The sequence below is a fragment of the Emydura macquarii genome, unplaced genomic scaffold, assembly GCF_026122565.2.
Source record: "Emydura macquarii macquarii isolate MOO-44397 ecotype Brisbane River unplaced genomic scaffold, CSIRO-AGI_Emac_v2 contig_75, whole genome shotgun sequence".
NCBI classification, from domain to species: Eukaryota; Metazoa; Chordata; order Testudines; family Chelidae; genus Emydura; species Emydura macquarii.
The window spans coordinates 4,326,528-4,398,616 of NW_027130212.1; the positions used below are offsets into that span (position 1 = coordinate 4,326,528).

At 40.7% G+C, this 72,089-nt stretch overlaps 1 protein-coding gene across 1 annotated transcript; it reads right to left on the reverse strand.

Annotated features, from left to right (window-relative positions):
- Positions 1-258: 258 nt before the first annotated feature.
- CHODL (chondrolectin) lies at positions 259-40,761 on the reverse strand. The gene is made up of 7 exons (XM_067542914.1): positions 40,399-40,761; positions 15,886-16,198; positions 14,954-15,111; positions 9,957-10,004; positions 9,464-9,547; positions 4,609-4,711; positions 259-924 (listed from the first exon to the last, which is right to left on the reverse strand). Exons 1-7 carry the CDS (start codon positions 40,487-40,489, stop codon positions 840-842), a joined length of 882 nt encoding a protein of 293 aa, XP_067399015.1. The 5' UTR covers positions 40,490-40,761; the 3' UTR covers positions 259-839.
- Positions 40,762-72,089: the final 31,328 nt, after the last annotated feature.

Genomic DNA, 72,089 nt, shown 5'->3' on the forward strand with positions numbered 1-72,089 from the left:
CTTTATACTACAGTGATATTTATCATTTCTGTCTTTTCAAAGGAAATAAAAATCAGTATGGTTCCAGTAAAGCTCATAAATGCTGCGTTTAGAGCATATCTTATTAATGCTGCATTTAAATCATATCATTGACAGACCGATTTATGTCAACTTTGGATAAATGTATCAAAAAGATTTGGCTATCCGTTAGCAAAGTGTGCTCATTATGCAGCATCAGGTGATTTTCCTAAATACTTGAATTCTGCCACTGCAGATCAATATCACAGCATTGGCAACCGTCTCTGCTGATAAGCATGAGCTACAGGATACAAATAAAATTTGTGCCTAAAGAATCAAGAGCGGTTGTGAAAATGTGCAAATAAATAACTGAGCAATCCATTTTTATCAAATATTTATGCAAAGATAAATTATTTTGTTACACTGTAAATTAATATCCATTCAATTTACAGTACATCAACTAAAGTAGAATGTATGAGGGACTACAAGAAATAAAAATGTTATGATTACTACAAACAATTTTAAAACTGATATATACTGTAGATATTTCCCTATATACGCTTCAAATGCAATGTCCACCTCATTGCTCAGTTGTACTTGAGTTACTTCCCTTAGCAAAATAGACACATTCTTTTTCTTTATTTAGCATGACGTTTCATTTAACTAATAATCAAATATTACATATAAAAATGTTTTGAAGAGTGGCCTCAAGGGGGAGCTTACAGTTCATCTTGCTGATCCATTGCAGTCTCAAGCCATTCCAAGCTAATGTGCTGAGATGACATTATAATAGAGCCCAACTGTAAAATATTATTTTTGCTTTATTTTCAGTCATTAAATTGTTATACCTCCATGCTACTGTCCTTCCTGGGGTTCTTTGAAATCCATAACGTGGACTGGTTTGGGGTGGTTTTTGTTCTTCCTTTACTGAAAAATAAAAATATAAAATAATTTCAGCACATTTGATCCCTCTGGGGTTCAAATTCAGGATGTGGCTAGGTCAGGGTATGTCAAACTACATCCATCCATTAATTCAGAGTTGCTTCTGTTATTGATGTAGCATAGTTTCCCTTCCTATAAAAAGGTTATGCATGGGCTCTGCCTAAATGTATCACCACAGTGATCAATAAAGGCAAAGAAACCACTACAATTATGTTCAAAAGGAGGGTAAATTATTTTGTCTCCCTGTGGACTGAGATTGTCCACGCTGTATTACATTGTTTAAAGTCAGATTTTGCCACCCTTCCCCGATGTTGAACAGTATTTTACTTTGAGAGTAGTCCCACTGGCAAGGTTCTCTTCAACATGAACAAGTGGGACAAAATCTTGCCTTTAGGACATGATCCATTTTCTACTGAAATCAATGGGAGTTGGAGGAGACTCTTAGTAATGAATTGACTACAGTAGAAAAGTCCTAATTATGGATGGCCAGAAGTTTTCCAGCAATATCGTTCTTTCAGGAAAATTGGGGGCACTGAGTTATTTTTTTAACAAAAAGCATGTACTTTTCACAGAAAATTTTTCATCAAAAAACTGAAGTTTTAAAACTGAAAATTTTCAGTTCTGAAATGCTGCCACAGTAGCTCATGCCCCCATTCTCTTCTACAGACTGAGATCCCCAGCCAGACTTCATCTTGCATGAAGGGACGTTCAAGCCAGGGACGTTCAAGATGCACCTTAGCCATGTACCTGACATGATTCACCACCTTTTCTCTCTCAGAGAGGGAAATGGTGCATCCTGGGAGATGGTGTAATAGCAGGAACCCCAGATTTTACAGGAAAATGGAAGCAAACTACAACTCCTATGTGTCACCATTGCAGCAGTTCAGAATCAAAATGTTTTGGTTCCCAGATAAAATATTTGTTTTTGACTTTTTGCCAAAGTGGTTTAGGGGGAAATAATGAATTATGGGCCCGATCCATAGGCCATTGGAATCATTGAAAAGATTCCCATTGACTTCAGGGGGGCTTTGGAGCTGGGCCCTATGCTTCCAATCCTTACTCCAGTTTTACACTAGTGAAGCTGGCTCATTTTGTTCATTTATGTCTGAGGTACCTTGAATGGAATGTCACCTAAGCAAAAAACAGCTTAAGATATGCATTCTCCACAACAACATGTCTAAATATCATGGATCAGATTCTCAGCTGCCTATATCTCAAATGATTTCAATGAAGCTATAGCTATTGACACCAGCAGAGGATCTGGCTCGGCCTGTAAATTTCTGGGAATAATATTAAGTAAGGGACAATAAATAGTTTGAGGATATTGTCTGGCATTGTTGCTTTGACTGTGAAATACAATCATAGAAACTGAGATATATACCAGGTTGGAATTTAAACTTTCTGCAAGGCATTCAGATGATAATGGAGATGGGTCTGTGAAGCAGTTTCTCCTTGCTTCCCTGGAAGAAAGGAAAGGGAGAGCATCTAAGCATGAATGAGCTGATTGTTGTTACTAATTATAGGAAAGATGCTCTGCTTCCCTTTACTACAACCCTATAAGAGCCCACGCCAGCCAAAACTGCCCATGTTCTTCCAAATTAAGCAAGTCCTGGAAGTCCATGGATTGTGGCTTTACAGCAAGCTAATCTTTCATAGGAAAAGCCATTCTCTCATGAAAGCCTAAAAAAAGAAACCGGGAGAAAAAGCGACTCATTTGTAAGTTGGGAAGCCCCCTCCAGGGTAGAACTCCTCACATAAAGCAGTGGAGTTCCCAGCTTCTTGTGATCTATTCTTTCCAGATCTTGGGAAGTGCAAATTCTTTTTCTTGGATAAATTAGCACAGTTTCAGGGGCCTGAAAGTCAACAAGTCTTTCCATTGACTTCAGTAGGCTATGGATCACACTTTCACATTCTTGCATGGTCTATCTGGAGGGATAGGCAAGCCCTGAACCCATCCTCTAGAACCCTTTGCATCGTAGAGGGGAGGAGGAATGAGTCCCCCCTCCCAAGAGATCATTAATGTACCTGCCATGATACTTACCTAGAAGGCCAATCCCACTATTATGCAAGATGAGACATATCTCCTAATCCTTACAATGTTCTGTATGGGCCCCCTTCACCATTTTACCTTACTTTTTCAACCTTCATGGCATCTACCAAAACCATGTCAGTCAGCATTGGAATCACAGGGTGTGTACACACTGACAGATGGATCTATCCAGATCGATTGAGTGGCAGTGAAGACTCGCTCAATTGATCCTGAAGTCAATTCAATTAAACCAGCTCCTCAAAAGGCGCAGTGCAGTGGAGACAGTGTGCTAAAGGGAAGTTAGGAAGTCGACGGGAGTTACGCAAGCTACTCTGCATAGCTTACGTAACTCCCGTTGACTGCTGCTGAATTTTCCTGTAAGTGTGTACTAAGCCACAGTGGTTGTATGTAGGTATGGATTTTCCCTAACTTGTTACTGTTGCTGAAAGTTGCCACCACAGAGGTTGGGAAATGCAAATCGTCCACTTCTTTATATGGAAGTGCACATAATTAGGATAAGATACATGTTCTAATGCAGGCCTCATGCATCTGGAGGGGTAGGATTACTAAGTAACTGTGTGATACTTTTATAAATATAAGGAGATTGTTTCCCACATGGGGCAATTTTTTAAAAAAAGTTTCATAAATTGTTTACCTTTATATTTTGTTTTCTGTGTCACTAGGAAGAATTAAAACTGAAACCCACAAAAAAGGGGAGAAATAAGCCTTAAAAAATGGGGGGAGGGGCGGGAAGCTAAATGAAAGTCCAAATGAGACATCAGTCTCCCCACAATTGAAATTCTCCCATCAGCTATTCCCTGACTTCTCAGAGTTGTTAGTAATCCTGCCCTTCCAGCAGAGCTGACATTCAGGGGCAGGAAAATCACTATGAATGAAGCACTAGCATCACAGGCATATGCACATGCTAGGGAGGAGGGAGACGCTATCCCCCAATCAATATGTTACAAATGTGCTGACTACTACTGTCAAAACAGATGCATTCCTAAATGTTAGCTGCTTACTCTGCCATAAACATGTTTGTTTGTTTGTTTAAGTTCTCCTGGTCTGGTGACAGCTTTCTTGCTCTTCCTGGATTGCCAGTGAATCAAGACTTATCAGGCTGCTACCTTTTTAAGTTTTTCTCCAAAAAACTTATGCCCATTGAGCCAGGGAAGAATTCACCCTTTGTGGCAGAAAATTGATGGGTGTTCTTTGCGTATGCTCCATGTCAGTGAAGCCTTCCAATGCTATTCTCAAGAGACCAATTCCCATATAGATGGTTATCTGGCTGTGGGAAGTAAGGAAAAATGTCTACAGTAGTGCAGTATTCTGCAGGGGCAGAAAAAAATGTCCCCCTTGGAACTGGAAAAATTCCCTATGGCAGCACAACTTGTCTTAAGGACTCTGTGGCTCTACATTAGGCCAGAGCCTTTCCATAGGTTAAAAGCCATGAACATGAATTTTCAGCTGTCTGCTATGAATAAATTGCTTGGATTTTCAGGTTTCAGAAGATGCACACAGCGTATCTGAGGAGGAAACGGGAGAGATGTATGCATTCTTTATGTATGAAGAGCTTGCTAAGGGAAACATGAATTCATCATTATAAGACAAGTTCATACCAGTATAGTGACAGTATTTACCTTTTATGTAGCATCTGGAAACAGCAAGTACCAAAAGCCACCAATATTAACAACAGCAGTGGTATAGTTGGTATAACCACATAAATTAGATTTGGAATTATACCTACAAGGGAAAAAAGTATTTCATTAGTGCCTACTATATTGAAAGATGCTGTCCCATCTCACTAAAAGAGTTGGAGCAGAACAAACAAGAGAAATGTGTTGTCTTAATTAACTATATATACATAGTCCAAGCCTGCATTCCTTCTGCAGAAAGACCGCCAATCAATTTTAAAGGAAAATTTCCATGTATTAGGAATATTAAAAAAGCCCCCAATGGTTTATGAAAAAAACTATCAAAAGTGCATGTAGTACTTTTCCTTATGCATTAATTATTTCATTATGATTTTTAGCTATTTTCAGCAAGTCAAAATATGACTCACATCTCATTATACTGCAGCTAAAATATAGATCTATTGTAAAAATGTACAGCCAATTACATGGACTGGGCTGTATAGTCACAGCTCTTATTCAGCCATGCAGCCCCCATGCCCACTCCCCACCACCATTCCCCTTTACTGCCCTGCTTAGATTCTGACTCTGGCTGAGGTGTGGAGAGCAAGGACTACTCACCTGACATGCTATGCAGTGAGCAAATGGAAAGGAACAGGTAGGGAGTATCAAGAGTCCTGAATCCCCCCCCGCCACACACAGGTCAGAGTAGACGTCTCTGTACACAGTGAAAGTAAGCAGCTCCAAGGAAAGGTGTGAAATAATTTACTCCTCCCACAAAGCAATGGGGGAGCAGGGGCAGAATTGTGACTCTGAGTCCCCTTTGGTTCTCTAATATGCTCCTAGACCAGCACAGCTACACATTGCTCCTTACTCAGGATAGACTGAAAAGTTACAGTCTGCTCTTATGTCATTTGAACTTTTTTCTTTCCTCGATATAGCAGATAAGAAATAAAAGCGATTATTGAAGTGTCTCGTCTCCTTTCATATCAGGAAGAGATGAGGCTCTGTCCATCCAAATGCTTACAACGGGCTCAAGAAGAAAGATATTTTGCCTCAGGTAATATGCCACTATACATGTAGCACTCTGCTGAATATTGACCACCAGGTATTAACAAGCAATCATCATTGTACATCTATGTTTAATAGTATCAGCTTCCAGTTTCAAGAGAGAAACCGTGATTACATTTCAAAGAAGTTTATGCCCACATTTTATTACCATACACAAGAGAAGGTAGTTGTCTAAACCTGACCCACAAGTTGATACTCTGGATACTCTACATCTTACCAATGATTTTTTTAAATATACTTTCAGTTGCAAGAATGTGTGTTTATGGCCAGTTTGCTTATTAATCATAATTTGACTTTCTATATACCATAGCACTGTTGTTAAATATAGGCTTTTTGCATGTCATGCATTGAAAAGTATAGTACCTATTTATTTATTTCAAAAGTATAACAACAGCATCTGCCCTTGAGTGAGCAGATGAAGAATTGCTCTGAGAAACTAACCAGGTGGAAATGGAGAGCCAGGGTTGGCTGCTGCTGCTGTTGCTTATCTTTCCCTCGCACCATTGCAAACCCTTTGTTTTACCATTATCTATCATTTTTCAGGATTCTTTTGCTCTTTCTCAGTCTATTAGAATTCTCATTGTATATTCAGAAAGCAGCACAATAATGATGACATAACATAAAATGTTATTCTTTTAGATGACAACATCAGCAACAAAATAGTTCATTGGCTCATGTAAACATGTCCTAGTGGACTGGTAATGGGACACGTGGGCATTCACATCAAGATAATTGATTCAATCCAACTGAGATGGATAGTAGTGGAAAGTTATTGTCATCTTTCAGCTGGTCAGTGCCCTACAGGCCAGATACTACAAGATGTTGAGCTGTGCCGAGAGATGTTGAGTGCCTTCAATGCCCCCTGAAGTCTATGGGAGTTGAGGGCAATTAGCACCTCTCAAGAACTGCTTGGAACCATGCAGAATATTAACCCTTAAATTAAATGAGTTGGTGGGTCTCTGAGCAGTTCTTAGTGGGTAGATGTCTCCATCCCAAAAAACAACAACATCACCATTGGCACTTTTGTGGGCAGTTTTAGCAGGGTGTTCAGATGCTCTGAACTCTAGAGCTGATCCCTTCAGATCAGGGTTGGGGCACATAGGGAACCTTGTTGTACCATGCGGCTGTTTGGTAGATAACAGAGCACTTCAGTCCCTAGAACTAAAACAAGTGTCTTATGTTTGTGTTAGACCATGTTACACATTGCTGACTGACTCTCTTCATCAGAGGTATGAAGTTCCACAGCTGATCCTGTAATCAGATCCACAATGGCAAAACTTGTGCCCTGGTAGAGACCCACTGAGTTCAGCTCCAGGTTCATGAAGATTCAACTGCAGGGTTGAAGACACAGTAGCAATATCTGAAATAGTTGAGTATTCCCTCCCAGAAATATAATCACAGTCATTGATTCGTGCAGGAACAACTAAGTGAAACTGATAAAAAATCTTGGATTATTAGTCAATGGTATTCTGATGAAGTGGATTAGGCCCAGAGGCCCACTGCTGGAGGCCTCAGAGTGCTACCATACCGCATCCCAGAGAGGAGTTGAGTCTCCAATCAGCCTAGAGAGGCTCGGGGGGGAAGAAGCAGCCAATGATAGAGGCTGCAGGGAGTGGCCAGTCAGAGCCCAGGAGGACCATATAAAAGAAGCTGCAAATCAAGAGCCAGGCAGTTGCTGTGAGGATTGTGTTCCTGGATGGCTGGCTAGCTGAAGAAGCAGCCGGAGGAGGAAGCCCATAGACAGATCAGTTGCTAGGAAGGACCGAGGAGTAAGAGGGAGATCCTGGCTGGCTGCTGGGATTGAAGAGGGAAGAATAGCTGGGGCCAGAAAGAGTGAAGAGTCTCTAGGGAGGAAGCTCTGCGGGCATGGTCCCATACCAGGGTCAAGGGACTATTTGAAGGTTAGCCCATAAGGGGATGCAGGCCGATAAAGGACTGAACCCAGGGAGGGCAGCAGGAAGACAGTGTTTCCAGGAAGGAAGTCCTGGGGTTATGGCCAAGGCCAGGACTATTTAAAGACTGATCCCAGGGAGCAGTACTGGGATAGGCCCCTGGTGGACTGTATACCCGATAGAATCAGAAAATATTAGCATTGGAAGGGACCTCAGGAGGTCATCTAGTCCAACCCCCCTGCTCAAAGAAAGATCAACTCCAACTAAATCATCCCACCCAGGGCTTTGGCAAGTCGGGCCTTACAAATTTCTAATAAGGGAGATTCCACCATCTCTCTAGTAACCCATTCCAGTGCTTCACCACCCATCTAGTGAAAAAACTTTTCCTAGTATCCAACCTAGACTTCCGCCACTGCAACTTGAGACAACTGCTACTCGTTCTATCATCTACTACCATTGAGAATAGCCTCGTTCTATCCTTCCTGGAACCCCCCTTCAGGTAGTTGAAGGCCAATATCAAATCCCCCCTCACTCTTCTCTTCTGCAGACTAAACAAGCCTAATTCCCTCAGTCTCTCCTCATAAATCATGTTCTCCAGCCCCTTAATCATTTTTGTTGCCCTCTGCTGGACTCTCTCAATTTGTCCACATCCTTTTTGTAGTGGGGGGGCCCAAAACTGGACACAATACTCCAAATGTGGCCTCACAAGTGCTGAACAGAAGGGAATAATCACTTCCCTCGATCTGCTGGCAGCGCTTCTTCTAATGTAGCCCAATATTCCAACAAGGGCACACTGTTGACTCATATCCAGCTTCTTGTCCATTGTAACCCACAGGTCCTTCTCTGCAGAGCTGCTGCCTAGCCAGTCGGTCCCCAGTCTGTAGCAGTGCATGGGATTCTTCCATCCTAAGTACAGTACTCTGCCCTTGTCGAACCTCATCAGATTTCTTTGGCCCAATCCTCCAATTTGTCTAGGTCACTCTATATCCTATCCCTACCATCCAGCATATCTACCACTCCCCACAGCTTAGTGTCATCGGCAAACTTGCTGAGGGTGCAATCCACCCCATCCTCCAGATCATTAATGAAGATGTTGAACCCAGGACTGACCTCTGGGGAACTCCATTTGCTACTGGCTGCCAACTAGAAATTAAGCTGTTGATCACTACCTGTTGAGCCCAATGATCTAGCCAGCTTTCCATCCACCTTATAGTCCATTCATTCAACCCATACTTCTGTAACTTGCTGGCAAGAATACTGCGGGAGACAGTATCAAAATCTTTGCTAAAGTCCAGGTATATCATGCCCACCACTTTCCCCACATCCACAGAGCCAATCATCTCATCATAGAAGGTAATCAGGTTGGTCAGGCATGATTTGCCCTTGGTGAATCCATGTTGACTGTTCCTGATCACCTTCCTCTCCTCCAAGTGCTTCAAAATGGATTCCTTGAAGAACTGCTCCATGATTTTTCTGGGGACTGAGGTGAGGCTGACTGGTCTGTAGTTCCCCGTCTCCTCCTTTTTTCCCTTTTTTGAAGATGGGCACTATATTTGCCTTTTTCCAATTGTCCGGGACCTCCCCTGATTGCCACAAGTTTTCAAAAGAAGGGGTCTGTTTTGTGTCTGTGACTCAGCCAGAGGCCTGAATCATTGAAAACCTGCCTGAGAAACCACGGACAGAGGTCACCACAGACTAACTGAGTACTGGCACACACACCTGGCTAGTGGATACTCCTGAGAAGTGGGTGCCACCCTGTTATAGGTATATTTTCAGTACAGCTCTCAGGAACTAGGCAGGTTTTTCCTGTGAACAACAGGGGAAGTTGCATATGTAATTCTAATTCCCTACATCCTCTGCTACTATTTTATCCAAATATTAAAGCCCTATGAATTAATTACCTGTTTCAGTAACAACTACATGATAATTATCTTCTGGTTTGTTTTCATCGTAAGGCTTTCCTGATGCCACTGAGGGGAAAACCTCTGAAAAAGAAGTTAAACAGTTCAGAAAAATAGCAACAGTATAAAGTGTTATTACATATTGTAACATATGTTCATAGTAACTTACATTTAAAACACATTCACATTTGATATCTGAACTATTTCAGCATTGAATAAATTACTGTAAGTAAATACGTCTACAGGACTTCAATGTAATGTTAGGATTAAATCTGGAATAGGAATTAAAAACAGCAGTGTTTTGAACTACATCCATACATTTGCAAATATTCCTCTCTGCAGAATTCTTTTTTCATATGTTCCACTACTAACACAAAGCTGTTAAAAAAAAAAAAAACCAAAACACTATGTAACTTTCCTGGATCCTATAAATGATTCATGAGATTATGTCTTTACCATTGCAACTCAATCTAAAAATTTTGAAGTTTCTTACCATATTCTGTCTCTGCTCTGTTGCCTACTTCGTTTTCTAGGACATTATCTGTTAAATCAATAGTTTGACAATGAAAAAGTAAGAGTAATAAAACAGATGTCTTTTACATTGCTTTACACATAGTACCATAGCTAAATATCCCCATGTTCATTAAAAAATACTATTATTGCAGAATTCTTCAACTTCATATTTCAATATTTGGTAAGCACTTTTCTGAAGAATGTTTGACACAAAATATTAAAGTTAAGAGTTGGTATGAATCTACTTGTAGTCCATATTTCTGTTCAAATCTAAACAAATAGAAATGCTTCAGTTTTAGTCTTAAACCCACTTTTTCTGGTGGAACCTACTAGTTAATTGGTTTATTAATTGGTTACTAGTTTATTGGTTAATTGAATCAGTTAATTGAATCCCACCCTTTTCTTGTGTCAGATGGAATTTGAATATAGCTTTTCTTAACATCGCACATGTCTCTTATAGTCAGAGGATCCTAGTACATACTAAGAGAGGCAGTATTCTTAATAGTGGTGGGCTAAAGAAACCTTTTCTTATTTCCAAGATGATTATATAAAAAAAATAGCTATGGAGCAATGAGAAGTATGAACTAGATGTTTTGAGGGCAGATATCTTTTTTTATTATTATTTATTTATTTATTTTGCTACAGACATCCCTAAAATCAAAAAAGGGTTAGTTGGTGAGGTATTACAAATTGGAGGGTAAGGAAATGCAATCATTGCAGAAAAAGAGAGAATATTCTACTTCTAATTATAAATAGCCAAGTGGAAACTGTAATTCATGACTATAAAACATGCAGCAAAGGTCAGTTAGGTTGTAGAAATGGGAGATTAGTGTTATGTATGTCTAAAGGATTCCATAGATTATTGAAATAAATTATTTAAAATGGAGACTATGATCACAGATGTAGAATTTTTATGGTTATTTGGATAGTATTTCCCTGTCATAAGATTATGAACACCAGTTGTGCTACTGGTCTATAGCTCAGAACAGTAATGGTGAATGCAGAACGCTCAGAGTTCAAAGAGGTAACAAAACCTACTAAAACAATAATAATTACTGCAGCTTCTCAGCTAAAAGCTGGTTACATTGGGACATGGCTTGGAGCAAAATGTCAAAATACAATAAACTTGTTCCTAGAGGTAGCTCGTTCTGAAGCATAAAAGATTGGATTAATTTTTAATTTGATCTGAAAAATCAAGATGCAGGAGTTGGCTCAGAAACTAAATGTGGTTACAGCTACCATTATATAATTAAGATCAACATCCTGTCAAGGTGAATGAGATTCAAACCCACAGCTAGCACTGTGACATTAAACATCATCAAGGGAGGTTTTTTCCCCAACTAAAGATATTGCTTAGAAAAAAAATGAAGAAATGCAAGTGAAAATATGCAGATTAGGCCTGGAGGCTGGCTGAGTAAAATTGCCTGATGAGTCACAGAGCCATACTTATCACGTGAATTTCAGCAGCTCCATTGCAAAGATGAAGAAATAAGAAATGTTCAAGTACTTCAGAAATAGGGAGTTTGAGGAATGGAGAATCCATTGGTTTTCCTACTCTGGTTTTCTAAAAATTTGTAGAGCTCACTGAGATTGGAACAGTCAGCCTAATCTGCAGGCAGGCAGTTGGAATTTACTGTCGGTAAGCTGGAAAAGAAATTCCAGTTTGTAGTATACAACCTGCTACCTTTGTGGTTGGAAGTTGATTGTGTAGGGAGCAACCGGATGGGAATCTCTGCAGGTGCAGGTAGTTCAGATTAAACACTGAAACTCTGGTTCAGTGCAGGTTTTTACATGCAATCTGGCTCTGTAGAGGCTGGTTTACAACTGGTTTGTTTTGCATGCAGAGTGGCTACATTTATACTGGGATTTGTATGTTTTAAAGAATTCTCTTTGTGGCCACAGTGAACAATTTTTAGATTCAGTAATGCTTTGACTGTAATAGTCCTGATACAAAACATGGAGTTTATCTATTGCCAAGCATAACTACTAAAACCAACAATAAATACCAGTATAGGCTCAACTTCAAGCTTGCCTCTAATTTCCTTGCTCGGGCTGCCCAGTTTTAAGTTTCCTCAACTGGTATATGCAGGACCCACTAATATTCCCATGTCATTTCTCTAGACAGAGAAAGAGTGTGTGTAAAATTTTCTTCCTGTTGCTCTGGACCTCCATGACTTCTTTGGCCATCCAAAATTTCCAGAGAAAACTGCCATGATAATTTTGCGTAAAATTTCAAAGGTGTGAAATTCGAAATTCAAGATATTTCATTCAAGAAAAACATTTTTGTAAGATGATTCAGGAAAAAATGTTGGGGATTTTTGGCTCCTCAACATTTTATGGAAAACCGTACGAACACTTGGACTGTGCAAAATGAATTGGCCAACATTTTCATGTGAAATGTTGCCAAAATATTTTCACCATTTTCAAGCAACACTAGTTCTCGCTCTCTCTGGCTCTGTCACTGACTTGCTGTGATGTCTTGGAAATGTCACTTAATCTCTCTGTCCTTCATTTTCCCCATCTGTAAAATGAATACAGGTAAATAGAGTTGTGAATCTAATTCAATATTATAAAGACTGAGATCCTTCTATGAAAAGCACTAGGTGTAAACAAAATGTTATTACAATGTAAACAGGGTCTGAATGAGCTCTCCCCTGACATCTAGTGATGAACTGAGGAAGAGGACTTCAGGAGCTGACTTTGTTTGCACAGACATGCCCACCCTGCACAGGTGTTCAGCAGGCTGGGACTGTTTTGCCCAAACGATCATTTTTGGCCGGTGTTGGGTCACAAGTCACTGTTGTTGGCAGCATGGGTAATAGAGGGTCGTTATCCTCGTTGTGTGAATCAAGGGGGGCAGAACTGTGCTTGGCATGCCCTGATTAAGGTATTCACACTCACCTAAATTGCACTCATGAAGCAGGGGACAGGGGTGCCATCTGCCAGTGGAGTTTGGAGAGGGTGGGGACAGGTACTTGTACCTGCAGGGGGTGGGCTATGTCTAAAGATCCTAGACACTATTTGACCCTTCCTCTCTCTACCGTGTAATAACATCTGATTAAGATTCAAATAAGAGTCTTTTGTTGCAGACCAACAGAGCTGAAATCACTGATGAGCAGATCTAAACATTAGTCCTGCCTTGGGACAGTGTCTCTGATGCAAGAGGCTGCCAGTCTGCACTAGTAGTGAGGCACCCTCACTAACAGCTAAAATCACTCACAGCTATGTTTAAATGGTGGGACCTCAAGATATCCCAGAGGGTATAGGGTGGAGCAGCGAGCGGAGCAGCTGATTCCAGAATGAGCACCTGGACAACAGAATGAGGAAGATATCTTCCACCCCACCCTGCCACGGTAGGAGGTGAACTGACACAGATGTATCTCTGAACTCTGGATCTTCACTGACCAAGGACAACAACTGTGAGTGGGGTGTGGTGGAGGGAGAAGGGGGAGATATGTTAAAAGAACTTTTGGTTGTTGGACTTAAGAATCTGGGGCAAAAAGACACTGCTCAACATATTTTGGGATGCGGGTTTTGCTCATGGTTGTAAGCTTATAAATCCTGCTTGTGCCGTTTTCCCAATTTAATGCTGGGTTCCTTCCTCCTTTTTATTAAAAGTTTCTTTTCTACACCCGGACTCTGTGCTTGTGAGAGGGAAGTATTGTTTCTTACAGGTGCCTAAGGGATGGTGTGTAATTGTCCCCAGATAACTGGGTGGGGGCTCGAGCCAGATCTGTGTAGCATTGTTGAAAAGGAACCCCTAGATATTGAACCTGGCTCTTGTTGCTGCTGACCCCAACTGGCAGAAGGGTTACAACAAAGAAAGACATATATGGCAAAGTATTGAGTGCATATCTGTGTTGTGCAGTGAACTGTAACTATTAATATGTGGTTTTTTTAAGTCAAAATTAGATATTCTCTGCACTCCAAACTTGTTTAGTAGCCGCCTAAAACACTAGTTCAGGTACTATAGAGAGATGCCAAGTAGTTTTAAGGATAAAATTCAAACTATATAGTAAATCAAAATTTGGTTTCAGGCTTGAAATTACTCATGAAAACACCTGAATAGTAAAACTCAGCCTATGGTCCTGATTCTGCAACAACCTGCATACATCTTTAACTTTATGCACATGCATTGCCCCAGAAAATTCAGTGGGACTACTTACATGTATAGCAATTCATTTTTGCAAGTCTGGAGCATTGTAAACAATCTCCCTTATAAACAATTTAAAAAGAAAAAGTAAAATGTATTCCATAGTAGATCTGCCTTAACTTTTGTTTTAATAAAACAAGGGGCTTTTTAAAATATAATAATACATCATGTTGGGTTGGATTATTTGTGTTATGATTTTATCCATGGCAAGATGACATAAGATAAGTACAAATATATAAATTGAAAAAGTTTCATTAATTAAAATCCATGCTTAAAATGGACCAAATTCAGCTCTGCTGTAAGCTTCACTGGATTTACATTCTCATGCACCAACTCTGAATTTGGGCCCGTTAGATGTTTGCTGGCTGATTAAAAAGTAAAACATCATTCTCCTGCTAGCCAAAATTTTAACATTATTACAATAGCAAGTACTTTTGACCAGGAATATTTTTGACCTGATTTGCCACTGCATGACTCCAGTAGTACTTTGGTGTAACTGCACTTAATGAATGATGTTAGCCTAAAACCAGACAACCAGGTGAATCAGGCTTGGGGATCATTCTTTATTAAAATGAAATTTCAGTTTCTGCAGAAAGAATACTAGATATCATGACCTGAGTTTTAAGGGCATTACTCGCTTTCTTATATTAGCCCCACCGTTAGAGTGTTTCTGTCAGTCTGCACACTATATGGTTCATTACACTAGCTAAGGCTCATGATGGGTCTGCAGGGCAGCTGCAGACTCCTGAATAAAGCAAAGCCAAAGCAGTGACTTTTCTGGTTAAGATCTACTGCCTGTGAAATCTGGCTTTAGCTTTTCTTACCTGGACTGTACTTGCAGATAAAATTGTGCTTCATATTGCATCTGTCATCATTCCACTGGTAAAGGTAGGGCCCGCCCAGACCGGGGTTTGCAGTTGGTTGATGATACATCACAACACAAGCTTCACTTCCACAGGAAGGCTCATCCGTATACCAATTTCTAGCAGTGAACATGAATCAAAATGGTCAAAGTCTTGCAGAGAAAAGGCCCACCAGATCATTATTTGCAAGCATTCAGAAATGTCATTATCTAGTGAAGATTATAGTATATAGGCTCAATTATAGTATATAGGCTCAATTCTCCCTTAAAATGGAATAATCTCCAATTCCTCTATCCTTTGGGTGGAACAGTGGAGATCTATCACCAGTCTGCAGATCTTGGAGCATCCATGCAGATGTTTCTTCCTTCCCCTCTGCTGCCTGCTTTCCCTGCTACCTACCCCCAGACTCCCTGCTGCCCCTGCAGGGTATGGCTCCTGATTTCTGTCTTTTTTTCCACTGGTCTTTAGTTCCACCAGGAAATCTAATGGGGTTTCCAAAATCTGGAGTGAGGGCAGAGTGAGTTACTCTAAACAGTCTGCACTAATTTACTCAGCTGTTGGTCTTCTGGTTTGGGGGCCAGAATCCAGCAGATTTTGGTTGCCATCTTTTGCCCCACCCAGGCTCCTTCCAACTCCACAGCATTGGAAGCCTGAGGAGTCCTTACAGAGGGACTTCTATGGGGCTGGGCAGCTGTGACAAGCACTTCATCTTTCCACATGTCCAGGCCCACATCCATAGACTCAGCCTCCTCTTTGTGTAAAGAAGCAGTGGAGGGGCATGTTATTAACCCACTTTATGCTTCAGTCCACAAAACATTTGACCACCTGGGTGCCACACACACTGTCTCCTTCCATAAGCCCTGCAGACTATACACAATCTCCTAGACTTTCACCTGAATGATGAAATGGTCCCATCAGTCCATTGGTAGAGGTCAGGGCAAGCACTCGATGTTGCTTGTCCCTCTCCACTTCTCCACAATCCAATCCAGAAGTCACCATCAGAAATCCCGGAGCCTGACTTAGTGAGGTTTTGTAACATGTGTTCTATTAGCTTCTGTTCAGGTTCACTTTGCAGGCTTAGAAGCACCCCACCATCGATTTCGCACGCTTGGCGGGCCTCCTGAAAGCCAACACGTCTTGACAAGTCCTGGAAGTAGGCTATCTTGTAACAGGGATGCTTGAAATCATCATAGCACACCTTTTGACCTGAAAAATGTATATACAGGATTGGTTAGAGAATACAAATGAACATTAACTACTAAAAAAATATTCAGTATAAATACAGTGACAAAGAAGATGAATAATTTTTCGACTTGCCACTCGCTGAAGGAACCCATACTTTATGCTACTGAGCCCCCATCTCTAATTTTAATACTGTTGATGTCATGCATATCTTGGTCCCAGTGCTAAAATCCCTAAGCAGGTGAAAGTCTCATCAAAACCATTGAGAATCTCATTCACAACTATGAGAATTGCCCCTGCTTAAGGACTGCAGGATTTGACCCCCTTCCTTAAAAGTAGTATTTGTTTTTAAAAAATGACTGTGTATGGGATCTATCCCACTTCTATTGGAGTCCGTGGCAAAACTCCATTTGACCTTAATAGGAACAAAATCAGGCTCTACATTTCCATTGGCAAAAGGAGGTTGTGAGTTTCTTGGTTCAGTTATCTAATCCTGCTTGTTTGGCTTCCAAAGTATCTATATTTTTGCCCCTACATCCAAGCATATTCAATACAGTCAGAAATTACAGATGGCACCTGAGAACAAACAATTCACAGCCAAGCAGAACATTATAATCAAAATATTTTCAGAATGCATCAAACCTAATGAGTTCATGCAAACAAATGTTTCCTCATCCTTCAAATATTTACTTAAACTTCAGTTTGATAAATCTGTTTAAAGAATCAAACCAAACCATCTAATGACCTTTTTTTATAAAACTGTAAAGTAAAGAAAGTGAAACTGCCCTTATATATTTACTTTCTTCCAAAAGAAGTTGAAATTCCATGCTGTATTTACTACTGACATGTTTTAGAACTTAAGCTTTGAATCTAATATGACAAATGATTGGAATCAGAGCAAATCAGTGGTGTCACCTCTATATATAATGTGACGAGCGCTACTGAATTCTATTCATGTTTAAAAAATACCAGCTGTTTGTATCATGATCTTGATTTATCATAAAACTTTTCACAATTTATTTTTGACTTCTCAGAGTAGGATTAACTAAAAGCCTCTTTTAAAAGAATCATTTTTCTTTTCTATTACAATTCCAACATAGAAAATGTGCAAATTACAGTATTTTGTAACGTTAACAAAGGTCTTACAGACATAATAAGAAATTACTACAATTATCTAGACTGTTTGCACGCAAGCAGAAAACAATCATTTTACTATTAAACCTGGAAAAATAAGCTGTTCAAAAGCTATACTGGTTGAAGAGGAGCATAAATTATTATTTTTACTTGAAAATAATCCACCTCTTTTGTATACTCCAGTTTTTAACCATAATAAATATTAACAAATCTAGGTAAACACACCAGTGAGTTTATATCTGAACAAGTTTTATACTATTTATACTGTTTAGCTTGATAAATGTATACAGTTTTGTATGTAGGACACAGCAACACCATCATGCAGCTTCAGTTTAATTTACCCTGTGATGTTTTCCCATACACAAAGAGTACCCTATTCTTTCAATCAAAATGTTCTTTATATTATATTAAGAGAACGACAAAACAAGAAAGAACAAAAGTAGGTCTCCATGAAAGACCGAGCAAACCATCCGAACACTGAAATCTATACTAAATTATTTAGGTTGCAAGAATCCTTTATAATGGACAGTGTTAGGCAATCTAAATAGAGGGGTAACCACAGGCTTCCCCTATCATTACTGTTCAAAACCAATAAACTTGAATCGAAAAGTAGAAATAGATTTTTGAAGAATCATTTGCCCAGTGACTATTCTTCTAACTTTCCAGTTAAATATTAGGGATATATTCTCCTCTTGTTCGGTGCACCTGGCTCTCAAAGGCAGGACTGCATGATGGGGACTCCTTATTAAGAAGAACAGACAGGCCTGACAGCAGAACTGATCCAGAGAACAGAAGTGTTTGCTGTCTGCCAGGAGCTACGATATGGGATGTGGATCTGAAACTGAACAAGATCTTAACAAAAGCAGGAAAGAATCCACTGATTGTCCTGTAAGTGGGAACAAATGGCAATGCTGGATTCTCACCAAAACACATAAAGGAAAAACTATGACAGGCTGGGGAAGACACTTAAAGACATGGAAGCTCAAGTGATCTTCAGTGGAATTCTCCCTATCCTTAGAGGAGGAGGGTAGAAGGAAAGACAAGATTATGATGATCAACAGATGGTTTAAGCAGTGGTGATATAAAAAGGGCTTTGGGATGTTCAACAACTAGGAGGCAATCATGGACAGAGGACTTTTATCACAGGATGGACTCCACCTAAGTAGAGAGGGAAATAGATTTCTAGGATGGAGGTTGTCACAACTGATTAAAAAAGCTTTAAACTGGGAATTTGGGGGAGACAGTTGGGAGATGTTCTGATAATTGTCATGCCTGATTCTTACACTAAGTGGGAGGATAATCAAGTAAGAGAAAATACAGCAATGGAGAAAGAAACAACAGAGGGTAGGAGATTGGACAGCAAGAGGAAAGATAGTGCCAATATCAATTACAGTAACAGTCAGGAAGGGGATACTGGTAGTGAAATGACTGCACCTAATTGGGCAAGGAATCTGAGTGAAGCCAAGCAGAAACAACTAAGATGTCTGTACATCAATGCAAGGAGCCTGGGTAACAAAATGGAGGAACTAGAACAACAGGTGCAGGAAGTAAAACCTGTTATTATAGGGATAACAGAAACATGGGGGAATACTAGTCATGACTGGAGTACAGATATTGAAAGGTAGGTGCAGTTCAGGAAAGACAAAAATAAAGATAAGGGTGGTAGAATAGGTTGTATATTAATGATGAGGTAGACTGTAAAGAAATTGGAAATGATGGAATGGATGAAAGAGAATCTGTTTGGGTCCCAATCACTTTGTGGAAGTAAGGTAACAGAAGCTATACTGGGATAGTGCTTGGGGTCTGCTACAGACCCCCAGGATCCAATTTGGATATGGATGGAGACCCCTTTAATATTTTTAATGAACTAAATACTATTGGCAATTGTATGATTATGGGAGACTTTAATTTCCCAGATATTGATTGGAAGACATGTGCTATAAATAATAGTAAGGCCTAAATATTCCTGGATGTGATAGATGACAGCAAGGGGACAGCGCCTAAGGAGCCAGGACAGACAGGGAAAAGTAGCCCAGGGAAAAGACTGCAGCTGTGAATACAGTGCCAGCAGCACAGAGTTGTTTCTCATAGGGCCCCTGGGCTGGGACCCGGAGGAGAGGGCGGGCCCGGGTCCCTACCCCACTCCCTGGGGAGATGGGGTAACTGGCAACTCCCTGGCCCACTACGAGAGGCAAAAGCTTGAGACCCACTAGGGTGAAGCCGGCCGTTTGCCACAATATCTAGGTAGGGGCTAGCACCTAAACAAATACTTTTCCTTAGTTTTTAATAAGGGTTATAAGAAATTTGGGATTAGTGCCAAGGTGGCTAATGAGAACAAGGATATGGAAGCAGAAATCATCACATTGGAGGCAAAACTCAGACAGCTTAATGAGACCAAATCATGTGGCATGGATAATCTCCAACCAAGAATATGAAAAGGAATTGGCACATGAAATTGCAATCCCAATAGCAAGGATTTTCATTGATCTGTAAACTCAGGAGTCATACCCTATGACTGGAAAACTGAAAATGTAATACCTATATTTAATAAAGGAAATAAAAAGTGAACTAGGAAACTACAGGCCCATTTGTTTGACCTCAATTGTATGAAAGCTCTTAGAACAAATTTTGAAAGTGAGATTAGTTAAAGAAGTAAATGGTACTTAGGATAAAATACAACATAGTTTTACAAAAGATCGAGCACGCCAGATCTCTTTCTTTGAGAACACAGCTAATTTTCTAGATAAAGGAAATACATTAGATCTAATCTACCTAGGTTTCAGTAAACCAGTTGATACAGTTCCACATGGGAATTTATTAGGCAAACTGGAGAAGATGGGGATTAATATGAGAATCAAAAGGCAGGTAAGGAACTGGTTAAAGGAGAGAACACAATGGTTCACATTTTCATCAATGACCTTGGCACAAAAAGTGGGAATGTGCTAATAACATTTGTGGATGACACCAAGTTGGGAGGTATTGCCAATATGGAGGCTGACCGCAATATCATACAAGAAGATTTGGATGACCTTGAAAACTGAAGTAACAGAAATGGGATGACTTTTAAAAGTGCAAAGTGCAAGGTCATGCACTTAGGTACTAACAAGAATTTTTGCTGTAAGCTGGGGATGTACCAGTTGGAAGCTACAGAAGAGGAGAAAGACCTGGGTGTATTGGACTATCACAGGATGACTATGAGCTGCCAATATGATGCGGCCCTGAAAAAAGGTCAATGCAATCCTAGGATGCATCCGGAAAGGTATTTCCAATATAGTTAGGGAAGTGTTTTTACCATTATACAAGGCACTGGTGAGATCTCTGCTGGAATATTGTGTGCAGTTCTGGTCTCCCATGTTTAAGAAAGATGAATTCAAACTGGAATAGATGCAGAGAAGGGCTCTAGGATGGTCAGAGAAATGGAGACCCTACCTTATGAGAGGGGGCTTAAGGAGGTTGGCTTGTTTAGCCTAACAGAACGGATGCTCAGGGGAGATATGACTGCTGTCTACACATCAGAGGACTATACATATCTATACATCATGTCTATACAATGTCTATACACCAGAGGAATAAACTCTGGAGAGGAAGAGGAGCTATTTAAGTTAAGGACCAATGTTGACACAAGAACTAATGGATATAAACTGGCCATCAAAAAGTTTAGGCTTGAAATTAGACAAAAGGTTTCCACAATCAGTGGAGGGAAGTTCTGGAAAAGCCTCCATAAAGTAGTGGGGGGCAAAAAACCTAACTTGTTTTAAGCTTGAGCTTGATAAGTTTATGGAAGAGATGGTATGATGAGGTTGCCTACAATGGTATATGGCCCATACGCTACTACTATTAGTAAAATATCTCCAATGGCCACAGATGAGACAGTAAAGAAGGAGGGCTCTGAGTTAATATGTAGAGAATATAAATATAAAATATAGAGAAACCTTTTCCGGGTCTATCTGGTGGCTCTTGCCCTCATGCTCATGGTCTAAGTGATTGCCATATTTGGGGTCAGGAAAGAACTTTCCAGGCTAATAGCTATTCCCAAGGCACAGTATCTATAGAACACCACAGAGGAAACAGTCTGTGAGTAGCTGTGAGTGGCATGTTTTGGGATCCAGCCCCCTCATGTGCAAATGAAACACCTGAATTCAGATGTTAGACTTCCCAGAGAAGATTGTGAAGTCCTGTGTGTTCTAGCTAAATTAGTTCCTGGTGTTTAATCAGTGACCTGCTCTGAATCCTTTTGTCTTTTGCTTCTGAAGAAGAGTTTCATCATCTTTGCTGCTACAGCAGAAGTCGTTCAATGTGCTAATGGAAATCTGGAATTGTGTATTGACGGCTGATAAATCAGCTGACATTTTAGTGCCCTTCTCTAAGCATGCTGTGATGTCAGTTACTTGAGTTTCATTTTTAGCTGTTTTGTCTCCCAGCTATTTATCATCTACAAAGCAGAAATTATCTAACAGTGAAAATGGTAACGTGTTCTGCACGCTGTGTTGCTGACAAAATGGGTAGTAAAATGTTGACTGGGCTGTTTAACCTTTTCCTAACAAGAACTTCAAAAGAGGTAACTATCCACAATTAATTTAAAGTAATGTTTTGGATAATTCTATGTAATCCATTTAGAACTGCATTCTCCCACCATTATAATTCTTGAGTAAAGCCAAATGCAAGAAATTTAGCTAGAAAGAAGGGGACTACTGCAAAGAAAGATAATATTCAATCTGGTTAAAGATCGCAGGATCAGGCCCTTATCTTAGAGCAAAATTCTGGAGTTGGTGTTGCATGAGTGATGGAAGAGGACACAAGAAATTTCTTCCTTTCCCAGAGGGGCACCTGTGTAGGGATAGGACTGTATGCAGATCTTGTATTCCCTTGAACTCTAGGCTGGCTAATGCACCATCTAAGAGCCAAATATGTATTCTTCTTATTATGACATGTTCAGTCATCTTGAGGTTATTGACAGGTCCCTGGCTTCTTCCCATTAGACAGCAGTTACTGTGAGCAGAAGAGCGGAAATGTAAATAGCTCAATCCACTCCATTTGTATCAACCCCACACCACTGAGAAGAGCAAGCACAAGATTCTGCCCTTAATTTTTTTCCCAAAAATATTTTTTTTTCATCCTACATGCTTGTCAAATAGACATTTCCTATTTTAACTCACTTTACAAATCAAACATCATTGCTCCTATTATTAACAACACTTTCTCTCCCTAAAACTGGAAGCCTTGTTTGAAAAACAACCAAGTTATATGTCCAACACTTACATTATTAACTTTTTATGCTTTATTCATACTGAACTATTGCAAAAAACCTAGTCAGTTTCCCTTCCTGGCTCTTATGTACCAGCATTATGGCAAATGCCAATCAGAAAAAAAAAAGTTGTCTTCTGAATATTTTAAATTTAATTTAAATTTTTTTACCAATATTAATGTCAGTAAAGCAATTCTCTGGGGAAAAAAAACAATAGGAAACAAAGAAAATAATTCATTAGTGGTTTTATATATTTAGGTACCCAGTAGGTCAATTAATTTCATATTGTCATAGTAATGCATTATTAAATGGGAATACTAAATGCTTTTAAGTCTGCACTTATAAGAATCTTCTGCCAAAATCTCTCTGAGAATCAGAATCATCAGTAAGAACTGCACAGCTCTAAGAATTGTAGCCAAGACTTTTTGAAGTGTTCAGTGATTTGGGTGCATTTAATTTGTAGATGGCTAACTCAAGCCCCCGTAAATGAGCCTGATTTTTAGAAGGTGGGAGCGCTGGTATTGACAGTGAATTTCACTTACATCAGCTAAATTATCTTTTGGGGAAAAACAAAAAAATAGAGAGTTGGATTTTTTTAATTAAAAAAAATTGTGGGCAATGCAGTGATTATTAAAGTGAATGAGTAATTGTATTGGCTAGAGCTGACTAGGCATAATTGAGTCAGCTTTTGTGAAAGCTCTGAATTATTACCAAAAAAATAGGATTCCCCTATAGGTCTTCAGAGGTGAGAGGCTAGTATATTAACTTACTACACCAGAAGAAATAGCATTTTAATAGGAACTACCCCTAGTATTCTCCAATGTCCTTAAGATATACCATTACTATGTAAACTCCTTGGGGCAGGGACTACCTCTGTTTGTTTAGCACCTAGCATCATGCGGCTATTGTACTACAGATATTAGTAATAAAAAATTACTTACAGACAAGGAAAAATGCTTTCTTTTCAACTTCTAAATACTTACATGTCTTTAAAATCAGTCCCTATATCAGTAGTGAAAAGTTAATTTGCATTAGTAATTTCTGAAAGTGTTAACTCTTTCTTATGGTTTACTGATGGGATCCCATAGAATTAGCCATGTGACAGAATTCATGGTCTGATCATGGAAAATAGGGAATGGCAGTTTTAGTTAGAATTTAAGCACTTTAGCACTTTGAAGAATGTGCAGTGTGTGTATGAAGGCAACTGTCCATTTGATTAGCCATTGGCTAACACTTCTTTATAGCCTTAAAAAAAGGCCTGCTTTTGTGGTTTTATGATGTGTTAAGATGTGGGGAATACAGATGTTATATGAAAAGCATAAAAAATACAGACCATTATTAACAGGATCTAAGTCGAAAGATTAAGATACATATATCAGCCAAACATCAGTCTATGGAAAGGGCCAGAAATAGCGGTACATTGTTTTCAAGCATCTCAGACATTCTACATTCTAAGTGACATAGGACTGAGTAGGATAGTGTATTTAGCATGAATTGGACATTAACAAACATAATCCTGTATATAAGGATAGAGGAGAAAATAAGGAAATTTGCATTATAATACTATGAAATCACATTATTACTTGTATTATACTAGCACCTAGACTCTTCAACCAAGATCAAAGTTCCATTGTCTTAGGCACTGTACATACATGCATTAAGAGACAGTCCCTGCCCCCAAAGACTTTACAATCTAAATAGACAAGACAGTGAAAGAGTGGGAAAAAAGACATATTATTTTCCAGATGGGAAACTGGGGTACAGAAAATGTAAGTGGCTTGTCCAAGGTCTCATGAAAAAAAATATAACAGAGCTTGGAATTAAATGCACTTAAGTCCCAGTCCACTGCCTTAACCACAGACCATATTTTTTCTCGAGCATGAATTTTTTTCCCATGTAAATATTCACTAGATCAAAGAAATTTGGCCCATTAATTTAGATATGAAATATAAAAAAATACCATAATATAGGCATACAGTATGGAATGAAGTACAGAGACATGCATATAAATCTTAATTTATTTAATAATGTTAATCAAAGTACCTTGTTGAATTTCAAATTAGAAAACATTTATAGCTGTATTACAGTGGAATGATGACTTAATGCGATAACGTCCCATTCAGCTTTCATATGTTTTTCCTTGTATACTAATTAATGAAGTCTTTGTTTAAAATCTTGTGCCATTGAAACTTCTTATATTATTGTGACTTTGTTTATTAGAACAGAAAAAATGTTGACCAGCAGAGATTCCGATACACTAAATCACGTGAAGGGGCAATATTAATTTAAATGATCACTACAGGTGATATTTACCTCTGTACAGGGAGGACTTAGTCATGCATAGGCCTGGTGCTGGACTTCTGCATGGGGTTAATTGAATTCATGGTTCCCAGCCTTACAAACAGTTACTATTAGGTGTTGGGCTTACTAACAGGAGAAGTCACATTGCTGACAAGAAAGTGACGGCAGGATAAGATCCTAACTCAGAGCACAGTTGCCATATATGCCCTAACATGAAACTTGCATCAACTGTTGTTGATACAGACATGGTGCAAGAGTTTCCTGTAGGCTTGTTTTCCAAGCTATTTATAACATGAATATAAAGGCTTCCTTTTGGACTGAAACTTGACAGAGAGATCTCAAATTAGTTTGGCTAAGTTTATATATGAATAAAAATATTTGTGGTTTTAGACTTTTTGTTTTTGTTTTCAACTCACAGCAGTCAACAGTGGCTCCAGTTTAAAGCACACAATTTATCTAGTTCATCACTCCATGTGATTTACTGAGCTTGGGATTGGGTGGGGGAGAAAGTTGTCATTAAAAAAAAATGCATCACTTAAGCAGCTGAGGCCCTGAGTTTTCAAAGGCATGTCTGCCAAAGAACCAGTCTTTCTGAAGGATTTGTAGTACACATGCATTATTTTATGAAATATTATACATCCAACATGTTAACACATCAGGACCACATCCCTTACCCCTGTAAGGTTGTTTTCCACTGCTCGGGTGGTGCAAAGTTGCTCTAAAGCTCCTCTGAATCAGCAGCTGACATTTCCCCAGGCTTGGTGTCATTGCATAGCCAGCTTTATGCCACGCTTCCACAGCACTCTGTGGAGCATGATTTGGGCTTAGTGTGACCTTGTAATCTTTGCTGCCATAATCCATTGGGGAATATCAAATGTACCATAAATTAGAGCAGCCTTTAGGATATTCAGTATTGCCAGTTCCAAGCATTCAAAAATCATGAGTCTGGCCCCAATCTTGAGACTGGCCTGAAATTCTTTGCTTTCTGTTTGTTGACAATTTATAAGTTACATTTTCAAGCTTTTCTCTGCAACCATGAAGGCCAAAAGCTTACTTAAAAATAATGAATCTATGATTCTCATGTAATAACATGATTCCCGGAACTGGGGCGTTAAGAAATAAAATCCAAATATCCTGAGACTCATGATAGATTGTTGGCAATGCTCTGGCTTCCACTAAAGGCTGAACCAGCCCCCAGCAGGTCTAGGGATTGGGGGAGGCAAAAAGGTGGCTTAAAGCCACCTTTTCCCCACTTGAGTCCTGAACTCAAGATCACCTTGTTCCTTTAGATCTAGTTCAACCTACTGTGTTCATAATCCATGAATTTAAACTCCCCAGCCCTTCAGCTGGTCAAAGGAGGAGAGGATACAGAGAAGAAAAGGGATAAGGATCCAGACGAGCAAGGAGGCAGGAGAAGGGATCTAGGGAATGGGATAGAGGAGAGAAGGATCATTGCAAAGAATCAGTGTTGGGACAGGTGGAGTCATGGGCTAAAAGGCATGGGGAAACGAAATCAAGGAGGCAAGAATCTGGGCAGCTGGAGAGAAACAAGTTGAGGGGTCCAGGTGAGGAGAGAGGACCAGGCAAAGATGGAAGGAGAAAGGCCCTGATCCTGCAAAATGACCTACAAAGGTGTACTCCAGTGCCCACAATTTGCAGAATCGGGGTGTACATGGAAGCAAGGGAGAAAGGATAAGCAAAGGCATTAGGAAATGACAAAGGGGAGGCAAGAAACAGGGAGATAGCTGCAGAGTTTCAGGAGAGGAAACAGGACCAAAAGATGCAGGAGGCCAAAGAGTAGCAGAGGAGAGAGGAGAAATAGAGATGAGTGAGAGACAAAGGGAGACAGGAGAGGAGCATGGGCTTGTGGGCAAATCAGTGTGGGAGAAACGTTTGGGGACAGTTTATGACCAGAAAAATAATATTGTGAATATTAGTCATTACAGATTGTTCACTTAGTTCTAGCAGCCAGAATGTTTTAGCTAAAACCATCTGAAAAAATGTCTAGATTGGAACAGGAGGGGTGCACCTCTTCCTCAGACCCACTGCTCTGTGACTGATATAGAACCCTACTGCTCCGCTGATGGAGAAGGACCTGGAAGTGGTCACCAGCAGGTATCTGACAATGGCCAAAAAAAAAAAAAAGAAACCACCTCTGGTCAAGTCCTGCAGCTGTAGGACCAGCTGGAACCCAGAGTGGGAGAGGAGGGAACAACTCCTATCATCTGCACTCCACCCCTTCCTGCCAACTAGTGCCTCCTCTTCCACATCTCTGACCTAAGCCAATCATATTGGAGTTCTCTCCTCCCCTTTCTCATAGAGAGCTCAGCTCTAGGCAGGGGAAAAATTGCTTCGAGTCAGTGTTGCCAGCTCCTATGATGTTTGTCTTCTTTAACACCCCAGAGCTGCTGGAATTGTGACCATCCCTGGTTTCATGTGTGTTGGGTTTTTTAAGTATGTTTCTAGCCCTCGCGCTTGAGGAGAAAATCTGAAAAACGTGACCTCCTTGTAACTTAAAGTTTCAAAAAATGGAAGGCAAAGAAAACGAGCCCCAACCTTATTGTATTTCACAATTTCATGCTTTTTAAGCCAATCTCATGATTTGGGGGGCTAACTCATGATTTTTGGCAACATTGTGTAATTATAATCCCAAAATCCTTGATATGATGAGCTGCAGGATAATTTCCTGGCCTTTTTGAGCATGGTAGGTCACTCTTTTTCTCTCTTTGAAAAATTCCATATAGAAGGTCCAGAAAGAGGCATATGGTAGACTTTTAAAAATAATGTAAATAAAGACACACGTAGGGACAGAGGAAGAACTAGCCGTATTTGGATGAAGTACCAAAATGAAAACCTAACCTAGAGGCAGAACTGCATACAAATCAGCCGAAACAAACAATACATACATAGTGTACGTCTTGCTGTCCTTCCAGCATGCAGACTTATTGTTGGGCTAGATCCTCAGCTGGTGTCAATCAGCATGATGTCATTGCCTTCAGTGGCACTATACCAATTTAAACCAGGCAAAAATCTGGCCCATGTTTTTTTTTCACTTTTCCATGTGTCACACTCAGTCCCAAGCTGAGCCCTAATAATGCACTTTAGAATGTGAACACTGAGCTGATAAAAAGTAATAAATCTTTCTAATCACATTCTGATACAACTCTGCTGCATCATATGTTAACTGATCTTTGTATCAGCCTGTCACACTTTGATTTTGGTCTGTTGATGTTTTACTGTATCATGTTCTTGTCTGGCCAGTATAGCGAATTTAATTTGGATTTTATGATGAATCATATTACATTACTTTCTTTTAAATAATATTACTACTGCAATACAATTGCATTCTGTCGTCATTTGCAATGGAAACAAATGAAGACTAATACCATCTTGTCTGCCAAGTTTTGCAACTCCAAAGACATATCTCCCCTTTGTTACTGAGTCACAGTGTCCAGTTCACAAATGCTACCTAGTTTATGCTCCTGGCAAACGTAAGAAAATCAGAGTGCCACTCATTTTGACTCACAGATACACACTGGTAATAGATTTTAATACCACATTTGCCAATGTCTTTGTTAGTATTTTAACAGCAAACTTCCTGTCCTCAGGAATATTGGGAAAGAAGCATCTATAAGTATTTGAGGTTGCTAAGGCAGATAAATCACTGGGGGCTCATATGGTTTCCAGGCCAGGGAATAATACAAATTGTCATCGTGTTGATTTCAGTAAAGCTGCTCTAAAATAATAATAATAGTTGGTATTTCTGTAAAAACCTTTCATCAGAGGATCTCAAAGTGTATTGCATATATATTGGGCACCAGAATCTGGCTGAAAAGCATGGACTTATTTTGGGGCAATCATACAGGAGCCCTGGGATGCTCTGTGTCTCAGGAAGGTATAATGCCTTCAGCAGCGCCTCGGAAGCACAGCTACAACCCACCCCCTCAAGAGGGTGCAGTATGAGTTACTCTCCATAGCTAGCCACTGCTGCTGGCTTGTGTTGAGAAGGGGCAAGACCATGGTATCACTTTCCCCCCACACATAACTGTTGGGGTAGCCTGCACCTCAGGGGTCACTGGTAAATAGCAGTTAAACTAAGGCCTGGTCTACACTGTTGGTGGCCATCGACGGGACATGCACAAGCTACATACTGTAACTTGCGTATCTTCCGTTGACTTACTAATGTCCCCTTACCACAGAGTCTCCACAGCGCTGCGTCGATGGGAAACGCTCTCCGATCAACGCAACCTTACTCTTTTCGGGGGTGGTGGATTTACTGTGTCAACCAGAGAACACATCCAGGATTGATTGAGCGGGTCTCCACTGCCCACTCAGTTGATCTCACTGCATTGATCCGTGCATCCCCAGCTCAGCCCCGATGGCGTAGACATACCCTAAGAAAAGCACACAGTCTACAGTAGTGGCTAGTTCCTGAGTATTGTATGGTCTTCAGGGTAGGAAGTGGCTACTATTCTGTGTTTGTACAGTGCCTAGCACAATGGGACTCTGTTCTTGATTGGTCCTACTTACTACCATAATAAAAGAGATTAATAAAGAAGGGTAAGTCCTCTTCTTCTCTTCCCCAATGCAAGGGTGAATCACAATCTGGCCCTAGTCAATTAATCCTCATAATTGTCCTGTGAATTAGGAAAGGGACATGTGTAATAGAGATCACCAGACACCCATGAAATGAAGCCATCTCTAGTGATCACTGCAATTGCTTAGTTGTGCAGAGCAATACACTAAACAATGGATAAAGACAGAAGCTGGAAAAAACAATACTGTGTCCCAGTGACGCTGCAGAGAGAATTTAGTCTCGATAGGCAGAAAGTATACTTCCACAAGATGTAATTTGGCCAGGAGGTCAGGCCAACACCTCCTCCTTTTATGAAATATGCCATAGGATTTTTAACAGCCCCAAATGGATCAAAACTTCAATTTCATATTATTACTCCAAGCAGCTTTTGTCACCCACATCCTTCCTCCCTCCTCTTTCTAGCTGTGATCCTCACTTGTTGTGTCAAGGGATGAGTGACTGTCCTTACTCATTTCTAGCACATACTTGGGGTGATAAATATAAAATAATCTGAAAGATGAACATTCCATCTGTACAGTGTCCTCTAACACTACTGCTCACTGACTGGGGCACTGGGTCAGGGTGTTCTACAGAGTCACCAGCACCACTTTCTTCAGCACCTAACTTTTCCATGGATTCTGCCATCCCCATACTGGCCCTTATGGGATTACTGCATAAAGTGTGTTGTATACAGGCTAGGTTTAGCAAGGAACATACTTCTGAATGCCACTGAGGAACATTCATTTTAAAAATGCATTTGCCATATTATATTAAAACAAAATAGATCTCTGTCTGCAATGTGCATTGCTATATATCTTGGGAAATCATTTGCTGTGTGTATCTTAGACAGAAGCTAGCTGACAACATGTTATTCTTGTTTTGTAAAAGTTCAGTGGTGTGGGTTTTGTTTCGCTGAACAAAAAAGATTTGGCTCCAATCCAGATTCCACTTTATCTGAACTCAAAATTTGAGAGGGTTTGGTTCTAGCACTAGCTGGTCTTTCACTGTAGATGAAGATATGCAGTATCTAATTTCCCAAGATATGGGGCATTGCACACACACACACACACCACATGCTGGAAGGAGTAATATCAACCCTTATAATCAAGGCCCACCCAAATTCACGGTCCATTTTCATAAATTTCACACTCATAGCATTTTGAAAACCTTGAATTTCACAGTTTCAGATATTTAATTCTTAAATTGCATGGGTGTTGTAATAAAGCATGAATTTCATTCATTAATGAATGAAAACAGCAAAATAAAGCCAACCCTCGCTCCCCAAAAAATGTGACGATACTGCTTCCCCTTATTTCTGCACTGATGCTGGCAGCAGCACTACTTTCAGAGCTGGGCAGCCAGCCAGCAGCTGCTGCTTTCCGGCCACCTAGGTCTGAAAGCAGCACAGAAGTAAGGATGACAATACAACAACTCCCCTGCAATAGCCTTGGGGCCTTCTTTTGGTCAGGACCCCAATTTGTGAAATGTTGCATACGGTAAAAGAACACAAAAGACCAGATTTCATGGGGAACACCAGATTTCACAGTCCGTGATGGGTTTTTCACGGACATGAATTTGGTAGGTCCCTACTCATAATGGTCTCCCCTCAGTACTAATGGGAGCTATGCAACCAGATCAAAGGAAAGATTAGACCACTTCATTTGCATGTTAGACTCTAGATACAGAGGCACATTGCACAAGTCTAAACCTATATCTAAAGGAGGTGGGAGGAAGTGACTTGGTGTCTAATTCTTAGTACAACAAGCTAATCAGTATTTCAGCATTCATGGATTACCCCTTCAGGAAAACATACCATTACAATTACCTGCATCAAATACAAGATAAATTCTGCCTCAACTAAGAAATGGATATCTATTTTGAAAGAACAAATGAAGCACAGTTTTATTCATTTGGGGTAAGAGGTATGCCTTTATCAAGAGAAAGAATCTCTGAGGTATTTCCTGTTAACATTTTTTTTGCCATATCTATTAAAATGTGACAGTTTTACTTTTTCTTCTAAGTGGAAAATCTCTATTTTGGGCATTAGTTCTGCTCCATATATTTAACACTGCGTAAATTAGAAATTTGAGACCCAGTTAGCTCTATCTGTAATAAATGCATTTTACCAGCTTCTGACCAAATGGGCCATGTAATTATAAATCATAGGGCTGATCATAACAGATACCCACTGCATAAAGGGCCAGAATGCAACTGCACAATCCCAGGGGGGGATGTCCTGAGAGACTTGTGCCTCAAACAGTCAAAATATCTCCCAGAGTTCTGGGAGCACAGTGGCTACACCAATCTGTTATATCATAGCATGTTTTCTCCATTCTTATCTGCGGGTCCAGCTCTCCTGCATCCTGTAGAGAAAATGAGCCCATAGTCTCATACCCTTATAACTTCCCTGATCCCTTTGGAGAGACAAGTGCCATGGTCGATACTAGACGTGCACAGTCTTTGTGCTCAATAAGTCCTGCTCCTGTGCATTGAAACTGAGCAGCATCCATGAGCTTGAATATTAGGCATAACTTCTTAAAACAAGATAATTTAGCCTAGCATTTCATAAAGTATAGGACTCCCCACTACACCCGCCGCCACCCTGAAAGAGATGGGAAGGACTAGCTAGGGATGTGGGGTTGTAGTATAGACAGGTCACTGCATTGTTCTCCAGAATCTCAGCTTTCCCTTTTTTTAAAAATTACATTTGTGAAGAAAACACTGAAAAATGTTTCCCAAGTGTAACCAGTGGCAACGATGTCTGCCAAAGTTTACAGAAAGACTGAAACTATATATTTGAGGTGTGACCTGCCCCATTTGTTTCAATGGGTGCTAACCCAGATGCCAGTGATAATACTTTAATTCACAAAGCATATAAGAAATAAGAGGCAGTATCATATGATATGAACATCTACATGATCAATCCTTAATGAAGGCTTATTTTGGGTATGTCTTTAGCAACACATGGCAGGGTTCAATGGAAATGTGATTCACTTCATTTTCCTGAAAGAGTCTCAGCTTTCAAAAGTTTGGGAAATGATGAATTAAGCCACGGTATAAAGTCCAAAGACAGGCTATGGAAGCCCCATAATTTGAGCCATTTATCTTTAAAGATTGGGGAAAATGCCCCAAAACGTTCATGGAAATGTCTTGCTTTGACAGACAGACTGACGAAATAAATCTTTTTCCATCTCTTAAATCTCAGTGTAGCAATTCATTCCAGAACAGACTTCTGAGACATTTTTTAGCCAGACATAATATGCCTGCCTAATAGCTTGTGGTTAGCATTATGGGGGAAGTCTCTGGCAGAAACAGCAGGGTCTAAATAATTTAAACAGCATACGTGTTACAGTCAAGGGAAGCAATGATATATACTTATTCTGCTGGCCCCAATCCTGCAAAACAATTGCACACACGCTTAATTTTACACGGCTGCGTAATCTCACTCAATGGAACATCTCACATGCACAAACATAGGTACTTGTGTACATTTTTGCAGGATCAGAACCTGATTCTCATTCCCTCTTTCTGATTTTTACAAGCAAATAGTACTTAAAATCCCAGCCATTAAGTTTAATGTAGGTGATCAATCATTTTTCAGTATGTGTCATATTTCATATGAGAACCATCCATTTTGTTGAGTTGCTCTGTGTATGGTTCTGTTTCACTGAAATAGAAATGATTTTTCCACTTCTTAGCAATTTGAGTTCAATTCATCTGATTACTTAGTAAATAAAAGTTATCTACATTATGTCTGGCCTGGTCTACACTGACCGGCAAATTCAGTGACAGTTGATGGGAGTTACACAAGCAACGTAGAGTAACTCTACGTTGCTTGCGTAACTTCCATCAACTTCATAACGTCTGTTTTGCACGTCTTCTCCACTACACTGCGCCAACAGGAAATGCGTACCCGTCAACACAGCGCTACACTTTTTTTGGAGGTGGTTTTATTAGATCGACTTCCGGATCGATTGAGCGTGTCTTCACTGCTGCTCAATCAAACCAGAAAAATCGACATAGCCTACATAGCGTAGACATAGCCTAAGTCGCAGAAAAAATAACAATACTGTGTATGTGTGTGTGCGTCTGTAAGTGTACAATCTCTTCCTTGATTTATGGACCTAACATTCTCCAGGGCATAACATAAACCAGTATGAAGCCCCAAGTTATAGCATTTTCATCTGCATCTTTGTGTTATCTGAAAGCTGTGTGAAATATCATGTGCAGTCAGCTCCACAGTGACTGTGAATCTGAGCAGGGTCAGGGTTTGATTTTATCCAGCAAGAATATGGAATATACTATGATCCTGGAGTGTGACAGAGTGGCTGGATGCTATTGTGACTCCACCCCAGTAGCTAACCAGATCTTCAGTGTTATTTAGGCATCTAACTTCCAGTGAACTCAATGGGAGTTGGATGGCTAAATACCTTTGAGGTTCTGGGCCCTGTAAATTAATTCCTGATCACTCAGTGATGCACGTGTGGCTTGTTAAACTCCACACTGTATATAAGAGAAGTGGGAATAGCTCTTCTGAGGGGAAGCTAGGGCATGGGGCAGATGGCGCCCACAGTAGGAATGTTGGTGAAGTCATATCTGGGGAGAAGACATAGGTTGGTGTTTATCTTGTTATGTTTAGTATGAGTTACCCTTACTAATAAAGCCAAAACTCAGGTGATGGGGGTAATTTTTGACCTTAAACATTGTGTATATGGACTTTTGTGAGAGTAAGGCAGAGACTTCTTCAGTTTACAGTAACTGTTGTGTAGAGACTTTTTGTCAATGACAATGGGGTATGGCTTGTGTATAAGCGAGAGAATGGTAAGTATTCATTTCAGTCTAATAAGCTTTGAGGAAGATTGCTGGATCCTGCAGAAACACTTGTGAAGGCATTGCTGATAGCCCCTTAAGGGCATGTCTACACTGCACATTAAGCCCAGACTTTGATTCAGGTTTGGGCCCAAGCCTCTATTCTGTCCACACAAAAATCAGTTTAACTTGGATCAGCAAGCACTCATGACCCGGGTCCTGGGACTCTGCTGGGGGGATGGATCAGAGCCCAAATCCTGCTGTGATTCAGGTCCAAGCCTTTTCATTTTGTAGTATGGCTGCAGCTCAAGCCATAGATCCAAGGCAGAAGATCTGCATAATGCAGTATATAATGCAGTGCAGCTGTGACACCCAGGTCCCGCAATTGTAAACACAGGTTTACAGTGCAGTGCAGCTGCTCAGTTATGGGCTTGGAAACACCAAGTCCACTAGCCTGGATCCCAGAAACCCCGTTTTTGTGTGCAATGCAGACATATCCTTAGTTCATCTAATGTAGAGTGATGAAAGATAACTGGAAAGGGAAAGTTGTTCTGGAACATGTAGCTTGCTCATTTGAGACAAATTACATGCACATTCACTTTGTGCAGTGAAGCACTTGAGAAGGCTCTTGGGAGTTCCTGTTCAAGTCTCTGCCACTAAACTGAAGTAGGGGTTGAAGATGACTTCCCATCCCCTGATGAGGTTCACCTTCAGTCCTGATACTGCAAAACCATCCCTGACAAAGATGATACATCCCTGAAACTTACTTAAATACCTCTTTAGAATACTTTATCCATTCACTTTTGGAATAAAACAGATTGCATCAAGAATCAAAACACTCTCTGGGGAGGATACTCTAGTCTAACCCACTCAACCATCAAAAGGATCTCAGGTTATAGAAGCTATTTATTTTGGTATGCTATCCATATACGACATATATTTTGCAGCAACAAAGTACAGACATTTCCAGTGCACTTAACATAAGCTACCTTGCCATGTGATGTTGCCTTATTTCTTGGGAAGTATGAGAAGTATTTTTGTTTACTAAATAGATTCTACAGTCTTTGACCTGTTTCAGCAAAATACTTAAGCACATGCTTACCTATAAGCATGTGAGTGGTCCCAATGAAGTAAATGTTTAAAATATGTGTTTAAGGCTAAGATTTCCAATGGGGTTTAGGAGAGCTAGGTGCCCAACTTTGAGTGGGAGTTGGGCACCTCATTCCCTTACACTCCTTTGAAAATCCCAGCTTCAGCAATTAATTCAATATGGACCTGCAATAAGAAAGTTGTGTACTGTTAATTGGTGAAAAGCATGAATAGGCCAAAGCTCCCCTGTTCAATAGTAACAGCCATGGCACTGCATGGTGGGTTCTTCTGCTACTGGTGAAAGTCACTCAGCTGTCCCTGGGAGGCCATCCAGTATTACTAGTGATATCTCCCATGGGCCACACCCTGAAGCTACCATAGTTTCACCAATATCAAAAATACCAAAGACATGCTAGGATATGTTTCCTAGGGTAGGTAGGTTGCTAGCCTTTTTCCTAACTGTTTTATGCACAGTTTTAAAATTTCTTTTAAACCTAACAGTCTTGCCAAAAATGGTGTTAAAAATAACATATAATTAAAAAGCAATGGATATTTTCATTTTAGAAATATCTTGATTAAAACCCAGCAAGCCACATTTAGAGCTGGTATAAGTAAGCCATTGAAGTCAATGAAATTGTGTCTATTTACACAAGGATTGACTTTCTCTCTATTCATTTTGTTATCCTGTAAAAGAATATGCATCTTTAACCATCTAACTTCTTTGAGCATCATACATAAACTATAGTATTTCAGAAAATCAGATCATAAACTATATAAATGAACAAAAGCTATCTACACTCAAAGATATTTGAAGTAAATAACTTAGTTGCTCTTAAATTCTAGGGCTATTTCATTTATCTTTTGCATGTTAGTTTTTCTCACCTTAGGAAATATTTTATACATCCAATTATTTCCCCATTCAAATAGATATATTTATTGCTTTCAAATATCATATTAATATTAAATCTACTGTATCATGACCTGCCATAATAAAGAAAAATATCAGCATTTAAAAAAGCAAATCTAAAATGACAGCAATCATCAGTCATTAAGGTATAAAGACTATGATTAATATGTAGGTTGTTAAATGGTTAGTAATAAGATTAGTTTGCTTCTTTCCTGCCCAATAGATACTTAAAGTAATTGCATCTTTGCAAACTGCATTATCATCACTTCATGTTCTTTATGATGTCATGGGACAGCAATGCAGGCTATGCAACACTCAGCAGTTTTTCCAGTCCCTACTATGTTTCTTTCTTTAAAAACCTCTTCTCTGCCAATTCTAGACATTCTGAAATGAGGATGTAAGAATCGCTCACAAAAAAGAAATCTCAATATATCTATATTAAAAAGTAAAGTGCATTTACATATTTTTTCTTGAACAACTTGCACATCAAAATAATTATGGCTAATGTGCCAACATAATGTGAAAAATCTGCTGAAAAAAATAATAGGCCAGTTACTTTTCACTAACTAGTTATATCTTATTCACAAAAAGATATGTTAACAAGTGGATAAGAGCTATTAACTTAGAAGGAAAAGGGTAAACAATGGAAAACCATTACAGAACTAAATTAGCCAAAAATCTGAAAGCCATTTTAAAAAGTAGGACATTCTTTTTTGTGACCCCTGCCACCTATACTAGAACAGCAAACATAATTGCATCACACAGGTTTTGCCATTTATAATAGCCAACTTATTGTGATTATATAACTATTATTATTAGGTCTGATCCAAAACCTATTGAACTCAGTGGGAATCTTTCCATGAACTTCATTAGGCATTGGATCAAGCACATAATGAAAAATGTCCTCTATTTTAGTTCTTAGAAAGATGTAGCTGATATGATGTATTAAATGTAAGTTAACTTTCCAGTTCTTTTCATCACCATCTAATGCTTCTGTGATATTTTAGACCAATGGATATATACACACATACATGGGCAGAAATGCAATCTGGGAGTGGGGAGGATGGCACAGAGTACCCTACACATCTCTGCTGGTTCCTCTGTATCCTCAGTATGAGGCAGTATTAGCAATAGTCAATAGCACTAGATAGTTCCAAGTGTATGTGGCGTGGCAGGGCAGGGGTGTGGCCCCTCCAAAAAGAGGTGTTTCCCTTCAGCACCCCAAAGACACTTTTGTCTGCCTCTGTACTCTGATCACTGCTCCTTGGTGTACTGCTCCTCTGCACACTTAACCAAGCTTTAACTACTGAAGTCCCAGTACAACCCTTACTGGCTTTTTTCTACAACTGGCTTCAAATCACTTCCTGTATTTGGTATGCAAATGACCCACTACAGCATAAACATGAAAGTAAAAGATTAATTTTATGTTTGAAAAATAGTGTGTTGCAAGTGTGCCTTTCAACAGAAATCTAACAATGGTTTGAACCACAGTTTGAAAATATAGGTACTGTAGCCTGATTTTAAAAACATTGTTCACACAAATGGGCCTTTATGGATTGTATTCACAAATTTCAGTGAAAGATACAGTTCTGTTTGAAGATTATGATGTGCTCAGGTCTCCCCAAACCATGAAAGGGACATACATCCTTAGAAATTTAACACAAAAGAAACACTCATGAAAACTAAATGCAGTGATAATGATTCAGTTTCCAGATGACACCTATGATAAAACACATAGTCATTTATTCATACCTAGACACAGAAGCTCCTAGTTCAATTTTAGGGTTACAATGCAAATTTAAGTGGTGCATCTCAGAATGCACTTTAGCAGGGTGTGACTTTTCGAATTAACAAGACCTTCCAGACTATGGCATCTTGGGCCTTTTTTTCCAGAAAAACAAACAAAAAACACTTTAATGTTGTAAAAGAACGAAAGTATGCTATAGTTACATTCATGATCTTGCTTCAAATAGGCACCTATTGACTCACAGCAAGTGTGAGCATAGAGCATTTGTACTTAGCCTCAGGATAAGATGAAAGTGGTTCTGAAGTTTTCAGCACACAAATATGTGTGAATAAAATAAATAAATACAAACTAAATGAATCAATGTTTTCTATGCAGGTACCATCATTATAGTATCACTCCACTTGCAACATCTTGTCTGGAAACCATTTCCATTGTTCTGCTATCTGTGTATGGAGGCATATCCTCATCTGCATGCACAAAAATTTAGATACATAACTTCTGTAACGAAGAAGTGTAGTCAGGAATGTAAATCATCATGCAACAGGATCAATCAGTGGACTAAATTCTGTATTCCTTTTGCATCCAAGATTACCAGTTTTCGAAGCCTGATCCAAAACTCATTGAAGTCAATGTTAATCTTTCCATTGAATTCAATGGACTTTGGATCAGATGCTGTGTGTGCCAGGAATGCAGAACATAAATCTCCTGAACTGGGGTTGAACTCACATTTCAGTTATGCTTTCATCCTTTTCCTTTTGGAGTAGCACAAAAGACAATAGAAATGAAGATACATACACAATACAATAAAGTTTATGCTTTTTTTTAGTCTTTCCTAACTTTGCCATAAAAAGAAGGAACAATTCTATACAGCTAAACAGCTGTGAATGTAAAGTTTCCTACACAAAAAAGTGCTTCAGCATGTACTTTTTATTATCCTTTTAAAATAACTAATGTAAGGTACAAAAATAGTGACTTTTGCAGGTTAGCAATCAACTTTAAAAATATCTTGTCTTCTGGTTGCAGAAAAAATGCCTTAGAAAACATTATGTTGGGGAGGCTGCAGATCTTAATGAATCATAGCGATTTGCTGATCTAGCATTTCATCTCTGAAGATCTGGAATCAAATTTGCTTTTCAGTGTAATGAGTTTGGCAGTCTCAGTTTAGATTTAGATGATCATTATACCCATTATAAAAATGACAGTTACAACAAACAATCTTGTTTCAAAAGCTGCACAGTAAATAGACATGAGGTTAATTTCAGACTTGCAGAAGGGAAAATTGCACAACAGTTTGGCTACAATACATCCAATTTCAATGAGCGCTTCCAGTCTAGCTTTCTCAAGTTTTATGGGAAAACAAAAATCAATCACTAAATTCACACCTTCACTCTCTATGTCTATGTCTGTCTCTCTATACAGAAGCAAAGCCTTCAACATTATTTAAAAGAAAAAGTTCCAGATTTAATTCTTCTACAGCCAGCCTCTCATGTATGATCAATTTCTTTTTTAGAAAAAAAGTTCCCTGTGTTCTCAGCCAGTAAGGGAAGTTAACTTCTGATGACCTCAGGACCTAAAAAAACCAAACCTCACTATCATTATCATATTGTCTTAACTGTACAGATGTGTATATTAAATACATGAATGTTAAAGAAGACGTTTCAATTATTTCTTTTTCATTGATCAAAATGATTTGAATGCAAAAAGGAGACAATACAAAATAAATAGTGAAAACTCATTTCGTTTTTAAAAGTACTTCATGTTAGCCAACCTACATGTGAATTGTCACATGTATTTTAATAGGTCCGTGTCCCATCCACTAATTTAACAGCAATTTTCTTTTTAACTCAAGCAAGGCTCTCTGGTGCTATTGTGAGCAATGCCAATATACATTTTAAGGACCAGATCCTGTCGTCTTTACTCAGGCTTAGCTCTGACTTCAAGGAGGAGTTTTGCTTGTGTAAGGAGCGGAGAAAGAACTTCAGGATTTGTCCCTAAGCAGCCTGCGTCTTCCAACTTTGGCCTCTGGACACTGCTGATGGGTGGCGATGACAGAGAGAGGGAGTGGGTTAGATGCGCTAGATGGAGATGGAGCTGAACGCCGAGGCTCACTCCGCCAAAACTTCAGTGGAAGTTCGGCCAGGGAGAGGGACGCCCGGTCTGGCCCTACGCGTATTGAATACAACGCTGCCCTCTCCTCTTCCCTTCATCTGACCTGGTTTCCAGCGGGAGCGCTCCCCTCCAGCACAGCTCCCGCTGCACTCGGCGAGAGTGTTTCCTGTCGGGGCTAAAGGCCAAGTCGGGGCTTGCTCAGGCTCCAGCCCCAGCCTGCTGCAGCTGTGCAGACTGGCAGCAAGGGCGGCGGTAGCAGCCTTGACGGGAAGCTCCCCGCGCGCCCTCCCTCTCCCCCCTCACTCACCGCTCAGGACTCGCAGGGCGAGGCAGCTCGGCGCCCACAGCATCGCGGCGGCCAGCAGCAGGGCGATCGCGCTGGAGGGGGGTGCGCTCATAGCGGCGGGAGGGTCCCGATACGGACCGAGGGCGGCACCAAGCACGGGCTGTTGCACCTGCACCCGCCGCGCTCCCGTTTCCCCCCTTCGAGATGCTCCAGCAGCCGCAGGTTCTCCCTCTCCCCCGTCTCCCTTGCACCCGCCGCGCGAGCTCTCAGAGCAGCAAGGCGCCTTGCGAAGCCCACGTGGCAGCCGCTCCGCACGTGTCTCTTGGCCAGAGGAACGCGTTGCCCGCTCGCTGCCCGACCCTCCCCCGCGCTGGTCTCTGCCCCCGGTGCCTTGCCCTGCCTGTGCCTCTCTCTCTGGGCGGCTCCAGCTGCTGCTGCTGAGAGGGGGGCGGATGCGCCTTGTTATATAGCCCGCCCGAGCTGTTCTGCCTGGGAAAAACCAGCCCCAGACTATTGATTTCTGCTGCTGCCGCCGCCGCCGCCGGGCCCCCTCCAGCGCGAACCTCCCCGCGCGCCGCGCTGCAGCTTTTATGGCACCGGGTCGCTTCCAAACGGTGGGCTCAGCAGCAGCCCCTGCACCTCCCGGGGAGGCAACCCCACGCGTCGGCGTCTTATTTCCATACAGCCGGGTCAGCTTTGCCACGGCAGTCTGGCAAGGGGCTGGGTCCCTTTCCTCCTCGAACAGCTGATTGTGCAGGGAAGTGACAGGCGGGGGGGCGAGTGGCTCGCCGGTGTGCAGCGCTTCACTCCCTCGGGGCCCTGGCAGGAGGGAAGCGGCTGAGGGACTGCGATACCACGTGCCTGCACGCTGGGACTGGCTCTCAGCCAGCCAGGTTTCCTAAGGGAAGGCTTACGGGACCAGATCGTAGAGATCACTGGGGAGTTTTCCCTGTGAGCCGCCTGCACCTTGCGAAGACGGATGGGGGGGCCAAGCCAGACCCACGTTTCAAACCATCCACATTTCAGGAAGGGGGGATTCGGGTCAGGGCTTTTCATTTGGGCCCCTCTCTAAATCTTTAAGTCATACTGTACTTATACCACCCTGGAAATGTCTTATAGACCTAACCAGAGGCTGAAATCCTATCTAGAGAGTTTTTAGCCAAATGACAGAATTCTGCAGAGGTACCATTAAATGCTACAGATTTGGAATAATTTCTGTAGACCCTACACTATGGATGGATTTGATCCTGTACCATTCGCATCAATGAGGCCTTTGTCACTGAGTTCATTATATGCAGGATCAGGCCCTAGAGCCCTATAGAGATCATCCTTATTAAATGCTGAAGAATTTTTTTTCCAGTGAGGACATTTCTTCGTAAGACTATGAATAAACATATATTTTCCACTTGTTTTTTAAAAAGAAACTCTTCTCATTTTCTGTAAGGCTACTATAGTCAAATCCAGATTACTGTTCTGATACATTATAATAATTATTTTTATAACTCATTAAAAGAACACACCCTGATACCTTTTCTTTTGGGATAATGGTTTTAGGATGAAATAAATGCTGTCCTTATTGTGTGTACATTTGAGTGGTTTATTTCATTACAGGGCAAGATCACTATAGTCTGTCATGTTTAATAAATATCTTCTATACAGATTCTTCAGGGACTCGTCACTCAGATTCCAGCTACTATTCATGTAAATGGCACATTTGTAAATCTCCCCCACCACCACGCTACATTTATTATAGCTGGTCTTGTAGTCAATATAGCTCAGATTAGAATGCATTTTCAAAAACTTGATGGATTTCCTAGCTGCTTTAAAAATACGTGAGACTGGGTTTCATAGTGAAAAAACCAATGATAAGTTTCTAAACAGTAATTGAAAACTATTTAAAATATACAGCATTTTGTTTCCAATTTTTTTTTTTTATTATTACTTAATCATGATTTTTGTTTGGTTTTGGTTTTGCTTGGCTGATACAGACTTTTCCACTATGGCTTTCAAGCTTCCAGTGAGGTCTCTAGTACTTTCCATTTTTATACGTGAGTTGTAGATGCTGCAGAATATCAATTTCAAAACAGTCACATTGGGTCATATGGCCTCTTCCAATGCAAAAATACACAAAAGTAGATAACCAGAAACCTCCATGGCTCTGCACACTCCAGACACCCTCCCAGCACTGACAGCATGGTTATCTTCTTTACTGTGCTGCCATTGGCTCCCATCATGACCCTTCCAATGAGGTTCCCATAGGGAAGTTTAAAACAGCCTGTCATAAGTGCACTCTGTTTATAAGAATTACTTCTTATTATAAGAATCAACTGCATATAGTTATCAAAACCACTGGGACAAAATCATTCCTATACTAACCAAGTGTGAGCGTGGGTGCCTGGAGGGGCCACACTGAGAATGCTTACTCAGGGCAAACTCCAAGGAATAGGGCAGACAATCCCCTAAACTGGTGGTTTATTCTATACTTACATTTCACCAAGCTACTAATAAAACAGCTTCTGTAATATCACACTGGTTACCAAGAAGCTAAAATAGAGTCCTCTTTAATCAATCCAGCCTTTCGGTTCCTCCTAGACAGCCAAGTCTAATATAATGAGGGTTACTAAAATCCTTATTCACTATATATAAAGTTCTGCCAACCCCAAGAGACCAGACACATTTCCCACCAGGCCAATGAATATTTCAGAACTCACCCAATTATATGCTTATAGCAAATCTTTATTAACTAAATCTAAGATTTATTAACAAAAGGAAAAAAAATAAAGAAGAGCATCATTATGTTTAAAAGATCAATGTACATACAGATATGAGTAGAGTTCTTAGGTCAGTTTCATAGCCCCACCACCCCACACAAATGATACAATTCTGTGGTGACCTGGAATCCTACTTTTGCTATCTCTGACTCAAGGAATATTTCCACCACACTGATGAACAACACACTCACCCACAGATCCCAACCTACAACGCTACAAGAAAAAGAATTCTACATGGACTCCTCCTGATGGCCAAAACAACAGACTAGACTTTTACGCAGAGTTTCTGCCGATGTGCACAATCTGAGATTGTTGACAAAAAACACTGCTTATCCCATAACCTCAGCCTTGCTGAACGCAACGCCATCCACAGCCTCAAAAACAACTCTGACATCGTAATCAGAGAGGCAGACAAAGGAGGTGCCGTTGTCATCATGAATAGATTGAATTATGAACAGGAGGCTGCCAAACAACTCTCAAACACCACATTCTACAAGCTACTACAGTCTGATCCCACTGAAGAATACCAAAAGAAACTAAAACATCTACTTAATAAACTCCCTAAAGAAACACAGGAACAAATCTACACAGACACATACCCCGAGCCCCGACCAGGGTTATTCTATCTGCTACCCAAGATCCACAAACCTGGGAATCCTGGACGCCCTATCATCTCAGGCATTGGCACTCTCACTACAGGTCTATCAGGCTATATGGACTCTCTCCTCAGGCCCTATGCCACCAGCACTCCTAGCTATCTTCGTGATACCACTGACTTCCTGAGAAAACTACAACCCATCAGTGATCTCCCAGAAAATATCATCCTAGCCACTATGGATGTAGAAGCTCTCTACACTAACATTCCACATAAAGATGGACTTCAAGCCACCAAAAACACTCTCCCAGATGATCATATGTCACACCTCACAGTTGAACTTTGTGACTTTGTCCTGATCCACAACTACTTCAGATTTGGAACCAATCTATACCTCCAAGTCAGTGGCACAGCTATGGGCACCCGCATGGCCCCACAGTATGCCAACATTTTTATGGCTGACCTCGAACAACGCTTCCTCAAAACTCGTCCCCTAACACCTCTTCTTTACCTACACTACATTGATGACATTTTCATCATCTGGACACACTGGAAAGAGTCCCTCGAAGATTTCCACTGGGATTTTAATAATTTCCATCCCACTATCAACTTCAGCCTGGACCAATCTACACAAGAAATCCACTTCCTGGACACTACAATAAAAATAAAGGATGGGCACATTAATACCACCCTATACCGAAAACCAACTGACCGCAATGCATATCTTCATGCCTCCAGCTTCCACCCTGGACACATTACACGATCCATTGTCTACAGCCAAGCCTTAAGATACAACCGGATTTGCTCTGATCCCTTAGACAGAGACAAACATATACAGGATCTCTATGAAACACTCCTAAAACTACAATACCCACCTGGAGAAGTGAAGAAACAAATTGACAGAGCCAGATGGGTACCCAGAAGCCACCTACTACAGGACAGACCCAGCAAAGAAAACAACAGAACCCCACTGGTCACCACCTACAGTCCCCAGCTAAAATCTCTCCAGCACATCATTAAAGATCTATAACCTATCCTAGCAGATGATCCATCTCCCACTCAGGCAGTGGGTGGCAGACCCATCCTGGCTTACAGGCAGCCCCCCAACCTGAAGCAAATACTCACCAGCAACCATACACCCTACAAAAAATCCTACCCAGGAACCTATCCCTGCAACAAACCCCATTGTCAGCTCTGCCCACACATCGTCTCTAATGACATCTAATGACATCATCACTCACCACATCAATCACACCATAAGGGGCTCATTCACCTGCATATCCACTAATGTTATATATGCCATCATGTGCCAGCAATGCCCCTCTGCCATGTACATTAGCCAAACTGGACTATCACTACGCACAAGGATAAATGGACACAAATCAGACATAAAAAATAACAACATCCATAAATTAGTGGGAGAACACTTTAATTCCCCAGGGCATTCTGTCTCTGACCTGAAAGTTGCTGTACTTCTCCAAAAAAACTCCAAAAACAGACTTCAAAGAGAAACTGCTGGGTTAGAAATGATCTGCAAACTTGACACATTCAAACTGGGTTTAAACAGAGACTTGGAGTGGCTATCTTACTACGGAAGGTAAATTACTTTGCTCACCCATTCTCACCTCCTACTCAATGGTCGTCATTAGGTCTTAAGTACCGGACTCCACCTCCCCCATTGTTCTCAATGCACCTGGATATCTATAAGATGTCTCTGTGTTACCTATTTTCTATATTACTGCATCTGAAGAAGAGAGCTGAAGTTGCTTGAAAGTTTATGTATGCAAATATTAAATTTGTTAGTCTTTAAAGTGCCACAGAACTCTCGTAGTTATAGCAGAGATAGTGAGTCTGCTGATTTGTAAAAGTCCTTCGGGAATCAATTTAAAAGGTTATAGCCCAATAGGCAGTCCATATGCAGAGCTGTTCAAATTTTTCCATGAGAATTCCAGGGTTAATCCAGAGTAAACCTAGAGACCTCAGTCTTGTAGGGTTAGACTTTCCCTGTCAAAGCTTAAGCAGATCTGAGATAAAAAAAGGATCAAGCCCAAAACTTCTTTTATAGATGAAGCAAGTCATCCTCACAGTAGAGTCTTCCTTGGATGAAAATGGGTAATGTATGTTGTTGCTTTGAAAATAATCTATTTCCTATGCATGCACAGGTATTCATTAGCATAAGGTAATTAACCATTCAAACAGTTCACAGGTAGTTTACTATGTGGAGTTTACAAGTTTTAAAGAGAAATTATATTATTACATCACAAGTTTAATCTAAATGATAATCTTCCTTTTTGAGGTCTCAATCAATAGAATACAGCAATGAATCATTAAAGACAGGAACAAAATTTTAGCATCTACAAGCTAATTAGATAACATAGTTAAACTTCTAACAAGATATAGGTAAATATACTTAGTGTCTACTCTTTGATTCTTTAACAATATAAGCAAACATATTAAAGTTTCTAATCTACTTAACATTGCATTGATAACTATCTACAAGGAATGGCCCTGCTTATCATTTCAGTGCCTCCTGTTAAGTTGTTATGGGTCATACACAGATTGACTGTTCTGTCTGTGTTACATCATGCTAAATACACTGTTTGTAATAATCAAGCACAATCCGCTTATGAGAATAATTTCAAGGCAAACTGACTACATTCAATATGATACTCAGTCAAGTGCAATGACATGTACTAAGCCAATAAAGCTGTGTTGAATTTGATCACATCTCATGTTATTACGCACACAGCAGGTATAAAATATAATCCCTGTGTAGAAAAAACAAGCCATGCCATTTATGTGTGAATCAATATGCAAGAAAAAGAAAGATGTTTACTGCAGTTGAAAAATACTATCTCTGGAATCCTATGATAGTCTTCCCAAGACCAGCCAAAGAGACGCAGCTCATAAATTGGGCATTACACAACCTACGTTGTCTAAGGTTTTCAATGACAGGGAAAGCATCGTATAAAACAAAGGAGACAGAAAAAGAATGTGGTCAGGCAAGGCATCTATGGTCAAGATGGCACTTATAAAGTGGATCAGAAATTCCCCCCTTAAGTGGACCATTGGTGATGCAGAAAGCAAAAAACCTGGCAGCGGCCCTGGCAACTTCAAGGCAAGCACTGGCTGGTTTGAGCTCTTTGAAAAATGAGAGGGAATTGTTTTTAAGAAAATGCATAGAGAAGCCAAAGATGCAGTCATTAGGTTATGTGAAGAATGGTTACAAAATGAGTGAATTGAAATGTGACATGACTTCGCTGAAGAAGACATTTGAACGCAGATGAAAGTGGAATTTACTTTTGAGGCCTGCGTGACAGCACATTCCCCTTTAAATCAGACAATAAATGAAGGAAAGAAATCTAAAGAAAGAATTACTCTGTTCATCTGGTCCATGACTGGTAAAAAAAAAAAAAAAAAGGACCCTTTCATCATTGGGAAAATTCAAAACCCACAGTGTTTTTAAAATGTAAGACATCTTCTAGTCTACTATGCTGCCAATGCATCTGCCTGGGTGACTGGGTATCTATTCAGTGAGTGGCTGAAGGACTGGGATTGAAAGTTAGGCCAGGAAAGGAGAAAGATTTTGCTACTTGTGGCCAACTGCACAGCCCACATGATGAAAGATGTAACACTGAGAAATATCTCAATTGAATAAAAAAAAGCTGGTCATTTAATACTTAACAGTCGATTTCAATGTATTTTTTGCAATTCTGCTTGTAAGAATGAGCTGCTTATATGAATCAAATCATTTGGGACGGATGTGATCCTTATAAAAGCAGTGCAGTCTATTAAATTATGCAGCATTAATTGATTATTTGACATGCTTTCTGCTGGTTTGTCAGGAGAATTTTCTATATACAGTGACTGCTCCTTGACTTCCCCACCTTCTGGCTGGTCACAAATCCCTTTTCCTTTACCATATATTTTATGCAGAAGACTTTTGGTGGCTGTCCTGTAGTATGAGATGCCACTGCATTTCTATATTTCCACTCTGCACAAACTTTCCAGCCCCTTTTTGTCTTATTTGCTTACCTGCTACCCTCCCATAGAGGAAGGGAGAAGAAGGGACTTTGGTACTGTATCACATGCATTTTGCTCACCTATTCAATTTATGCCAATTCACAACAGCAGAGGATCTTGCCCGTTATTACTGCATCTTTCCAAGCCATAACTCCACTCCAGAATTTTGTCATATTCCTTTTATAGGGATCAGTGATTCCATCTTCAGTGACAGAAAGTTGATTTACATGAGGATCCTTCTAAATCTGGCAACTGTATAGCTTTGTAAGTGGTCAGCTGGGGTTACTACAAGGATGATGAGCAGTTGGCTTCTTTCCTCAGAGACCAAGCTTATTGCTTTCATAATGTCAGACTGGTGTCTCAGTCTGGTCTGCAACCTGATCTCCTTCTGAATGGTGCCTACTGTAGCACACAGTGCTGTTGCCAAATCACTGAGCAGCCCAGAAATTCAATAAATGGTGTTATTTACTTGCAGAGGGACAAACTAACCCCATGTGTTTCAAGAAATCAGTAGCCAGGATATCTACAATTCTAGTTCATTAATGCTTAAGGTAACTAACCCATCTCAAATTCATACTTAGTGCTTTCCAAACTGCTGATAGCTAATCCCTCCATGAGACACCTCTTTAAAGGGTATTAAATACTGGAATACTCTTTATAATACATCATTTACTTTGCCACATTACAAAGTTTAATTTTCTCATTTTGAGACAAGGGCAGAAGACAAGTTAGTTGAAAAAATATCAAACTAATTGTCCCTACTTGTACAACTCAGATGCAGGGGCGTAGCTAAGGGTGGGTTTGGGTGGGCCTAATCTATGACTGAGTTACTGAGGTCCTCAAATAGTGGTTTAAAGACTTCAAGTAAAGTGAATCCACCAGCAAGTGACCCATGCCCCATGCTGCAGAGGAAGGTGAAAAACCCCCAGGGCCTATGCCAATCTGCCGTGGGGGAAAATTCCTTCCCGAACCCAAATATGGCGATCAGCTAAACCCTGAGCATGTGGGCAAGACTCACCAGCCAGATACCTGGAAAGAATTCTCTGTAGTAACTCAGAGCCCACCCCATCTAACATCCCATCACAGGCCATTGGGCATATTTACCGCTAATAGTCAAAGATCAGTTAATTGCCAAATTAGGCTGTCCCATCATACCATTCCCTCCATAAACTTATCAAGCTCAGTAGTGAAGCCAGGTAGGTTTTTTGCCCCCACTGCACCCCTTGGAAGGCTGTTCCAGAACTTCATTCCTCTGTTGGTTAGAAACCTTCATCTAATTCCAAGTCTGAATTTCCTGATGGCCAGTTTATATCTATTAGTTCTTGTGTCCACATTGGTGCTGAATTTAAATAATTCCTCTCCATCCCTTGTATTTATCCCTCTGATGTATTTATAGAGAGCAATCATATCTCCCCTCAGCCTTCTTTTACTTAGGCTAAACAAGTCAAGCTCTTTGAGTCTCCTCTCATAAAACAGGTTTTCCATTCTGTGAATCATCCTAGTAGCCCTTCTCTGCACCTGTTCCAGTTTGAATTCATCTTTCTTAAACATGGGAGACCAAACTGCACACGGTATTCCAGATGAGGTTTCACCAGCACCTTTTATAATGATGCTAACACCTCCTGATCTCTACTAGAAATGCCTCATCTGATGCATCCTAGGACAGCATTAGCTTTCTTCACAGTCACACCACATTGGCAGCTAATAGTCATCCTGTGATCAACAAATACGCCCAGGTCCTTCTCCTCCTCTGCCACTTCCAACTTATGTGCCCGTAGCTTATAGCAAAAATTTTTGTTCCTAGTCCCTAAATGCATGACCTTGCACTTCCCACTATTAAGTTTCATCCTATTTCTATTACTCCAGTTTACAAGGTCATCCAGATCTTCTTGTATGATTTCCCAATCCTTCTCTGTATTGGCAATACCTCCCAACTTTGTGTCATTCTCAAACTCTACTAGAACACTCCCACTTTTTGTGCCAAGGTCAGTAATAAAAAGGTTAAATAGGATTGGTCCCAAGATCGATCCTTGAGGAACTCCACTAGTAACCTCCTTCCAGCCTGACCGTTCACCTTTTAGTATGACCTGTTGTAGTCTCCCCTTTAACCAGTTCCTTATCCAGCTTCGAATTTTCATATTAATCCCCATCTTTTCCAATGTAACTAATAATTCCCCATGTTAAACCATATCAAATGCCTTACTGAAATCTAGGTAAATTAGATCCACTGCATTCCTTTTGTCTAAGAAATCTGTTATCTTCTCAAAGGAGATCAGGTTGGTCTGGCATGATCTACCTTTTGTAAAACCATGTTGTATTTTGTCCCAGTTACCATTACCTTGATGTCCTTAACTACTTTCTCTTTTGAAATTTTTTCCAAGACCTTACATAGCACTGAGGTAAAACTAACAAGCCTGTAATTAACTGGATCACTTTTTTTCCCTTTCTTAAAAAAAAGGAACTATGTTAGCAATTCTCCAGTCATATGGTACAACCCGGAAGTTTACAGATTCATTAAAAATCCTTGCTAATGGGCTTGCAATTTCATGTGCCAATTCCTTTAATATTCTTGAATGGATATTATCCAGGCCCCCCGATTTAGTCCCATTAAGCTGTTTGAGTTTGGTTTCTATCTCAGATGTGGTAATTTCTACCTCCATATCCTCATTCCCATTAGCCACCTTGCCATTATCACGAAGCTCTTCATTAGCCTCATTAAAAACTGAGGCAAAGTATTTGTTTAGATATTGGGCCATGCCTAGATTATGCTTAACCTCCACCCCATCCTCAGTGCTTAGAGGTCCCATTTCTTCTTTCATTGTTTTCTTCCTGTTTATATGGCTATAGCTTTTACTGCTGGTTTTAATTTCCTTTGCAAGGTCCAACTCTACTTAGCTTTTGGCATTTCTCACTTTATTCTTACACCTTCTGACCTCCAAGCGGTAGCTCTCCTTGCTTATTTTTCCCATCTTCCACTCCTTGTAGGCTTTCTGCTTGCACTTAATAACCTGTGTGAGATGCTTGCTCATCCAGCTTAGTCTACAACTCTTTCCTATGACTTTTTTTCCCTCCCTTGGGATGCAAGCTTCAGATAGTTTCTGCAACTTTGACTTGAAGTAATTCAAAGCCTCCTTCACCTTTAGATCCATGAGCTCTTCAGTCTAGTCCACTTTCCTAACTAATTCACTTAATTTTTTTAAGTTAGCCCTTTTGAAGTCAAAGACTCTCGTCACAGATCTATTTTTGTTTATCCTTCAATTTAATTTAAACTGAATTAGCTCATGGTTGCGTGAACCAAGGTTGTCCCTTACAGCCAGTTCTTTTATGAGGTCCTCACTACTCACCAAAACCAAATCTAAAATGGCATCCCCTCTTGTTGGTTCAGCAACTATTTGATGAGGGAACCTGTCAGCTATCACATCCAGGAAAATCTGGGCCCTATATTTATTACTGCCACTTGTCCTCCAGTCTATATCTGGGAAATTAAAGTCTCCCATAATCACACAATTCCCAGTAGTATTTACTTCATTAAAAACATTAAAGAGGTCTCTATCCATGTCCAAATTGGATCCAGGTGGTCTGTAGCACACCCCAAGCACTCTCCCCATGGAAGTTCTAGTAGCTTTCTTCCCCAGCGTGATTTTTGCCTTATTGCTCTTTGCAAGAACCACACAGATATCGTAACTAACTAATAACTAAAGTTCCGATCCTGCAAACACTTGAGTATGTGTTTATATCTGTCTACGCACATGGCCTTACTGAGTCAAGGGGAGTATTCACATGCATAAAACTATGCACATACATAACAGTTTGCAGAATAGATGCTTCACTGGCTGTACATGGAAAACAATGAGACTGACAGTACACAAGGTGCTGCTAAGGGCATTAAGTAATGTAATTAGTTTCAGTTATAATCCTCTTTGGCACTACATGTAGCAATGGTTAAAAGAAAAATCTCAGACAGAAGTGTCAGTCAGTGTCCCTTTAAAACCACATTAAGCTAGTTATAACCTACAGACCTGCACTAAAAATAGTGAATTCCACAGTTATGTACTTTTAATTTTAGTTTTACTGGAATCCTAAAACTTGTCTTGAATTAGTTCTTTCATCTTCTAATATGCTTTTTTCTTTAAACTACTGTTAGTAATTAGTTTTTGAGAAAAATCATAGTGGCCACAAAATTAATTTATTTATCTGCTTTATGTAATGACAACATGTTTGAAAAATGTGTGCCTTCTTTAGAACCCAGTTACTGATTACGGACTAGAGGCATAGCCGTTTTTAGGCATAGCCCTGAGCAGGGGTTGTGTTTACGATGCAATCACCAGGAGGCATTGGGCCTCAGGGGCTATGTCCAACATCATAGCTGGGAGTGAGCCATCCAGCCAGCGTAGACAGACTCACTCTAGCGGGACTCGAGCTAGCGCGTTAAGAAAATAGCAGTGTGGATGTTGTGGTTTGGGAAACAGCTTGGGCTCCCTAGCCCACCCTACTCTCTGCTTCTGAGCTCAGGTGGTTAGCCTGAGTCTCTGCTGGAGCCACAACATCCCCACTGCTATTTTTAGGGCACTAGCTTGAGCTTTGCTAGCGTGAGTCTGTCTCCCCAGGCGAGGAGGTTTGTTTCCAGTTGTAGTGTAGACATATCTACAGATACTTCTCGGCGGCATTGTTCCTCCTCTGCTTCCGCCTTGTTCTAAGGATAGTAATTTGCTGCTGGTACCTGCCAGCAGCAATACACTACTCTCTGAATGCTGACTCAGCTGTGATGGCTGGCATGGTTCAGGGGGAAGCCAAGGCTCCTCCCATTTCCCTTCCCACCTACTCTCTGCTCACCTTCTCTAAGGAGCAGTAGCAGGTGAGCAGCACCCACTCACCCCTGTACGGGTCCAGGCAGCCCATGCAGAAGTGTAAGAAGGGGTATTCACTCGTCTTGATGCCTTTGTTCAGCGGCATACTCCAAGTCACAATGAAGCCATACTTGATTTGTTATAGCACATTCATCATTTGTATGAGAACTTAGGTTCTGGTCACTTGTGTTCATCAAATAGCACATGGCAAATTTGTAAGAGTACGGGTGTTAACTCCAGGTATGTTCTTTTATTCTATGTTGTACAACATATAATGGGATAAAGCTCCAGTTCTGATTGGAGGTCTCTAGGGCCTACCACAATACAAATAGTAACGTGTGGGCCCTGATAGTGGGTCCAGAGTAAAGGCTGCATCTGGATTTTCCTGTTTATGTGATCTTTGTGATCTTCTTCTGTCCTGATTTATTTTAAGTACTTGAAAATATGAATCTCTGTACATTTGAATTTTCTAGTTTCCTTTGGATTGGAAAGTTATATAGTTATGAAGTTACTGTGTTAAAAAAACAAAACAAAACAAAAAACACCTTTTGCTTAAAAAACAGGGTGACAGTGATTGAGCAGGGTAGGTTTGCTATGAGAACTGAGAGCTTGTTTTCTGAATGGGTGTGCATGTGTGATGTGATGTGCATAGCTTTGCACTGTATTTCTTAGATTTTGTGGGTTGAAGTTTGGCATTATTGCTCCCCAGCAGCTTTACCTGGTTTTAAATAAGTGTATTTTATGTCTGAATATAAGGGGGACTCACCCACCATTCCTCCCCTGCAACAATCTTTGGGAATATGGGGAGGGGTTTTAGCATCACAAAGGAGCTATCAGCCAATAGGATGTGGCAACAATTAAGCATGCTGAGTATTAAAGGTGTGTTAACCAGCACCCAAAACCTGGGGGGTCTTTTGTTAGGATACTATTGATTGTGAAGCAGTTCCTTGGATGAGGTAAGGCTTTCCTGATCTAGCCCTTAGGGTAAGAAGAAATGGCACAGGTGAGTGTGTTTAATTATCTGTGGCCACATTGGCTTTTGCATGCTGCAGTGTGCCTCTATCTCACCTACTCCTCTTACTGTTGGAGTCCTGGGCACCCCTCAAGACCCATGCAGCTCTGGATGGACCTGAAATACCATGTTCTTCCAGTCCTAACCCACCTGCCTTCCCCCAACAATTCTGCCAGTGCCCCTCAATCCCACTCCCCTTTCCCCTTTGTTATTCCCACACTGGGTTTCTTTACTTCCCTACTCCCCAGGTCTTCTGATGTCCCGTAATGCTAACATATGACCCCCTTTGACTATTCTAACCCTAGGCTCCTCCTCTTCTGCCTTCAAATGGCTGAATCTCAATCCTGACCCATAGCTGCCTTACTGCTACTCCAGTCTTGGGCTCCATACATACAGATCTGCCAGTGCTGCTCAAGCCTGACCTCAGTATTGTCTATCTCTTTGTGGGTTTAAATGCCTCCATGCCTAGGTGGCTCTTCTCTTCTCCTCCCTGAGCCCATTCACTAATGATGCTATCTTTCTCCCCAAGGACGTGCCTCCAGCCAGTGCTGAGATGTGGGATTCTGACTTCAGCTCAGATGAAGAGGTGAGAGTACCCTTTGAGCTGTGGATTGCAGGGTCTCTTGGTCTGGCTCTTGGAAGAGATTGATGTTTGTTGGTTAGAGCAAGGGTGGGGCCTGTCATGGCTAGCAGGTCATTCAGTTGTTGCTTTTGCATACAAACACACACGCACGAGACTAGCACTGTGTCTAGGGTGGCTTTTTTAAAAAATGTTCTTGTGCTTAACTTCTTGATCTCAATATGAGCTATTAACCCTTCTGTATTAAGCTTAGTATGAAAGAAAACCCACAAGTTATAAAACCACTTTTATTTCTTAGTGCTTTTCTGAATCAAGCAATCTAATGATGTTACAATCAAAACGTTCTGGGCTTGCAACAAAGTTGCAAATTTTGTCAGTCCTGTTTCCCCAAACACAAAGAAAGGAAAGATGGGAGAAAGGAAAAGAGGGGAAACTTGTTTTAGCTTCAGGCTCGCCTCAGATAAGCAGGGTCACGGGGTCTATCTGATAGTGGGTTAGAAAGTCTGGGTCAGAGGTGCAATCCTATTCACTGCTGAATGAAGTTTCTCTGCCAGTGGCTGGAGACAGGGTATGAGCAGGCAAAAATAAATCTAGGACCAGCTAGGGTGTATTTCCAGGACACTGGATGAGTGCCTATAGATTTAGTTTAAAACTTGGAATAAATAATATTGATAAAGCTAAAGAAACACAATGGCCTGTGGATCAATGAGCTTGACACTCAGAAATTGGAGCAGAAAAATAAGAAGAGCAAAAACTAACAAAATTGAAGACCAAGACAAGTCCAGGCCATTTTAGGTTACTCTAGACTACAGTTTGTACTAGTTAATTTATAGAAATCTACCAGGCTGTCTGCAGCAGTCCTTCCCCATAGTCCTTCTGGCCCAAACACTCTTATTCAAACAATGCAGCCTAGGACAATCTCAGAGTCCGATCCCCAGAAGAAAGTTAAGACTATTTCTGTTAGACTCTCCTTAGTATGGCTCTGATTTAAATGGTGAGCCTTTTCTCAAAGTTTAGACTAATAATATTGTCCGTGGACTTTAGATCCATGTATCCCTTGAAGGCAGGCAAGGCCAGTTGTTCCAGAGTCAAACAACTTTTTTTATTTGGGGGGTTTAGCATTAAATAGATGTTGAATATGGCATCAGTGCACAGTTTGTATTGTAACTGAACATGTTCACTTCTAATAAAAGGAGAAAAATGCTTCCTTTTTAATGCAATCCATAAATATTAGAGGAAACTAAAGCCCCCACTCAAGTCATCAGTGGCAATATGTTCCCATTGTCATGATCGTTCTAGGAGTTGGGACTCTCTAACGCTGCTGTGGCCTGCTCGGCTAGAGTAGAAAACTGGGAGTCAGAGCTGCCACTTACTGTGTGACTTAGATCAAGTTCTTCCTGTTTCCCTTCTGTGCCTCAATTTCTGTCAAGTAGGGATAACAGCACAGGCCTCACAGGGGTTCACATCTGTCCAGCATTTATGCTGTTTGCTCTTCACTAGCTACTTCTTTCCAAAGGGGATTCGCTAATGTTCTGTGGTGTCTCTTTGTTATCTCCAGGTTAGTGCAGGCAGGTTTAATTGCTCACTCATTTGTCTGTCTCTAGATATCCATTAAGAAGGAGTTGCACTCACGTCTGGGAGAAGATAACTTGGATGATACCCTGGAGTATGACTTCTCTGGCCCAGCCTTGAGAAGGGATAGGCCAGGATCCCAGAAACTACTGAAGGAGGACAGAAATCCAGTAGAAAGCCAGGATCCCAGCCAGCCAGGGGACAGGGACTGAAAGAATCAAGTGCTCTTAACTGAGCTCTTGAATGGCTCATATAGTCATTTCATTTCTTTGTATCAAAGCTATTTTTGTCACTTTCACCTGTAGGTCTCCAGTTCCCATGCTGGCTGAGAAAGGCCCCATGTTCTGTTTCCCCCAAGCAAACTAGTCCTCACCTTGATCTGAGGTCAGATTAAACTGACATCCAAGAGATGAAAGACACAACTGGAAGAGTGGCCCATCATGCTTGGAAAACAGAGGGAAAAAATTATAGTGCTGTCTCTTGATGGTTCTGACCTCAGCTGTCAAACAGTCCCTGTAAGTCTCCAACTTTTGTGCTCATAGCCTCCCTGCTCCAGCTGGTGCCCAGAGTAACTACAGACAGGCTTCCCCTGAACTTCTGCAGCTGCAATTGCAAGGCTGAGGGCTGGAGTGGCATTTCTTGCATATAGGTACAAAGATCTGGCTTGTTTTTTGTTTTTTTTAAAGGGCGTTAATAATAAAAATGTTTGTTTACATACACATTGTAATAGTGCAAGGCTTATTATTGTGCATCAGGTGAATTCCAGAAAGCTCAATGAAGGAAATGCAGGCAATCACCAGAGCAACCAGATACTGTACCTCTGTCCCCTTCATGCCACCATGTAGTATATCTATCACATGCAACAAGCTTTTAAGCTGCATCCTCCATTGGTTGTTTTCATCATAAAATAATCAATCCACTATCTTAACAGAAATATAGGTTGGTGGTGTATTTTGTTAGCCACTTGCTCTTGTCATTAATGATGAATGAACTGGATTATGTGTGTACCTGTAGGCTAGCTAAGAAATATTTTAGCTTAGAAACATTGAATTTTGAAAGACTGATCTCGTGATTTTAAAGTCAGTCAAAATGACAAGTAAAAATAGTGATTTCTCTGATAGCATGTCGGTAGGGGTTTTTAAGAGTCAGGGAACTATCTTCTATTCCAGGAAAGCTTGAAGCACCTCGGAGGCTAAATAGCATTTATCTGCACTTTACAGATTATAAACTGAAGCAGGGAAAATCATTACTGACTTACAAACAGCACTAACTCAAACTCTGGTAATAGCATATATCGCACATGTCTTCTCTTATGACATTCATTCATTGACAGCTGTGATCGAGCCTGTTTATAATTTTATAGGGCTCTTTCTAACTAGTCTCAAGCAGTTTTAAAAAAGCTCTGCATAGATGAGGCTTCCAATTCAGCAAAGGTCTTAAATGAGCATCTAACTCTAAGCACACAAGCATCCTCATCAACTTGATTGGAACTACTGATGTGCTTACAGCTTAGGTGGGTACTTAAGTAGCTTGAAAATTGGGGTTGTTACTCTGTCTTGAAAGGGCCCATCTTGCAAGGCTAAAGGCTATTGAAGCCAATGAGGGTGAGAGTTAAGGGGGCCTAGCATTTCATGGATTGGCCCCCTAGTGAACAATCATCCATAATTAGAAAAGACCACTAGATATCATTCCTATGGCCAAAGCCTCACTTTGTATAAATTGTCATAGATCAGTGGCGTGATGGCAATTTACACCAGCTGAGGATCTGATATGTTGGATCTTAGTTGGGGGAATGGAAAGCAAGGGTTTTTGTTCTGGGTTTTTAAAGCAGACATTTGGTCTAGCAACAACTAGTGCAAAGAAAAGGGGTGCAATCATCAGATGGTTTACATGGAGGAAAAGAGTGGAATTTGTTTTCAAACTGAAGTTAAACTGTAGAATAATTATAATTGTGGTTTCTGTAAATGGAACATTAGCTCTGCTTAATCAGAGCAGTGTTTAATGAAACTGTTTTGGATTTGTTTGCTAGTAGTGATCACCAACAGAGAAATAGTTGCTTAAAGTAAAAAGCTTTTAGAGGGTATGTTATATTAATACAACACCCAAAAGGAACTGAATTGTGTCAGATGCTGGTAATAGATAAATAGCACATCCTCTTTCAAAAGGTGTATCTATTGCCAATGAACACTGTGACATAACCATTTTGATTACAGAAAGATTTTGTTTAGGGGCCAATCACATGGGCAATATGTAGATCCTCAGTCTGTCCTAGATTAAGCAGATATAAAAACTGCCATAGCAAGAGACCAAAAGAATGTAGCAAGAAGCTAACTATTATGACTGTCAAGGAAAGTTGGGTGTAGTAAAGTTACACAGTATGTGTCCTTAAGATATGTTCTATTCTTAAACTTATGATAGCTGCTCATTAAGATGATTTTCATCAAACAAATTTCACATTCCACAAATTCATCCACATTTCCCTCTTTTCTTAGTCTCCAAATTTTAATGCCTGCAACTAATCAAAGTTGAACTTAAATTAGAATGTATGTCCAAAAACAGATGAGGCTTCTTCCTATTTCGTTCAACAGAATGCTCTGAATTTATCTTTTTTCATTGTTCTGTTTAAATGCATGTGCTGCTTTGTACTGGCCTGTGCTTATATATGTGTGTTGCTTGAAGCTAGCAAAAGAGTGCAGGTGCTTGCTGCAATCCAGCAAAATATACATTTTTGGCAGATAAATTTATTTTACTGTATACTTTATTTCACAATATGTGAGTCTATAAGTAGTAAAATTGTCTCAGGACAGGACCCAGCAAAGCTTTACACATGTAAGTCCTTCATTGTGTGAGTAGTCCCATTGATTTCAATGGAACTACTAGCATGATTAAGGATTACTCATAAGAGCAATCATGCAGGATCATGCTGCTTGTATATCAAAGCCACCACTTTCTCCCAGTATCTCCATAAGAACCACCTTGATGATGGAATAAACCTGCTAAATAAGAACTTGTTGCTTAATTAGTGCTAATACACCAGAAACTGCTACATTAAAAACTTAAGCAATTCTGCTTATTAAAATAAAAGTGAGAGGGATAAAGAGCTTGTGGCCTCCAGGACTAGCCTGCTTGCTTGCACATATATACTTTCCTTATAGAGTTAAGTATTTGTTCTATAATACTTTAATATGAATATTATAATGACTTTCATACAGGATGTGGCCTGTAGAGCTCTTGCGTTGCAGTTAGCATACATATGTTCAGGACCTTTGGCCCAGATAAGTAATGATGTGTTAAAGGTTATGATATATGCATCTTATCCTTTACCCAAGATAAATCAGGAGGCACCAAAATGGGGGAGGGGGGAGGGACTGCCCAGTTTATGCCCCAAGTAAACATCACAAGTACACCATAAAACCCACAGTAACAGCCAGAAATTACAAAGAGAAGGTGAGTGAACCATCGGAAAAGAAGACGTGCATCAATAATACACATGAACCAGCCAGCCTATAGAATAAGTGTACCCTAATAATTTGGGGGTAAAGAAGCCAAGTTTGGACTTAAGAGAACCCATATACCCATATTATTCAGAATATAAAAGGGGCAAACCATGTTACTTGAGTGCGATCATCAGCTACGCCGCCTTTGATCTTCTTTGATCATCAGCTACGCCTTGCTTCTTTTGCTGTTCATTAGGATCTTTCGTTTTTAGTTCCTACTTAGCATTATTTGTAGTTTTAATCTTAATCCTATAGCTCTTAACTCTAGCACTGCCCAGCTTTCCACCCCTCCACTCAAGAGGTGAAGAACCAGACATCTCTCTCAACCAGGTCGTCAGGGAAGGGTGTGAGTATATTAATCCCAAGCATTAATCCCAGTATAGAGAGAGAGATATCATATGTCCCTTAGAACAAGGCTGTAATTCTAACCATTATCCATTTGATTATTCGTTTGTCTATCATTCTATATTTTAATAAAAGCCTGTAAAACTATACACATTCCATTATCAGTGTGAGAATTTCTGTTGTGCACCCCGCGGTGCTTGTAAGAACAATTCTGTAGCCTGATTCTGGGACTGGAACCTCATTACCTTCTGATCAGATCAATGGGTGAGCCTATAATCCCATTCAAATTACAAAACACCAACTATCAGGCAACAAGTTTAAGTAAAGCTTGACTCCAGAGTCTGATTCTGAAACTCTTAGACTTCAAAGTCATGGACTTCAGTGGGGTTACTCAGACTCAGCTGGGGATGGATAGCAAGTTAAAACTCCAGCATTAATCTTAAAAGGATGACATTAAGGATAAATCTCTTTATTGAAATCAATGCTAAAATTCATTTTGACTTTAATCAGAGTGAATGAAGTCCTGAGAAAGACCACTTACCATTGTGAAATTGACTCCGATGTGAGCATAAGATCTATGGTACGAAACAAAGTGGGAAGGTGAGTACTTTTATGTTGTACTCCACTCTCACTGAGGTAAATGAAAGATGTGCCACTGACTTGAAAGGGAGCAAGATTAGGTCCAGATCTTGGGAAACAGAAATTAAAATAAACAGCTCAAAAACATTCTATGTAAATAACCGTCTAATACAAGCTAACTCTTATTTTAGTTTCACAGACAAGGTCAACTCCCAGACTGCTGTATTGGGCGGCACAGAATGGGTTGGAGGTGAACATCCTGCAGTGCTGAAGGAACAGGTCCAAGACTATTTAGAAAGATTGTATATACACAAGTCCATAGGGCCAGATGCAATGCACCCGAGGGTGCTGAGGGAGTTGGCTGATGTGATTTCAGAGCCATTGGCTATTATCTTTGAAAGCTCATGGCAATTGGGGGAGGTCCTTGATAACTGGAAAAAAGCAAATATAGTGCCCATCTTCAAGAAAGGGAGGAAAGAGGATCCAGGGAACTACAGACTGGTTAGCCTCACCTCAATCCCTGGAAAAATCATGGAGCAGGTCCTCAAAGAATCCATTTTAAGGCACTTGGAAGAGAGGAAGGTGATCAGGAACAGTCAACATGGATTAACCAAAGGAAAGTCATGCCTGACCAACCTGATTGCTTTCTATGATGAGGTGACTGGCTCTGTGGATGTAGGGAAAGCGGTGGACGTGATATACCTTGACTTTAGCAAAGCTTTTGATACTGTCTCTCACAGTATTCTTATCAGCAAGTTAAAGAAGTATGGGTTGGATGAATGGTGTATAAAATGGATAGAGAACTGGCTAGAGCAGGGGTGGGGAACCTTTTCCCTGCCAAGGGCCATTTTGATATTGCTACCTCCATTCGCGGGCCATGTCGCCGATTCCGCCGCCGAATTCCCCCCGCCGCCGCCGAAAAGGCGCAAACGGCGGCAGGGTTTCGGTGGCGGGAACTGCCCGACCCCCCACGGAACCGCGCCGCCGCCGACTCCACCCCCCCGCCGCCGAAATGCCGCCGCCGTTTCCGTCTTTTCGGCGGCGCGGTTTTACAGTGTCCGCGGGGTGCCGTGGGCCAGTAACCACCTCCGAGCTCCCGCCGCCGCCGAAAATGGGCAGACGGCGGCAGGGTTTCGGCGGCGCGCACTTCCCGCCTGCGGGCCGGATCAAATTCTTTCCGGCCCGCGGGCCGGAGTTTCCCCACCCCTGGGCTAAAGCATAGGGCTCAATGAGTAGTGATCAATGACTCCATGTCTAGCTGGCAACCAGTCACAAGCGGAGTGCCCCAGGGGTCGGTCCTGGGGCCGGTTTTGTTCAACATCTTCATTATTGATCTAGAGGATGGGGTAGATTGCACCCTCAGCAAATTGCAGATGACACTAAGCTGGAGGGAGTGGTAGATACCCTGGAAGATAGGGATAAGATACAGAAGGACCTAAACAGACTGGAGGATTGGGCCAAAAGAAATCTGAGGTTCAACAAGGACAAGGGCAGAGTCCTGCACTTAGGATGGAAGAATCCCATGCACAGCTACAGAATGGGGACCAACGAGCTAGGCAGCAGTTCTGCAGAAAAGGACCTGGGGGTAACAGTAGATAAGAAACTGGATATGAGTCAGCAGTGTGCCCTGGTTGCCAAGAAGGCTAATAGCATATTGGGCTGCATTAGTAGGAGCATTGCCAGCAGATCGCAGGAAGTGATTATTCCCCTCAATTCGGCATTGGTGGGGCCGCATTTGGAGTATTGTGTCCAGTTTGGGGGCCCCCCACTACAACAAGGATGTGGACAAGTTGGAGAGAGTACAGCGGAGGACAACAAAAATGATTAGAGGGCTGGAGCACAAGATTTATGAGGAGAAGCTGAGTGAATTAGGCTTGTTTAGTCTGCAGAAGAGAAGAATGAGGGGAGATTTGATAGCAGCCTTTAACTACCTGAAAGGGGGTTCCAGGGAAGATGGAGCTAGGCTGTTGTCAGTGTTGGCAGATGACAGAACAAGGAGCAACGGTCTCAAGTTGCAGTGGGGGAGGTCTAGGTTGGACATTAGGAAAAAGTTTTTCACTAGGAGGGTGGTGAAAGCACTGGAATGGGTTACTGAGGGAGGTGGTGGAATCTCCATCTTTAGAGGTTTTTAAGCTGCGGCTTGACAAAATCCTGGCTGGGATTGTTTAGCTGAGATTAGTCCTGCTTTGAGCAGGGGGTTGGACTAGATGACCTCCTCCCTTCCAACTCTATGATTCTATGATCATTATGACTATACCTGGGATTTGTATGGCTTATTATACTAGAAGTCCTTTCTAGCCTTAAACTCTAAACTTTATGAATCCTGACTGGAACTGGTTGAAAATGCCAATTTTTTTTTATTTGGAAAAGTCTATTTTAAAAAATTACATTTGTCATGGCTTTCTTTCAGTTGAAATAAATTCTGAAACCTGAAACTTTTTTCAATTTCACAAAAAACATTTTTAGTAAAGCATTCCATTTTCAAAAAAAACATTTTTAACCAAAAACTGAACTAGAAAAGAACATTTTCAATTAAAAAAGTCAGTTGTTTTTTAAAAAATGAAAAGTTAGATCATAATGAGAATCTTCTGTTCTGGACAAAAAACAAACTTTTTTTTCACTAATAAAGTTTCCATAAAAAAATTTCATCCAGTTCTAATCATGATTCATACCAAGATTGATAAGTACAATATATTTGTAAAATATGAAATTCAGCTTTTCTGAGTAATATCTGTACTTTTCATGCTCTGGAGTCTTGAAAATCACAAGAAAAGTTGGGGGGAGGGAGTAACTTTTTAGTCCATTAGAATGGAGACATACAAATTAGCAGAAATCAGACTTTTTTTTAAAATTTATACTAAATTTTGGAAATGGTTCATTAGTAAGTAACTGAAGATTTTTTTTTTATCCCCTTGTGAGACAGTCACACATGCACTGTACTGAATTGCACCTAATTTTTGTTTGTCTTCATATTTTCAGTTGAAATTTACTTTCTATCCATGAAAATCAGAATAGTTTCCATTTCAGTTATTCACTTTTGAATGCTCAAAACACTGATGCAAAGGGCATGAGTCATCACTGGCTAGTCTTAGTTTGATGTGACCCAATATCCGCTTAATAGCTAGCCTTTGCCCATCACAGCATATAAAATAATATGCCATTGATGTTACATTACTATTGTTAACTGTGATCGATATAACATGCTTTTTCCAATTTCATTGATATGCTTAGCCTTCAATAGCAACCAATTACACTGTGCTTCAGAAGTGATAAAGAAGTGAAATTGTATGAGATGGGAAACAAAAGTGGCTAAGATAAGGATAGATATTTCTCAAGTCTTCTCAGCAGGAAAGTGTGCAGCTGTCATGCTGAAATGACTATAGTATATGTGATATCTCATTGAAATGAAATATTGACATTTTTATGGGACGGAAAGTTTAAAAAAAATTGAATTGGACCTACAACTTCTTATGACACAGTAGTGAATGAGGAATACACACAGCTCAACATCAGCCCAATCTGAAATGAAATGTTTAGTTTCAGGTGGACAAACTGGCAAAACATTTCATGTAAATTGAAACATTTCATTGAGATTTTCCTGGTGGGAGAGTCTACCAAAAAAAATCTTTTCCCGTGGAAATTTTTTATTTGGACAAAACCCCATTTTCCAACAGGAAAATGTTCTTTTTTTTTAAAAAAAAAAGGAGCCCTAATACCTCTGGTTGGGAACCTAAAAATCTGAATATGGAACACAGTGTGATAAAGACTCAATCTGAGGGATGACAATAAAAAAATTATTCATATTCAAAACTGAAATGTCAGTGGGATTGATTTGTTTAGTGTTAGTAACTCTTTCTATAACCTTGGTTGTGTGACTATTTTATTATCATTAGTTTTCAATAATAAAAATGAGTGGACACAAAGTTTGTGGGGAACATGAAGTCTAAAATGAGGGATAGTTGAGAGGTATAGCCTAGATATATCACATCTCAATCTATTTACGTGGTGTTTTTAAACAAATGCTAATTTGGGCTCCAGAATGTATCTGATAGACAAAGAGATACTGTGCACATTGTTGCTAAGAACTAAAAGGATTAATATTTGCTAACATGTACTAATGAAGTTGAGTCTAACCCTTATTCTTAATCTCCCCTGGAACTACTGCAAGATGCTGAAAAAGTTCTGAAGGTTCATTATGTCTCAGTAGTATTCAGCAGTGATGTTTTATCACTCCTCTCTCTCTCTTTCCTTTCTTGGTTTGGTCTTGTCCAGAAGCAATGTGAAAAGTGCCTGCTATTTCACTTGAGGCTACCATCACTTCTAGTAACCTTACCCTAAACAGTACCCTTTTCACATACCATCTCCTCTGATAATTCCTCTTTCTCCTCCTCCACCCATCTACATGCTGTTGTATAGCTCTTTAAATAATAGTTACCCAAGTGCATTTACTCTGTGTCAGTGCATGAAAAGAAGTAAAATGTTGCATTTAAAATGAGAATCTAAGATAGATGTCAAAACATGTTCAAGTCTGTCAAACGTTTTGGCAAACTGTATCTAATTCACTGCTCAACATCCCCACTAGGGAAACCGCGTCAGCTAAGAAAAGCTCTGTCTCCCTCAATGACTGTTGAGTGATCACTTCATGGAAGTTTTGAGGCCATGTGCACAACCATGGTAATTTGGCTTATCCCAGCTAAACTAGCACTAGGATCACATCAACTTTGCTCTAAAGCAGCAACAAGTATTGGCTTTGTATCCTCATCCAAATTCCACCCTAGGTGATGAAGTGAATTTTACCTTGATGCTTAAAAAATATATATATATTTTTAAATCTAAAAAATCATAGAGCCTGTTTCTACTAGATCAAATAGCTCCAAGTGTAAAATAAGCCTGTAGGATGCTGCCATGGCAGGTGTATATAAAGGATATCCTGATCACAGACATCCTCAGGGTGCAGCAGGGATCACGGTGGTGACATGGTCAGAAGAGTGGCGGTAAGCATCAAGGTATTTGAAATGGATGAGTTTCATTACTGTAGTAACACTAGCAGACTCAGAAAGGGAGGAAGTAAGTTACAAGTTCCGCTGTCTTCAGATAAGACAGTGTGAGAAGTAGTTAAGGCACTGAACAGGACTCAGGACAGGAGATCTATGTTCATTCCCAGATTCTGCTACAAACTTCCTGTGTGATATTGAGCAAATAATTTAGTCTCACTCTACCTCAGTTTGACATCAGTAAAATGGAGATAATACTTTATCTCCTCTTTGGGATAGTGGACCCTGAAAGATTTCATGAATTTATGCTGATTTTGCCTAATCGTTTCAGCTGAAAAAAATAATCTGAAAAAGTCGACATGTTTTGTTTTCGACATTTCTTTCAATTTATTTTCTAAAAATGCAGAAACATAAATACTCAAAAATAAAACACTTATTTTCGGAGGAAACAAAATGGTTTGACCCATAATGACTTTTTTTTTTTTTTTTAACTGTTTGATTTGTTGGCAATTTCCCCAAAAATTGTTTTCAGGTCAACTCCAAACAATTCTCCCATCCCCCAAGAACTGCCAGCAAACCCAAAAACTCATTATTTGCACAAACTCTAGTCCTGATCTTGGTTGGGGCCTCTAGATGATACCACAACACACACCATATAATAATAATAAATCATTAATAATTAATTAATTATTAATAATGTACACACACCATTAAACTAAACACCCTATGAGTGTCTAGACTTGGCTTAGGGGGAGGTATCATTTTGCTTCTTGTAATTAGCAGTTTGTGTCTTTACAGTATTGCATAGTGAACAGCTGAGAAGGAGGCATAACATTGGAGGAGAGAGAGCAGAGCTGTCTCCCATTGTAAATTTCAGCTGCAGATTAATCAAAGTCTCTGCGTTCCTGCCTGAAAGAGAAACCATCTGCTTCCTTCTCCCACTTTTGTAGGCTAGTATTTAGTCTTCTGACCTGTCTGTAAGTGCAGCATCATGAGTCATTGGGAAATCTTGCCAAACTACACAGCTGTCAGATAGGATGGCATGAACAGCACATACTATTTTGTATTTGTCCTGAAAGTTGAAAAATGGCAATATTTGTGGTATTCATGTGACTATTCGATATTTGCACAGCTCTAAGTAGATCATCTATAGTCATTTGCTTGTCTGATTTCTTCCCACACTACTAATCGGATGGGATTAACATGTAAGTATTCATAAAGTATTGTATACTACTTTCTTTGTACAGATAAATGCCTTCAGCCTAAGCCATTCAGGTCCAGAAAAGACTGAAATGGTAATGTCATGGCACTTAATAGGTATGAAATACGTACAAACTGACAATTTGTTAAACGCTATAGAAATTAATTAGATAAAATACATAGACCTTATGCAAAGTATTACTGTGAGGTTGAACTATAGTTTCACTCTGAAAAGTGTCTAGGAATAACATTGAGGGGTTCCGTGACCACTGTGTTTCAATGATGCCATAACATATTTGATCAGTTTACAGATTTTTTTTCCCCCCTAACTACCAGCCCTATAAACTCAGATTAGAGTTGGAAAATCAATCCAAGGCCTCTCTTTCTCATGTGCTGTCACTAAGGGTATGTCTACACTGCAGAGTGAAGTCATCTTAATTAAAATCAACTTTCACCTGCCAATTTTTCGAAGTCGCTGGAGCGTGTCCACACCATGCTCCTTGTGCTGGACTCGTGTGTCCACACTTGCCACGCTTGTGTCAAAATGCAAAGCAGTGTACTATGGGTTGCTATCCCACAGTGCAACTAGCCATGGTGGCTGTTGGGACAAGTTTCATCATCCCATGATGCAGCGCTCCTTCCCCCTCCCTTCTTCCCCCAAACAAACAGGAAATTGGTTTTCGTGCCGTTTGCTTATGCCGCGCGCTCGCCATTGCTGCAGAGACATGGAGCCAGCTCAACTCTGCACTATTATTGTGAGCATCACAAATACATTGCAGCTTATCCTTGAGTATTTTCAAAGGAGAGCAAGCACCTGAAACACAGGCAACAGCAATGTCACCCAGGCTGCCCTGCTACAAGCCATCAAGCGTAACAATTCCAGATTGCTGCAGGCCATAACACATCATCTGCAGTCCGTGGAATGGCAGTTCTGGTCCTGGAAAACAAGCACAGTCTAGTAGGACCGCATCGTTATGCAGCTGTGGGATGATGACCAATGGCTGCAGAACTTTTGTATGCAAAAGGCAACTTTCCTTGGACTTTGCGTAGAGCTGTCCGCCTCCCTGAAGTGCGTGAATACTCGCTTGAGACAAGCTCTGACGGTGGAGAAGCAAGTGGCCATCGCTCTGTGGAAGGTGGAAACCCCTGACTGTTACCGCTCGGAAGGGAATCAGTTTGGAGTTGGTAAATCTATAGTGGGAGCTTCCACGATTCAAGTGTGCAGGGCCATCAATAGACTTCTGCTACAAAGGCTAGTGACTTTGGGAAACATGCAGGACATAGTGGATGGATTTACCATGATGGGGTTCCCAAATTGTGGGGGGGCCATTGATGGAACGCACATCCCTATTTTAGCGCCTGCCCACCTAGCAAAGGGTATATAAACCGCAAGGGGTACTTTTCCATGGTGCTGCAGGCCCTTGTGGATCACAGGGGTCGTTTTATCGACATCTGTGTGGGGTGGTCTGGAAAGGTGCATGATGTGCGCATATTTAGGAACTCGGGACAAGTTTTCTAACATGCAGGTGGGCACTTTCTTCCCAGACTGAAAAATTAACATCGGTGATGTGGAAATCCCAATAGTGATCCTGGGAGATCCTGCTTACCCGTTGCTCCCTTGGCTAATGAAGCCATACACCGGGCACCTCGACAGTGACAAGGAGCATTTTAATGACAGGCTAAGCAGTTGCAGAATGGTGGTGGAATGTGCGTTTGGGCATTTAAAGGGCAGATGGCGATGTCTCCTTACTAGACTGGACATGAGTAAAAAGAACATCCTATCAGTTATATCTACATGCTGTGTTCTTCATAATATGTGTGAAGCGAAGGGCAAAAGGTTCCCCCAGGGTTGGGCTGTGGAGGCAGAAAGACTGGCCGCTAATTTTGAGCGGCCTGATGTCAGCAATGAGACGCATTAATGATTTCAGTTTCTGTATGTTTTGTGCCTTTGCTTACCATCCCCCCTACCATCGATATCTGTGCCCTCCAAAGCCCTCCAAAAAAAGCTATTAACTAATAGAGACATGTATTGAAATGATGCAAACTTTTATTTATGAACATTCAAGTCGGTGGGGCTGGGGGCTAGTGTTCATTCACAGTCTCAAGGGGTAGCGTGATTGCTTGCAGGACAGCTGTCAGCGTGGCCGCTGCTGCTTTCTGCTCGCCTCCACCGGGGTGGAGTGCACACATATTGCAGCCATTCTCCTCCGAGACCGCTTGGGGGTGGGGAGATGTAGAGGGGAAGCAAAGCCATAGGTGGAGGAGCGTTCTGGAGAGGCTGCAGCGGGACTCTCTCTGGCCACTGCTCCTCCTGAAGCTCCACAAGTTGCCTGAACATGTCTGCCTGATTGAGCATGATTCGCAGCATCTCCTGATGAGGTATGAGCCAGAAGGAACCCAGCTTACCTTTCAGATCCCAGGATCAACTGGCAGGGCTGGCAGTTCTAAAAACAAAATGAAGCACCTTTTTACTTGTAAACTCAGCAAATTTGCACTGAAAGTCACTAATATACAACAAGCATTGAAGCCTGAAGTCAGTGGAGCTTGGCATGGTCACAGGTGTTCACCTACATGAAGACAATTGCCGTATCAGAGCCTTAAATACTACACTGATGGGTACCATAGAAACCCTGAAATAGCTGCTACTGGAAAGAATAAGGGCAAGTCTACACTACAAAATTAAGTTGACCTAAGTTATGTAAACATACAGCCACCAAAGTAAATGAATCGGTTTTACGTGTCCACACTATGCTCCTGGTTTTGGCAGTGCGCATCCTCATTAGGACCACTTGCACCGATTTACCTGCCAGTGTAGGGCATTCTGGGATGGTTTCCGAAAGATAGCAACAGTCGATGTAAGCAATTCAGTATCTACATAGACACTGTGTTGATCTAACTATATCAGTTTAAGCACTCCTCTTGGGGAGGAGCTGTTATTCAGTTGGTGCAGTGGGTGAGTTATATCAGTGGAAGCTACATTTTAGTGTAGACATTTACTGAGTTTAGGTCGATGTAAGCTGCCTTATGCTGACCTAACTCTGCAGTGTAGACCACACCTAAACAGAAGTGAATGGAGGTCAGTGGAAATGAATAGATCAGGAAGATTTCATTTTTTGATATCACTTCAATAAACCTGAATATGCAGCCCACTCCAGATGGAAGTATTGCATTGGAAAATACTAATTCAACAGAATGAAAATGTTCCATGGGAGCATATCAATCCTCTTGAAACTTCTGAGGGAAAGAAGGCAGAGAGGCAGGCTAGCCAGCCTGCCTTGCAGATAGCCCATTAGCCAGCCACCGAGAAGCCCACCAGGTGAACTGCTGCAGAGCCAAGACTTCTAGGCTCCCCATCAGGTGAGCTGCAATGGAATGGGGAGCCCCAGGCAGTCCAGGGAAGAACCAGAGATGGGAACATCAGAGTTGGCTGCACCAGGAGCCAGCTGATAAATTCAGCTTTGCTTTTCCAGAAATGGAATTTTTCACAATTTTTCCTCCCATGAAGTTTTGACCTTTCATCATGATTTGGGATGAAATTTTCTAAGAAATTAAATATTTTTGGGCCTCTCCTCTTTTTTTTTTAAAGAGAAACCCCATGCCTGCTCATATAACCAGCAAGGAGAGGGGCTAGCAGCAACCCTGGCTGCTTGCTGTAAACTGCTGGTACTAGTATTAAAAGTTCAGGAGTAGTGTAAGGAAGAAAAAGAGAAGCACCTGTGTCCCTCAAAGAGTTCTGGTGGCTGTGATCCGGGGAGAAATCCTCCCACTTCTCCATTAGATGTAAAGCTAGCTAGATCTGGGGAAGAGGAGATGTCCTAGGAGGGTATAAGAAGAACCATCTATGTCAAGATCTCAAAGAGCTAAACAGGGGTAGCTCAGGGCAAGCTGTGTACACAGATATTGGCTGTTCAGTTCCCCCTGACAGCCTAGTGAAGGCACCTATGTGCCTCAGGCAGAGATGCCAACTTTCATAATATTTGACATTTCTTTAAAGCCCCAGGTCATGGAGTCCTGTGTTTACACAGGAATCTCACCTTTTTTGTTTGGTTTGCTTTTGGTTTTGGTAAACAAAAAGACATTTCTAGCCTCCATGATTCTGGAGAAAAGCTTGAAAATGTGACCAGATGGCACTTTGAAGGTGCAAAACCCCAAAGGCAGAAAAATACCTATGTTTGTTGTTTTTGTTGAATCTCATGATTGTTAGGCCAATCTCATGATTTTGGGGACAGGGGTGCAACTCATGATTTATGAATGTTTGAATTAGCAATTCTGTGGTTGCCTATGTTTCCTCCCAACTGTACGTTGATAGCCTGGAGCCCCACAGTGATTCCAAGAGGATTAGAGAAAGTGGATGGGAGAGGGAACAGATCAAAAGGTCATTGGGAAGAGAATTCAGGTAAGCAGGCAAGTAGCTATGATTAGGCCATGCTGGGGGAGTATGAAGAGCTCAGCGACTGGATTCACCACATGAAGCTGTCGCTGAACTCTATAGTAGCTCTCCTCCTATTTTCCCCATACCTCTTTACAATTTATCCTGCTCCATCATATCACTCACTTAGATTCATACCTATTGAGATAGCAATAAATATAGACATTTACATTTATTATGCTTGTTATGGGTGTGTGCCCCCACCAGTAGGTGATGAAAAGGTTAAATGAATCTGGAGACTTTAATTAAGGCATCTGGTTGCACATGGAGGGTAGGCTAGGTGCAATTAAAGATGAGGCTCAGCTGGTGAGGAGATGAGTGATGCTATGAAGTGTGGCATAGAAGGAGGTTTGATGGGGTTGGGCTGAGCTGGGCTAAAGAGGCAGTCGAGGCTGGGTGGAGAGGAGTAGAGAGTCTGGAGGCTGGGTGGAAGGCTGGCTGACATGAAAGACTGTCTGCCCCCCAAAAAAATCACTCTGGAAAATGAAGAAGAGCTTAGTAGAGAGGGAGAATGGATACAGAGAGGAGGGGGAGGGTAAAAAAAAGGTAGAAGCAGACTCAAGTGATGATTATATAGGCAAAAAAATCAAAGCTAAGAAAAGAAATAAACCAAAACATTATAATTGTAAGATCACTAGCCAAGGACACAAAAAACGGTGATGGTAAGCCTGTGAAACTAGCTGACTGAATTTTTTTTAAAAAGGGGGTGGGGGTCTATAGTAAGAGCCAGAAGGCTGCAAGATGGGGATCTTTTAGTTAAATGTAAATGCAGGTTGATAAACTGCTAACAACTATAACTTTAGAGAAAGTTCAAATAAGTTGCCAGCTACCAAAGCATTGGACTGAAATAAAAGGGATGATATATGGGGGTACCATTGGAACTGATAAATGATGAAACAGCCAAAAGCACAGGAAAAGATAGTGTTAGTCAGTAAGCAGCTACTTAGTAAAGAAGAAGAAGAAAACACGCCATCAACAGCTATATTGATTACATTTAAGGGACGGACTCTAATTGAAAAAGTAATACTAGGGAATCAGATATTAGAATCAAGCTATATATCCCTCCACCTCCATCCCCAGATGTTATAAGAGCTAATGATATGGTATGTAAAGGGAAAATGAGCTGTGGTAAATGTGGAGGACAGCATTCCTATAAAAACTGTATAGAAAAGGCTGAGGTCAAGTGTCGTAACTGTGGTGGGAATCACAGTCTGGCATATAGCAGATGAATTGAGGCAAGATATGTTAAAGAGATATAAAAGACAAAA

Bases quoted from the DNA above. Each gene is read 5' to 3' on its own strand.
- CHODL (XM_067542914.1), bottom strand. From the start codon at position 40,489: ATGAGCGCACCCCCCTCCAGCGCGATCGCCCTGCTGCTGGCCGCCGCG. The intron at 9,548-9,956 runs GTAAGAAACTTC...CTTCTTTTTCAG, and splicing joins CAGAGCAGAGACAGAATATG to AGGTTTTCCCCTCAGTGGCA. The intron at 925-4,608 runs GTAAATACTGTC...TTTATTTTTCAG, and splicing joins TTCCAGATGCTACATAAAAG to TAAAGGAAGAACAAAAACCA.